This window comes from Phoca vitulina, unplaced genomic scaffold, assembly GCF_004348235.1.
Source record: "Phoca vitulina isolate PV1807 unplaced genomic scaffold, GSC_HSeal_1.0 scaffold9, whole genome shotgun sequence".
Classification (NCBI taxonomy): Eukaryota; Metazoa; Chordata; class Mammalia; order Carnivora; family Phocidae; genus Phoca; species Phoca vitulina.
The window spans coordinates 29,000,275-29,072,363 of record NW_022589712.1 but is presented as its reverse complement, the minus strand read 5'-3'; the positions used below and the strand labels follow the sequence as shown (position 1 = coordinate 29,072,363).

Here is a 72,089-nt window from a genome sequence, read left to right as displayed (position 1 = left end):
TTGAATGTGAGAAAGTCCTGGCTGATAAAAATGTGTAATACAGCATACTGGCAGTGTTTTAATATAAACACTGGTCAAGAAATTAGATCAACTTTTAGTACACAAACACTACGAATACAGCTAGTTCCACTCCCCGATCCTTCCTTCCTTCAGTGAGTTTGCACACAGGCTCAGAATATTTTATATGGATAAGCTATTCTCCAACATACTCCTGAGGTAACATTGTCTTTCCAATCATGCAGTGGTGTCATATCTGGGCCCCAAAGAGAAGCAGGCTCCACGGATTTCTCAGTCACCTCCAGGTTGTCAGCCTCTGTCTTTACCTCAGGATTCACCTACCTTCAGATCAACCCGGTTTTCTCAAGGGGAAACATGGCTCCAAAGGCAGCTTCCTTTCCAAATCAACCCCAGTCAAAACGCTGGGGCTGGGGAATGTGAAGAGAAAACAGGGCATAGGCGAGATCTTACAAGGTTTCTGGATCCCTAAGAGCACCATCCCCAAAGTTGTAATTTGCTAACCAGAAGAGTTCAGCAGGAGAGATACTATACCAGCCCCAGAGACAAGACCAGAGTCTCCTAGAAATCCTTCTCTTTCACTTGGTGACAGCCAAGCCATGATCTCATTGGAAAGCCCTCAGTTAAGCTGTGCAATGCTACCTCCAAAATCAAGGTTCTTTTGGAGCTCTACTGAGATGGAAAAGCGATGTGAAAATAGCATTTTTCGTATTGACCCAAAGTTTTATTCCTTCTGGCAAGTAATTGCAGAAGCTAATCTCTTGGTCAGCCAAAGTAAATAAGCCTTTGGGATCACATGCCTGGCCGTGGAGTTCATCCCAGGATATGGAACTACACACGGAGGTCCCGATACCATCAGTGGATTAACACACCTCACTTAGGTAGTAGTTGCTCTCACAAGTGGGATCAGCATGACTTCACAATGAGGAAAACAAGAATCTAATACATAATTTTAAAGACATCAATGATATCCAAAAAAGCATATGTTTTTGGAGAAAATGGTTTTTAAATTTATTTTATTTATTTTATTGTTTTTTTATTTTTTTTAAGATTTTATTTATTTGAGAGAGAGAATGAGCCAGAGGGGGAGAGGGAGATAGAGAATCTGAAGCAGACTCTACACTGAGAGCAGAGCCCGATGCTGGGCTCGATCTCACGATCCCGAGATCACCACTGGAGCCGAAACCAAGAGCCAGTCGCTCAATGGACTGTGCCACCCAGGAGTCCCTGAAGAAAATGTTTTGTAAAACATTTTACAATGTGCTATCATGTGTACGTTCTGGGTACTGCATTTATTGGAGGCAGACTAGGACCTAAGCAAACCCGAAAAGGCCAGGTTACCTCTAGGTTTCTTCCCACGTCCACCCAGTGGGCTGCACTCACTAGGATTTATCTCCTACTGAATGAGGCTTTTCACTCCAGTGTCCCACCTGGGCCTATTCTTCACCAAACCCCCAACTCAAAAACAAAAGCACACTAAGGGGTAATAGTTATAAATGGATCAATATGCTCATTTAATTCAAGGCAATAGTTGGAAAAGGAGTCTGATACCACCCTAGGGTTACCATGTGCAGGTGGGCAGAGGAAACATCTGGACAGGCCAGTTGACTGAAAACATGTTAGACTGGGCTCTACAGGGCAAGTCCTCTCCAACATCTTCTCCGGTTGTTTTATAATTATGGATAACCTAAGCTCTCTCCCAGGAACATAATGCACATGGCATGGTAAAGCTCGCTGAGCTCTGTCACATTCACCTTTGTCGCCGGTGCTGAAGGACTTGCTGGTGGCAGCCCCCTGCCTCTGATGTTGTTCCCGCTGACAGTGAAGGAGGTCCTGTTGACTGTCTGGGGAACACGCTGAGGTGAGGGGGGGTTGGGGACTGGCCTGCGGGCACCCGGAGATAGAGCTAGTAGCCAGGGCACTGGGGAGACTCTCTTGAGGAGGCGATGGATGGGGTGACCCTATTTACCATGGCCATCCCAATGTTTGTTGGCCTCCAATGAAGGGATAGGATGCTCTGTTTATGTGAACACAGCATGGCCAACACGATACTCTGCTCACTGTGAAACTTGAAAATTTTTTTCTAAATCCCAGAAGAAAAAATAGACAAATACGATTTATTTCTATATACAAAAGCAACATAAATTTTGTAAGCCACATTACTAGAGTTGCCTTACATGTACTTTTGGGTACAAATAGAGGCTCAAAAGGGTATCTAACTACGTGACTATCAGAGCCCTGACTTTCTGATTTTTGGAAGTAGCCGACTTCAGCACTGGTCACCTCTGATGGTTTGAGTGTTTACTGTTGACTCCCTTTCTTCTCTGAACATCATGTTATGTATTCCATAAAGGACAAGCGTTTAGGTTTACATGAAACCTGACTGCAAAACTACTGAAGCCCAGTTGTTTTCTTTAATGAGCACATGTCTAATCACTGCCAACTAATTCCTATGGCTCCAGGCTTGGCTCAAAGCCAGAAATGCCAGTAATTACCAACCTCAGAAGGTCATGTACTCCTTCTTTGGGAAATTATCTGGAGTAAATCCTTACTCAAAAATCTCTGTGGAGTTATTCTTCATTCTGTTTTGCTGCAATGGATAAACCTTTGTATAGGCCTAAGATTCCACAACCCCTCTCAAAATGAGTTATATTTTCAGCTCACTCATTATTTCCAAAAAATCATCATTGGGTTATCTTATTCCATCAACTGAAAAGAAATTGAGGAACCTCACCTTTTTTATTGGGGGTGAGGGGAGGGAGGGTGGTGGAGATAAAGTTTCTAGGAAAGCCCACAGCGCTGGGATCAAAATGGCCTGGGTTAAAATTCTGGCTCTGAACTTTAAAGGTAATGTAAATTTGCACATGTACTTAAACTTGAAACTGCTCTGTTTCTTTCTCAGTCAAATGGAGATCGTATCACCTACCTGGCAAAGATGCTTCGAGAATTAAGAGTTAGCCCACAAAATGCCTGCCATATAGCAATTGCTTAATAAATGGTAGCTACTAATGTACTGTTTCAATTAAATGGCTGTGAACCATATTTGTGTTCTAAAAATAAGTTATCCACAGTTTATGAAATACTTTGAAATATATTATGCACTTGATTCTCACTTTGATTCTGTAGGGTCATGCATAAAATAGGCATCATCTCCATTATATAGATGAAGATACGGGCTTAAACATTAAGCATTTTGCCCAAAGTTGCAGTTTGTTTGGGAGTGTTGGGACAACTCAGGGTCTCAAACTCTAAATCAGATATGTATTTCTTCCCTCCTGCTACCCTGCCTACTGTCACTGACCCAGGCAGCCTATATTCATTCTTTTAAGGTAAAATGTTAAGTATTTAAGTAAAATTCTAATGTTGAATAATTAAATGGAACCTATTAGGAAAAATGTTCTTATTTTCATTTTTCAAAATTCTGCAAATCTGACCCTTAAGGAAACGATGAGAGCAAGTATGAATAGCTTGAAGATCTTATTGATAAGTATTTGACCTTGAACAATTTCATGTTCTGTAGCCATTAATTACATATGGCCATTGAGCAACTGAACTGTGGCTTGTGTGACCAAGAAACTGCGTTTTAAATTTTAGTTGTTTTTCATTAATTTAATATTAAATTTAAAATCTGACTTTTGCTTCAGCTACTAAAAAACTTTTAGGTATGTTTGAAACAACTTGGATACATAAATTTACTTTTTGAGTTGTACATTTTATGAAATCTGTACACAGAATATTTTTGATGCAAATTAGCATTTGAGTGGAGATGTGTTGTAAATGTAATATGCAAACCAGTTTTCAAAGACTCAGTACCAAAACAGAAGGCAAAATGTCTTCTTAATAATTTTTAATATTGATTTATGCATTGAAATGATAATATTTTGGATATGTTAGGTTAAGGAAGATACGTTATTACAATTAGAGATATCAGTTTCTGTTTACTTTTTTAAAACATGGCCACAAAAACTTTTTAAAGCAGATACATGGCTGGCATTAAATTTTATTTGGTGGCACCGTTCCACAGGAAACCCAATTATCTATGTAACTGGGGAAAATCACAGATAATATCACATTTCATTTTATTGATAAATTTTCAGTGTTGACTGGCTTGAGTCTCAGTTTCTTCATTACTAAGATCTTTCAGAGTGCTACTATCTCTGAGATAGCCAGAAAGAAAGCAGGATTTTTTTTTGGTAGAGAGGCAAGCAAAGGCCTAAAAAATCCTGAAATAGACATAACTATTGAATTAAAAGCTACGTTCACTCTAATTCAGTGCCTCAAATACTTATGGGATGTCTGTGAAATGAAAATGTTACACAATATTACACAAAGGTTAATAGAACCCAAAACTCTGGTCTCTGAGGTGCCTTCATCTTAAATCACAGCATCAGCATCACCTGATTCTGCCTATTAAAAATGCAGATTCCTGGATCCCAGCGAGGCCTATTGAGTTCAACTCTGAACTATGGTGATTTAGGAGTCTGCGCATTGAAGGGCAGCTCTATGATTCTAAAATATGAGACCCACTGGTCCAGCGGACGAGAGAGAGAGACATGAAACAAAGTTTAAACCTAATGTAAGTCCTGTTAGACATTCGCAGTGTTCCGGGGAAGTGTTCCGGGGAAGACGTTCTCAAGCAGAAGGCGTCTAGACGTTCTCAAGCAGAAGGCGTCTAACCTGAGGCTGGAATGACAAGCAGGAGTTAGTCACTAAAGAAGGAAGGGGGGAGAGGGCAAGCAGAAGATCAGAATGAGCAAGGTATTTGAGCACAGATCCTCATGGCACATGGGGTGGCATATGAGCAGTGGACTCTTACTAGGGCTTAAACATCATAGGAGGCTATGAAAAGTCTCAGATGCAATGCTAAGGATTTTGATTCCTCGCCCGTAGGTAGGTTGTTTTTTAGGGTGAAGGAGACATTGGCAGAGGTGATAGGGGAGGCATGTGTCCTCTGAAAACAGTTTCCAGATGACCCTGATAGTCTGGTCCAGACTACAAGCAGGATTTCAAGCCAAGGATCATTATGGCCAGGTCTGTGCTTACAAATTTTTCTGTCTGACAACTGTGAAAAGAATGACATTTAAAGAAGTTAACTAAGCTTCAGAGAGTGGAGAAACATCTCAACTGAAGTGGTGGTAGGAGGGATAAAAAGGAGAGCAATCACTGGATAAATGTTAAAGAAGTAAACTTAGAAGGAATTTGTGTTTGATTAGATCTTGGGGCAGAGAAAATTTAGGGTGACTCCCAAGTCCTTGCTTTGACTCACCAAGAGGGTGGCTATGCCATTTGCGGCCAGAGAACACCAACAACACAGCCTGCTCTAATTTCAAAATTTTATCTGGCATGTTCTTCTGAATGAGTCATTCTATGCAAAACCTGTCGACAGTCTTCAAAAGGATCCATAAATCCATCACATGTCACAAGACTGTAGACCAGCACACCAGGAACTGTATCAGGTTTTGCATTACGAAGATTTGTTCCCATACTACGTTTTCAAAGGAACCTATTTACTATTTGGGATTTGAATCAACATTACCATCATGAAAGTTCTGATATTCACATACTTAAAAGTACTCCTAAGTACATTGTAATGAGATTTTTTTAAAATTTTAAACATTAGTAACACCTCCTTCATATATCCATATAAATCAAATTGTTAAATAAAAAGTCCAATAGTCTAAAGATTAAAAGTAACTTCTTTCTCAAGGTAGTTTGCGTTTGTATTGCTCTTCAATTGTTCTATGAAGATATCATTAACTCTCAGGTATTTAAAAGAAAGAAAAAGCCCCAACAGGGCTTTCAGAAAAGAAACTATATATAATCTCAACTAAAAAAGAAATTAAAACTTTTATAGGAGAACTTTGACATACCTGATATTTTTCAACAAAATACTGCCTTTCATTACAAAAGTTCTCTCAGTCAGACTGTACCCTAAAACAGGATCAGATCAGCTTCCCCATATTCCCACAGAGCTATCAGTTTGGAAGTTTTTCAAAATTTTAATCCAAAGGATTAGAAACAATTAGACATAGCTTTTCTAAAGGATATTTTCTTTACAAAAAAGTAAAATGTTTTGCTTAATACAAATATTTAAACCAAATTAAGATAATCCTGAGAATGGCTTTTTTCATAGGCCAGTTAACTATTTTTATTTATTTCCTAGACCTAACACTGAAAAGTAAATCAATATATGTAATCTTTATAGATGTCACAACATTGTAGTATTGGTTTCACACTTCTACAAACTTTTTATATTTCTAGCGATACATTTAAATGAAAAGAGAAGAGTTACATTTAAATGAAAAGAGTTATAGTATACTTTATCTTAACAGGTTGACATTTTAAAAAAATTTTTTTTAGATTTACTTATTCATTTATTTATTTGAGAAAGAGAGAGAGAGCACAAGCAGGGGGAGTGGCAGGCAGAGGGAGAAGCAGGCTCCCCACGGAGCAAGGAGCTGGAGAAGGCAGATCCCTAACCGACTGAGCCACCCAGGCGCCCCATAGGTTGACATTTTAAATTATGTAGTCCACTTGATGTGAAAGGCCAAAGAACAGCAATAACTACCCTAAAGCTATTCCTTTCTTCCTTCCTCTTTTCCTCCCAACCCTCCCTTCCTTAGACTGTGGGTTCAGATAAGAGAGAGGGAGGGAGAGAGAGAGGGAGGAAGGAAGGAGAAGGAAAGGGAGACAGAAATAGGAAAGATATACTAGTGATTAGAAAAAATGCCAGTTCTTACCAAATTGTTTTTACAAAGACTAAGAAAGCTTCTCATACTTGCTGGAATTAAGCACTCATTGATTTTATGACTAGTTTCAAAATGGATGGCTACTTGAGGTAAAGAAATAGGATTTAATATTGTAGAAAGTTATAGTAAAGTAAATAAATGGAGACAAATTTACAATGATAAAGCAGGAGAGGAATTCAGAAAAATGATATATGGAGGGGGAAAAAACCAGGCTTTGAAAGAAAACAGCTCCAGAGTCAATTCACCAAAAGGACAGCAATCTTTACAAATATTAGAAATAAAGCACTACTACTGAGATTAAAATGATGGCCTTGATGTAATTTGTAAGGTTACCAATCTTTGCCTGAGGAGAGAATTGAATCCATGGGAGGGATTCACAACTCAAGAAAAATGACAAGAACATCAAAGTGTAAGAATTAAAGTTGGAGCCCACCATAGAGCCGTGGAAAGCACTCAAGAATTGGAATAAAAACCTGGGTTTAAACAATCCCAGCTCTTCAATTTATTATCTGTGTGGACTTGGGTAAATCACTTCACCTCTCTCAATTTCAGTTACCCCCACCCAAAAATGGAAAAAATAGTATGTGGAGGGGCGGGGGGGGGGGGGGAAACAAAAAATGTAGGCAGCAGAAAGACAAGAACTGCTATAAGGATTGAATGAGGTAATATATGGCAAAGCCCGTTGCAAACTCTAAAACCCAAAGGTAAGGCATTATTAAGTATATTTTAAACACACACACACACCTCCAACTAATTCCTCATTAATTGTTATTGCACAAAACATTTATGTGCATACTTGTGCTCAAGACCCAGTTCTAGAACTGAGCATATAGAAAGATAGAAGAGGGGCGCCTGGGTGATTCAGTCGGTTAAGCGGCTGCCTTCAGCTCAGGTCATGATCCCAGGGTCCCCGGATGGAGCCCCGTATCAGGCTCCCTGCTCATGGGGGAGTCTGCTTCTCCCTCTCCCTCTGCCTTCCTCTCTGCCTACTTGTGCTTACTCGCTCTCTCTGTCAAATAAATAAATAAAATCTTTAAAAAAAAAAAAAAGATAGATAGAAGATACTGTCTCTCCCCTCTAGTTTATAATCAAGACACAAGATGAGATAAGGCACATTATAACAATCAAAGACATAGATAAAGGAAGTAAATAAATAACAAAGGAAGGCAATGGAGGCCGCATGCTCAATAAAAGGCAGGAAAGGTGGGCATTAACACGACTCACAGGTGGGAGCAGTGATTGTGGAGCGGGGAAGCCTAGGAGAACTTCAGAAGGCAGTTTGGGCTTCTGTGGAGCCTGAGAGATGGGGGGCACTTAAGTAAGCAAGGAGGAGGAAGGAAGGCATTGCAGGTAAGAGGCATGGTGTAAGTAAAGGCCCTCAGATTGCAATGGCTTCTTGGGGAGGAAGCAGAATGACCAGGGCCTGGTAGAAGGTAAGGTTGGAAGGTAGCCTGTGTTGTAAAGCAGAAAGACAGTCACCCGGTGCGCCCCAGTCAAGCTCTCCGGGTTGCCTGTGGCTGCCGCCCATTCTGATTGGTCGGTACCTGAACCGTCCCAGTTATTAAATACCATCACCCCTGAGGGTAAGGTTGTGTAGGCACGGAGGCCAAAGCCAGCTCAAGACAGAAAATGCCAAGTTAAGGAGTTCAGATCTTATCTTCCCAACATTAGGGGCCAGTTAAGGATTTTTAACCAGATGACTAAACTGCCAAACGGGGTTACAGTGAGCTTGTGCTCGCAGTGAGGTGATAATAGGTCGGGGAGAAAGAGCTCAGAGGGGAGAACATTAGTGAGGGGGTGTTGTGCTAGTTTAGGCTGAAGCAATGATCATCTGGAAGGAGGTGGTAACAATGGGCATGGAAAAGAGGCCCCGAATGTGCAAGAATTCGCGAGCAAAGGCCCACTTATGTCTGCAAGCCCACGCCTCGCACAGTGCCTGACACTGAGTAGACAGTCTCCACGTGTTTACCAATAAAAAGGAACTGTGGAAACACTGTAAAGTAGATAGAGGTAAAATGGGCTGCCCAGGTATCTTAGGGAGAAACAGAGAATTAAGGGCTGGAAGCACCTTTAAAGCTCTCTACTGTAATCTCCACATTATGAAAGTTTGGAATATGACACTCAGAGAAGTTGTATCCTGCCTGCACATTCAAAGAACCTGGCTTGGATACCTTGTTACTTAGTTACTCCAGTAAGCCTGTAGGTGTTACTGTTGTTGTTGCTGTTAAGATCTCTATTAATAAAAGCTTGCTATTTTGTCCACTGACTTTGAAATCTGCTCTTTTACTTTTATAACATATGTGGGGGGAGTGTGGAGAGGGAGGAGGAGTTGGCTAGAACAGTTGTGAGAAGAGATGGGAGAAAAATGACGTCTGTAAACTGGTTTTCAGGACTTTTTTTAAAGAATTTATTTACTTATTTGACAGAGAGAGAGCGCACATGCGTGCGAGTGCAGAAGCAGGGGAAGGGGCAGGCCGAGGCCGAGGCAGAAGCAAGCTCCCCGAGGAGCTCCATCCAAGGACCCCGGGATCATGACTTGAGCCAAAGGCAGACGCTTAATCCCTGGTTTTCAGGACTTTTCCTCAAAGCTTTGAAAAGATAATACTATCACTTGGGAAAAGGTGAGCAATTTCCTAAAGCAGATTTCCTAAAGCAGAAAGAGGTAAGGCCTTTAACCTCTTAGTAGTATTTTTCAAACTATGGTTCAGTACCCATAACCAGGGCACAAAAACAAGGCAGGGTTCATGACCAGGATGTATTTAAAATAGGATGGAATGGAGTCAGTTGGATGGGATGGGATAGAATGGAATAGAATAGAATAGAATAGAATAGAATAGAATAGAATAATAGAATAGATTGCGTGGTTGGTAGTATGAGGTAATATTGTTTTATAAAACTGTTTTTAGCTCTAAGTGAGGGTGTGTGTGTGTGTTGAGATGGGAGGTAAAATGGGTTTCTTATTATGAGTCACAGTCAAAAATGGTTGAACTGTCCAATAAATATTTTTTCTCAAAGTAAATGAAAACTTTTCAAAATCAGTTGACAAAATATAGAATTCTATCAAAAGAAGAAAAGACAAAAACATTTACGTATGCATGTCCAGAAAACTTTCTTTACTCTCCAACAGCTCTCTTCACCCAGCCCCTACACTCAGTCTCAACCTCACTTTTTCAACTTCTTAAATATTCTCCAAAGACTTTCCCTTGACCATCTCTCTACACAAATGCATATTAGCAAATCCACAATATAGTGCAACTATTGCCTTCATGCAGATGGCTCTTAAATAGAGAATTTCTCCAGTGTTGCCCTGGTAAATGTTTAACAACAGGTTTTCTGGGGTTGGGGAGCCCTTATTTGTAGCATTTGTCACTTTTTGTGGTATAAATACTCCAACCATAGCCAAGCCCAGCTACCCGCATGACTTCACTGAACACAAAATTGGGAAGATATGCACATTAGCATATGTTACATAGTATTTCCATCATGCAGATGTATTGGGGAAATCACCCCAAGAGCATACATACTAGTAAAATGTACTAAAAAGAATTAGGAGATTATGACTTTTAAGTATTTATTACCTTTTTTGAAATACAATATATTTAATTGTAGGTTTATAACATTTAATTTTTAATCATGTCTGTATCTAACAACTGGCTCTCGAAATTCTGCCTGACCTCTCCAGTAGGCTGGGGTCCCACGCTCTCCGCCCCCTGCTGATCAACTCTACCCGGATCTCTTCCATAAGAAACCACAAACTTAACATACTGAAATCTAAACTCACTTTCCTCTTTGAATCTCCATAGCGCACACTTCTCTTCCCCTCTTGACTTCCCTATTTCTATGAATGGTGCCTCCAATAGCCATCCAATCAGTTGCTAAGTCTTGAAGGTTCTGCCCGGCCAATGTTCTTCTGATCTACCCCCTCCTTTTCATTACAGTTAGAGTCACTGTCCTAGTCCAGACCAATTACCTGAACTCTTCCCCTTCAACTTCTTCTGACTACAGTCTATCTGACCATACTGTTAGATTAATCTTCCAAACGCACAGCTCTGAAAATGTAGCTCTTGAATTCAACACACCACACTCTAATCCTCTAGTCCGGCCTTCAAAGCTCTCCTTGCCCCAGGCAATCTAGACAGCTCCTTGTTCCCTGTGCTTGGAATATGCCTTGTGATTACGGATCCTGTGCTTCTGCTCAGTTTTCTCTTCCTCTGGAACACCCTTCCCTTATCATGGAAAAACTTGTATATTTTAACCAAGACTCAGTTCAAACGGTGATGAAAATAGGCAGGTTGTTTGTCTGAGGAATATATAATCTGGAGGGTGGAAATGCCAAATGAGGTGCCAAACCCAGAAATCATTTAAAGATAAAAACGTATTTGGTCGGGCGCCTGGGTGGCTCAGATGGTTAAGCATCTGCCTTCGGCTCAGGTCATGATCCCAGGGTCCTGGGATCGAGTCCCGCATCGGGCTCCCTGCTCAGCGGGGAGTCTGCTTCTCCCTCTGCCTCTCTCTCTCTCTCTCTCTCTCTGTCTCTCATGAATAAATAAATAAAATAAAATCTTTAAAAAAAAAAACGTATTTGGTCACTATCTAATACAGAGGTTCTATGAAACATGCACTAACGTAGCACTTCCCCGATTGTTATTACTAAAAGGTTTGTTGTGAGCTGACATGAAGTTTATCTCAAACCTATGGATTTCAATTCTATATGCTACAGCCGTCATTCATTAACTGAAATGATCAAGAATCGTCTGTACTGTAACCATTTGGTGTTTACTGTAATTATCTCTCTTTTAATAATGCTCTGAACTAAAATGTGTTGAGAAGGTGAGGAGAGGTGGGCCGTAGAGACATGGAGCCCCAGAAGGCCAGTCTGTCACCACCACTGATAAGCCTCATTTGTCTTTGGGACACTGACCACAGGTACTAAAGATCCACCACATGCTCAGGATTTCTCAACAGTCAGAAGCAAAAAAGCTGACATTTGTACCTTTTATACAGCTCTCTTCCTTTCAGCCATTCCCTGATGGTTAGCGTAAAGCAAAATGCTTTAAATGCTTGCTTTCTCACGGAGGAGAATCCTAGTGATGATCGGCAAGTGATAAGTGATTCCTTTCCTTTCAAGTTCAAATCTGAGGCTGAAGTTTAGCAGTAAAGGAAGAAAGAATAGGCTGCCACAGCCCTGTGGTCCCTGGCATCAACTTTCTCACAGACTTAAATTATTTTGGATTGGAGAGACTGAATCCTTAGCCGAGGAGAGGTGAAAGAGAATGAGGGGGGGGGGGGAAGTGATGAGAAACAACTGGCAAAGGTAAAAGTGTATTGAACCCTCTTCTCATCTCTCTTAAATGGAGATTGTCAATGAGTTGTCTAGAAAACACTTCCATGAAAAACACTTGGGTACTTATTTAAAATGCAGATTCCTAGGCCCTACCTCAGACCTACTGAATCATAGCCTCTGGGGGCACTGCCTGGGACTGTATATTTTTCACGGGAACACTCAGTGTTTGTGATACACACTAAAGATCGAAGACCACTGTTCTTCAGTGCTGGCCAACTCTGGCCTGCAGGCTGGATATGGCCTTCAAGCTAAACATGTTTTTTATATTTTAAAAAAATTATTTAAAAAAAAAAAAAGAAGGAAAGAAAAGAACACACAATATAGCCCACAAAGGGGGCGCCTGGGTGGCTCAGTCGTTAAGCGTCTGCCTTCGGCTCAGGTCATGATCCCAGGGTCCTGGGATCGAGCCCCACATCGGGCTTCCTGCTCTGCGGGAAGCCTGCTTCTCCCTCTCCCACTCCCTCTGCTTGTGTTCCCTCTCTCGCTGTCTCTCTCTGTCAAATAAATAAATAAAATCTTAAAAAAAATATATATATACAGCCCACAAAGTCTAAAACATTTACTATCTGGCCCTTTACAGAAAAGTTGCTGACCCCTGTCTAATGCAATGCAAATAAAAGTCTGTATCTGAATTTAGCCCTATCCCGCCCAGCCCCAGCTAAAATAACTGGTGTGGCAGATCTTAAAAAAAAAAAAAAAAAATTAAAACTGATGAAATATATAAAGTTCTTATCTAAAAATGCAGTTGTAATAATTACAAGTGGAGGGGAGAAATGTATAGTTATAGTAAACATTCTGTAACGGCTTTGAAAATATATTTTCATCTCTACAAGAATTTATGATAACTCCATTTGATTCTATCCTTCCATATACTTATCAGGTGGCAATATATCCCACATTAGCCTAGTAAGAATCATTGCACACATATACTCTTTATTGGACTATGCTTATGTTACACATACGAGGAAAAATATACAACTTATCTCAAAATGTCTATCTGGGGAATGAAAATATAATAAATTCTCAAAACACATAGAAAAACGATGCACAGGGCGCCTGGGTGGCTCAGTTGGTTAAGCGACTGCCTTCGGCTCAGGTCATGATCCTGGAGTCCCGGGATCGAGTCCCGCATCGGGCTCCCTGCTCAGTGGGGAGTCTGCTTCTCCCTCTCCCGCTCTCCCCCTCTTGTGCTCTCTCTCTCTCATTCTCTCTCTCAAATAAATAAATAAAAAATCTTAAAAAAAAAAAACGATGCACAAAGTAAACAAAGGGAATAAAATTGAATTTGCTATCTTTCCACCTAAAAGGAGTTTAAGAATCATAGAGCAATTGTACCTCCTAATTATCTTGGGAAACATGAACTTATCTTCGGGAGGCTTCTTATACTCTGTGCTGAAGAGGCTCAGCTTGGGAATCACACCTGTTGAATTCATAAAGTAATCCCAAAGACAGAATGTAATTCCTTTCGGAGTAATTTCTACATGTTTGTTCTTTATTATTGTTTATTTTTGATATACAGAAAGAAACTTTATTATAGAATCTACAAATAAATATTGGCTTTAAAAATATATTAACTTGTGGGGCGCCTGGTTGGCTCAGTTGGTTAAGCACCTGCCTTCTGCTCAGGTCATGGTCTCAGGGTCCTGGGATCCAGCCCCACAGCAAGCTCCTTGCTCAGCAGGGAGTCAGCTTCTCCCTCTCCCTCTGCCTCTCCCCTCAACTCATGTTCTCTCTATCTCAAATAAATAAATAAAATCTTAAAAACAAACACTTTAAAATATATATATATTAACTTGCAAGTGACTTGTCTTTCAGAACTGTGAACTGAAATATCTCACAGTAATTTTTGTTTCAGTGCTATTTTTTTCTCATGAAGAAAGTAATGTTAAAACCTTGCTAGCAACTAACATTTTTTGATAAGGATTTAAACTATATTACAATTTTTTTTAAGAAACAAAGTTTAAAACACCAGATAAAGTCTTGAAACCTAGCATGCTTCACCATTTAATAAAATTATGACTCATTTCTGCAAGAAAATGCTTTTTTAGTAAGAAAAATGCTTTCTGAGCTAAGTTTAAACTGCCGCGGCACATGGGACACCCACAAACCCAGTCAGCAGAAGTCTCAAACTTATAAGATTAAAGGAAAAATAAATTAAGTGTGTACAGAGAATGAAAAAAAAAAAAATCCCCAATGGTACAAGTCTATAAACGGAAGTAAAACTAAAACTCCCCTAAAATCCCCCAATCATCAATCCTTATAAATTCAGCACTTATCTTCTCCCTTTATTTCTCCAGGAGCCCCTAGTTAAATGAACACAAAAGACTTCAATGATTTTTATCTCGTAAAACAGAGTCCCCAAACTACCCTAAGCCCGGATACCGACCTCCGCATCACAAACCGCTTAATTTTTAAAACCATGCAAGCACACGTGGGGTTTCCTTAGTTCCGCATGGAACCCCGTGGATTTTGCAGGTGTGCGATCCCGGGCGCGCGCTGCAGGAGTGGTGCGGGGGCCGAGGTGCGCGGTGGGCGCCGCCCGCGCCTGGCGGGGTGGGTGGGGCCGGGCGTGTGCCCGGGTGAGAGTGAAGTGCTAGTGACAACACCGAGGAGAGTGTGGGCTGTGTGGGCTCCAGGATCTCGGAGACGAGTGAAAGCTCCGCCCGGATGCCCCATATGGGGCGGTGATAGCTGCAGCCCCACTTGTATTTAAGTGTCCTTTGTCATTAACAAGTTAAATTAGAGATATTAAAAACAAAAACAAAAAACAGCCAAACGTCCCGTGAAAACACATGCTCCCGTCCCCTACTCCTCCTCCCCACCCCCCATTCCCCCATCTCCAGAGAGCTGAATTTTACACCCTGCCTAAAATCCAATCCCCCATGCAGGAGTTTCCCCCTCCCCCCGGCCCTTGCCGCCCCCACGACAGTGAGTCAGAGCCCGGCGAACTCGGGCGCTGGTGCCTGGGACACGCCGAGTGGGGCGACGGTGGCGCGGCCGCCGGGGGGGGGGGGGGCGCGGTAGCAGCTGGACGTGGCGCGAGCCCGGGAGCGGGGTTTGCGCAAGAAAAGGCGCCGCCGCGGCCCCCGGCCGCCCCTCCCCGGCCCCGGGCTCCCCGCCCGCGCGCCGTCCGGGCCTCGCGGCGCGCCAGGCGCAGCGCGGCGGCGCGAGAGGCGAAGGGGAGCGGCGGCCCGGCTGGCCCGGCAGCCCGGCGGGCGGCAGCCAAGGCGACCGCGGAGGCGGCGGGCAGGGCGCGTGCGCACTGCAGGGGCGCCAGATTTGGCGGGAGGGGGAGTGTCCAAAGCTCTTTGTTTGATGGCATCTCTGTTTACAGAGTTTACATTTTAATATCAACCTGTTTCCTCCTCCTCCTTCTCCTCCTCCTCCGCGACCTCCTCCTCCTCCTCCTCTTTCTCCTGAGAAACTTCGCCCCGGCGGTGCGGAACGCCGCTGCGCAGCCGGGGAGGGACGCAGGCAGGCGGCGGGCAGCGGGAGGCGGCAGCCCCGTGCGGTTCCCGCGGCTCCCAGCTGAGCCCCGCGCCCGCCGCGCCATGGCCCGGAGACCCCGACACAGGTAACGGGGAGCCCGGACGGGCGGCCGCGGGCAGGGGCGCTCGGGGCACCAGGCGCTCGGAGAGCAGGTGGGAATGCGTTCCCGGATCTTCTGTGGGGCTGTCAGATCCTGCGAGGACCTAGAGCCTCTGCCTCTGCAGCAGAAGCCGCAAGTGAAACTGATGAATGGAAGAGCCTATGCGGGAAATATATCAGGACGTCAGGAAGCATGCCCTGAGGCTCATTTTACAAGTTGCGCGGGGATACGTTTCTCTCTAGGGGGCAAAAAAAAGCAGCCCGTTCCAGCCGGGGCCAGAGAGGTGCCCACCAGCCCCGGGGAGCCCACTAGGTCCCTGGCTTGATGCCGCGGGCGTCGGCGAGGGAGTCGCAGCGTAATTGGTGGATGCATTGCGATATGTTTGGACTTGGAAGTGCAGAGCATATGGCAGATATAGGGAAAATGCCGGATTGTTTAGTAGCTGCAGGTAGTTCCCTAAATTTCATTCATTCTTTATGGAGGCGAAGAAGAGCGGCAGCTGACAGGCGGCTGCAAGGAAGGTTTTAGGGAGGAAAAGGGTCCTACATTGGCAAATTGTTTTAAGCCCTGGTTTTGAAAGCTCTCATCATAGTACTCTGGGAGGCTTTTATTTCTTATGCAAGCACTTCACACGCACTCACACGCGTCCGCGCTGCACATGTCCCCGCACTTGGGGAGGCTCTTGGCGGGATGATGGGTGAAGTCCCCTCACGTTGTGGCCGCACGGAGGGGAAGAGGGAGAGGAGGAGGGAAATGCTCGTCCGAACTGTCAGTCGCTGGCGCTCCCGCTTCCTCTGGTCTCTGGACTTCCCGGACTGGACGCGCCGGAGTTCCCTGCGGGCCGCCGGGTGCGGGGACAAGCTCAGCGGCCGTCACGGTTGCCACTCAACGGACAAGGACGGAGGCGGGCAGCACCCAAGGCCGCTGCCGCGCAACCAGGACGCAATCCCTCTTCGCTGGGGCAAGAGGTCCGGGCGCGGCGCGCACACGTGGACGCGGCTGAGGTTGCCGCTCCTCTCCACGCCCTGTTCCCGCCGCCTTAGGTCGCCCGGGAGGAGGACGGGTGACGGGCCGACCCTCGCTCAGAGGTTCTTGGTATAAGCCCCTGGAGGCAAAGCAAATCCAACCCCTTTCCTTCGGGTTGTTTGCTTTTCATGTACTTATTTGTTTTTGAACCGGCTGTCGCTTGTCCCCGCGCAGCGCTAGGAAGTTGCAAGGAGCGTGGGTGTGGGCCTGGGCCGTGCAGCTGCACCCTCCGGCCGGGCCTGGCCAGGCAGGGAGCAGCGCCTAGGCATGGCTGGGTGCCGGAGAAAAAGGGAGACGACCTGCGGGGAGGAGGGGGGAGGGGGCGCCTGGGCTCCCTATGCCTCGCCCAGGGCCCGGCCACGCGGGGCGGAGTGCTGCCCCTGAAGTGGTTTCACCTTCGCCTTTGGGACTTAACAGCGGAGGCCACCTTTTTTTTTTTTTTTTTTTGAGAGCAGAAACTGGGAGGAGGAGAAGGAAGCTGGGAAGGGGTGCTGGGAGGAGGCGCGGTGGAGACTCCGCGCCCCGCGATCTCTGCTGGCCGGGTGGGGCGGGGCCGCGCAGGTTCCTTGCAGCTCCCAGGTAGCGGAGAAGGGTGGCGGCCAGGAGGGGCGGGAGCCTTGAACCTGCCTCAGGGGGAAGAGAAACCCGGCTGCGGGCTCAAAGCCGTTTCTTGCTGGGCGAGCGTCAGCTTGGCAAGGATTATTAACCAGGTCAGCGAAATGAGTCTGAACCCCTTTTCTAGAATCACAGTAGCGGCCACAAGACACTTCCTCCCGCTCCCCTCCCTCTTCCCAACCCCCAGCACCTCTTTTCTTTTTCGTTTCTTTGCACGGTTTGTTTCCTTGACAGAATGTAATATTCATAGTTGTACTCTTGTAACCACACCAGGTCTAGCAGGTGGGGAGTCGAGTGCATCAAGCCTGAAATCAACCTTTGAAAGTCCTCTGACTGTTGAGTCTGAGAGCTTGTCGGAGCAGATAAAGGAAAAGTTATTTCAGGTCCTTAGTAGACATCTGTCGTGCAATTTAGGCTACCGGGACAACTTAGAGCGAGGGCATCGCCTGCAAAGCTCAAAAGCTCGCCCGGGTGCCAAACCTGCTGATGGCCCCAGGAGCAGACTATGAGCAGCCCTGGGCTCGCCCTGCTCCCCTTATGGGGACCTGCAGAAGTCCCACACCACGTTTTCCCCCAAGACTCTGGTTTTGCTCATCTCTGCTTCTGTGCTGAATTTTGAAGAAGCAGGAAGACATGAAATCATCATTTATTAGCCCTGGAAAGTACCTTACTAATAGAATCCAAGCCCTTAGGTAAAGGCGAGGAACTGAGGTCCTGAGAGAGAGGAAGTGATTTGTCCAAGTCATGCAGGGACGTGGAGGCAGAATTAGGACTGGCACCTTTGCCTCCAGAACTCTAGTCCTGTTTGATGCCTATCCTTTCTCACCTGACGTTGGCTGCCCCCTATGGGCCGCCGCATTTGTTGCTTGTTCCTGAGAGGTGAGCTATTTCCAGGAGAAAGATGCCCAATTACTATTAGTTTGGAAAATGTAGTTTCTCACTTCTGAAAATCTCCAGATCCGGCCAAACCTAAGACGTTAAAGTAAATGGAATCTGTGACTCCTTTTTCAGGTTACCCTGCTTTTCTGATATTTCATAAGGGTGCCACTTCATCTGGGGGCTTTCCAAGGAGTTCCCTGTGAACCTTTTGAAAGATGCCGACCTACAGCTCTAGGATTATGATATGTATATATTTATCTTCTGATGCTTGTGTTTTTTATTAGCGGGAATCTATTGTATTTATTAATCAGTTGTTTAGAGCCTCTTGTTGACAGTGGGGAACAGGATGACACTCTTGTTTAAAAGAATAGATAAGAAAAAATGACTGTAGATTATAAATACAGCTTAGAGAAATACAGCTTAGGGATCTCTTTTGTGGTGGCATTTGGAGTTTGGATCACATCCTACTTGTCACCATGCATCCTGGACTTACAGTTTATGCCCAAAATAATAGTTTTAAATTATAAGTACCTCAAATTCAGGATTTTTGGAAAGCACTTTTGCTTGACTTGTAAGGGGTGAGTAATATATACTTGTAAGTTAGTTTGGGAAGACAAAACCTGTGTAAAAATCATAATTGGCACTATGATGTTGCTCTGTGTCATTATTTTATTCTCAGTTTGTTGGATTTCTCAATATTATAATGAAAATTTTTAGTGAAGTTTCTAAGAGTCTAATTTAAGATATTTAAGGCACATTTATATTATATTAATATCTTATATTAAGATAGAATTTAAGATAACATATCTTATGTTTTATAAGTAAAATTACAACTAAAAGTAAACTATAAATTTTACTGGCTGTTAACATTACTGTCATCTATTTGGTATATGATTAATAAACACTAAGTGTAGAATTATTTCAAAAGTCATCAAAATTCAGAGTTTTGGTCTACTAGGTAAAAGAAAAGGCTCTCTTCAAAACACTAATGCATTTTGGGGGAATCCCTTAGTTTTGAATTAGGTACATCTTAAGAGATGTCAAATACCATTCAGTCAGAAATAGGAAAAAAAAAAAACAATAACCAAAAAAGTAAGTAAGAGTGTGACTACCAAGTGGCCTACTTATTCATTTAGTTATTAGGAAACTGTTGTCATCGGGGCCACAAGTTGGATCAACTGGCCTGCAGTTTTGATCTGTTGGATATTAATGTTGTGTACAAAGCAGTCTGATCACTCGATGGCCTTATCCTTCCTCGGGTTTTGTAAATCCTTTCCTTTTACATTCTCTTAATCTTCTCATCTTTAAGGGATGACTATAATAATTGTATTGTTGGGTGTATTACTTCTTGAATTTTTTTTCTCTCAATAAAACACCAGCCCCATTGGAGTAACATCATTGAGTTGCTTGTTGTTGTGGAGAAATAGTATTTAAATGATGTGATGTATGCCAAAGATTTTTAGCGTGTGGTTATATAAAGGAAATTGGCTCTTGTTTCTTCTATTGTCCTTAACATTAAGTTTTCAACTTAAACTTCATTGGTTGGAAGGTTGCCAAATGTGTAACTTGTCACTGGCCTAACAGTCTCAGCAGGTTTAAACATGTAGAGCAATAAGAAAGTGCCAGGTCCTTGGCCGTAGCTGTGGATACCACTAACAGCAGAACCAGTTTACAATACTAGAGCAACAGAATGCAGAAAACAATCTTGTGCAAGTTTTCAAAATGTTATCCTCATAACCTTTGGAAAGATGGAGTTTGCATGTAAATTTTGCTACCCGGTAGTTTACGGCTTCTGGTTTCAGCCCACGTCTGCCCATTTTTTATTTCTGCAGCATATACAGTAGTGACGAGGATGATGAAGACATTGAGATGTGTGATCATGACTATGATGGGCTGCTGCCTAAGTCTGGAAAGCGTCACTTGGGGAAAACTAGGTGGACCAGGGAAGAGGTAACTAATCATGTTATCAAAACGTGGAACAGACCTAGGGTGTATCAATTTATGAAAAAAAATGTTTCAGCTAAACTACAGGTGCTCAAACTCATTAGCTGGCCCTTTGAAGTCTTACCCTGGCCTGCCCAGGGCAGAATGCTGACCTCTCACCACTCCCCCAACGTGTACACTGTACCATCTGCTTCGAAACTCTTCATAGTTCTTTGAATGTCCCCTCCTTCTCACTTTAGGTTTCATCTGTGTTTTTCTCTCTGCCTATTCTGTTCTTGTCCTTCTGCTGCACTACTTCTTACTACTTTTTTATCACCTGTAAAGACATCACCTTTTCTGTGAGGTCCTCCCTGGATTCCCCAGGCAGGTCGGATGCATCCTCCAGGCATTGGATACACATTCTTACTTATGACTGCTGTAACATGAGTGCCTCCCCCAGTAGACTGACGGCAAATCTGAGGGCAGGGCTAAATGTCTGTTCCTTTTTTGTTCCCTGAGCCCAGGATTGCTTGACACAAAGGAAGATATTAATAAGTGTTCTCTGTGCAAATGAATGAATTGCTATTTCCCAAAACAAAAGTATGAAACAAAATACTCACAGAACTCATCTTGTCATAATGGATTTAACATTTGTGATGTATATTTCACAGAGCCATATACATGAATGTCTATTCTAAGAGCTTTCAGTGATGGATGGAGATGTGTCTTCTTCCCACCTTTCTTTTTCTGCTAGCTTATCAAAAGCTTGATCTTTGTACAAATGGAACAATACTTAAGGAGCAAAATTATAAATGTATGGGGAAAATTGCTTTTTCTTTAAAGTTTTCCAAAAAATTTGCAACTGATTTTAGAGGATTTTACGTTAGAATAAATGATACTAACTCTTCTTCTGTTTCATTCTACCCTACTTCACTTAAACCAGAGCCCCTCTTGATAGGCAGGTGGGATTGCCAGTGAGCTCCATAGGAAATGCATAGTTTATCTATGGAGGTTGTGATCTTAGATGATCCTGAGAGATATAGAAGTTCTGTTGTTAACATTGGTTTCCTAATTCCTGTGTCTGTGTCCTACAAGGACCCACGTTGTGTGTGAAAGTTACCTTTGCAGAAACGTGGGGGTTCTTTTTCACTTGAAGGAATGTGTTTAGAAAGACACTTGTGAACTGAAAGATTTCTCCCTGATGTTTCATGTCTTCAGTGTTCTGATAAGTTTGGCCTCATTTAAATTGTGAATATATTGATGCAAAAATGAAATTATTTTCTTACATTATCCGTGCCTTCAGCGGGTTTCCGTAGTGTAGTGGTTATCACGTTCGCCTCACATTAATCCGTACCTTCAAATTTAATCTAAAAAGTGATCTTCCATTTTTTGCATGAAAGAGGTTGAACTAGCTAAATGTTAAAATAGAAATTGAACCGTTTCTTACTCAAGATCCTATTTATTGTCATAGTTAAATGTCTATTGACTCTAACATTGGAGTTCATTATTTTATTTCCCATCAAGCAAAACTTTTAATAGTTATCATATACTAAACATTCAGTGAGCCAGGCATTATGTTAAATCTTTTACATAGCTACTTCATGTAATCCCCAAAAAACCACATTGACATCAGCACTCCCACGGCATAGAAGACAATATTAAGGCCCAGAAAAGCAAAATGATATACCCAAGCCCATCTAACTAGTCAATAGCTGAGTCAAGTTTCAAACTCTGGTCTGTCAGACTCTAAATATATCTATGCTTTAAACCAGTATATTACATTAATATCTGTTGTATTTGGATATTTTTGAGGGTTTTTTTCTGGATTGGATTCTTGGATTGGCTCCATTTTACTCTTAATTGAATAAAGTTATACAGTAAATGACTGATATCCTAGGATTAACTTTAAATGTCTTAGGATGAAAAACTAAAGAAGCTGGTGGAACAGAATGGAACAGATGACTGGAAAGTTATTGCCAATTATCTCCCGGTAAGTTTGTAATTTTTTCTTTCTATAAAAGGAACCCAGCATTTATGTCCTGGGAGAGGACATTAAGACATTACACATTCGCTCATATATAAGAAGTAGGGGGAGAACTGCCTCATCCAAACTTACAGTTTATAGTTTATATTGTAATGCATATAACTGGGGTTTCTAAATAGATTGTTAAAGGATTTTTACAACTTTTTTTTTTTTAACTTTGCCTCTTGTTTTATCTTTTTATTTATTAGGATAATGTAAATTAGCTTTCTGATGACTTGTTATATGGTAGGATGACAAAACTCCTGATATTTTCAAGTTAGCTTCTTTTAAATTTCCTATTTATTTTGATGGCCATACTTTTGATACCCTGGCTGAAAATTTTGGTTTATCCTCTTTGACTTACCCCACTTCCCATCTCCTACATCCAAGCAGTGACTATGGAATCTGGAATTCCTTTCTCAATCAGCCCCTTCTTTCCATCCTCGTTGCTGTTCCAGCAGGTTCGGCCCCCTTCCCTCTTTTCTGGACACTTACGGTGGCTTCCTAACTGGCTTCCCTGCCTGTAGCCTTCCACTCTTCCATCCATCCCAAACGTTGTTGGCACATGGAGCTTCCTAAAATGCAGCTGTCCCTGAACTTTTCAAAATCAACAGCAGTGACACAGAGTCTCACAAATTAAGTACACTGCCCCGACCTGGCACCCAGGGTCCTTCCACATGGCCCCAACATACAGCTCCGGTTCTGTTTCCTACTTCCTCTCTGTGAGCAGGTTTCGTTGAATTCATTTCTGCTTTCCCTCCTTTGGGCTTTTGTCTCTGGTGATGTCACCTCCTAGAATGTTCCATCCATCCTCCCAAGTCCCTATCAAGAGCTTTTCCAGACTCCTCCTTAGGAAACATAATTTCTCCTCCTAAGGAGATGCTTCTATTCTCAGCCCAATATCATTTTGCTTTGGTTTCTTCTTGCATGTGAATCAAATTCTGCCTTCTATTAGTTAATTATATATTTGTCTTTTCTTTTTCTTATAAGATTACACTCTCTTGTAATGTAGGGCCTCTCTTTATTCATCTTTGTTCTGCAATATTAATACCCAAGGCCCTAAATTGAAGCACATCTCTTAGTTTGAATGGGAAGCAAACTTTAGTCATGTAGAGTAGGTTTCCATGAAAGCCTGACCTTCATGTGGAATCACTAACAAGTCTTAGTCTTCATCCATAGAGATACTTCCACGGGCTGAGGATAAGGTTAAGTTAAATTGACAGCGATGTGTACAGTATAACGGTCCTTCAGTTCATATGGCAAATCTAATTTTAGATGCAATTTTGATATATTCTTTGTATGTTTTTTAACTGTAAGTAATGAGTGATAGGTAGGCTCTCCAAACATGCCCTAAAATGTTCCTGAATGTGTGTCTTAAACGTTCCTGAATGTGTGTATTGTCTATGTATGTTTCATACTATAACAAAGTCTTCATGTGCTTATCACATCATATCTATATGACAGCTCATACTTTGTTATTTGTCTAGAATCGAACAGATGTGCAGTGTCAGCACCGATGGCAGAAAGTACTAAACCCTGAGCTCATCAAGGGTCCTTGGACCAAAGAAGAAGATCAGAGAGTAAGTTCTTTCCTCATTGGTGTGTGAATCACAATTCAGAATATTCCCAAGACATCTTTATTGAATGTTTGCCAACTTGAGGAAACAGGTAAAGTGTCAGGAAGCAGAGGACTCTATTCCCATATTTCCAATAAATGAAAGCAGATTCTTAGACATTTTCTAAAGATCTTGTAACACTGAAGAATGATTACACTGAGTCATTACATAACATTAAAACATAGGTTATTTTTGTGTGTTTATCTGAAGGTGATAGAGCTTGTACAGAAATACGGTCCGAAACGTTGGTCTGTTATTGCCAAGCACTTAAAGGGGAGAATTGGAAAACAATGTAGGGAGAGGTGGCATAACCACTTGAATCCAGAAGTTAAGAAAACCTCCTGGACAGAAGAGGAAGACAGAATTATTTACCAGGCACACAAGAGACTGGGGAACAGATGGGCAGAAATCGCAAAGCTACTGCCTGGACGGTAATAATATGTCAAAAAATATATTGATTGGGAAGAATGAGGGAGTGGGTATTGAACATTTTGTTTTAAATGTATGGTGAGTGAATTACATTCCAATGATCGTAAGTGTTTCATTAGATATGCCAGATCCATAGGTTTTAAAACTGGAGGAGCTCTTAGCGTTTCTCTGGTCGAGGACTTCCAGAATCCACCCAACAGTGAGCTCTGGGCCAAGTCACTGAACTTTCCTCAGCTTCCATTACCCCATTTGCAAAATGAGTAATAGCCTACTTCCCAGGGCCAATGTTAGTACCAAACAAAATGAACGTCGAAGCACTTTGTGAACTATAAAACTCTAAACACATAGCAGGAAACTGAGGATAGACTTTCTGTCGCTGCTCTGAGTTCATGCAGCTGGTGAAGTGACCAGAAGCTCAACTGTCATTTTCCTGTTGCTAGCGTTCATTTCATTATACCACTAGGCTTCATTTTTCTTCCTTTGAAGAAATAAATAGAGTATTTCTAGAATTATCATACTGCTTCCAGGTTTTTAAATAAGGTCAGTGTTATGCTTTCTTTTAATGCACAAGGCACAAAAATGACCTCATTATGAGGGATACCTGTAGAAGCTCATTTTTGTCCCAATTACCCCACTGGAATAGTTTATAAACACATTTTCTTTAATTTGGAAAATACTTTTCATTATAAATCTTATGTAAATAATGTAAGATAAAAAATATTTAATAAATTTTATTCTTGAGCTTCAAAATTGGAGAAAGGGTCCTTTCAAAGAAGGCCCTGGCTCTGATGGTTGATGTAGTGTTCTTGTGTGGCGTTCCAGAGCATTTCCTCCCTCATGGAGGATTCAGCATCAGCTCAGAGAATCCAAGAGGTTGACGAACGGAGGCCTTTTCTCCCATTTGGCCTGAGAGGATATGCTGTTGATTCTTGTAAAAATTTAAGGGGCGATTGAACTTCCTCTTTCTTTAGCATACGTTCCCCCACCCCCATCAAAAGAGTAAAAGGGAGGCTTAAAACATTTTTTTTTTTTAATTGAGAAACTGTTTTCCTGAGAATTGAAAGACTTTAGTAAAAATGCTTCGCAGTTTGCAAATATATCAGGACTTGGCATCTTTCCCTTCTGGATCCCATTCTCCATTCTCACCTCTGGTTATAGAACAGTTTGAGGTGGATGTCAAGAGGTGAGAGTTTCTTTTTTTTCTTTTTCCTTTTTTTTTTTTTTTTTGACTCAAAATTTCTGGCTAGTGCCATTTGAGATAAAGAGCGGACAGTGAGGCAGTAGCCCATCATTATCATTCACCAAACTTTACTGTGTGCGTGTTGTGGTGGGCAGGCCCTGCTGAGCCACAGTCAAAGGAGCACTTTTCTAGAACCGCTGGGTCTCTAAGTTGTATTAGAGCCTTGGACCATGAACAGTCAGAATAAACTTGAAGGGTGGTCGCACTGAAAATACTCTTTTATCAAGGAAACAAAGTGGTTAAAGAATTTAAAAACTCTAGAAGCCCATGTATGTTCTCTATGGGGTAATGAGAAAAATCTATGGATTTTCTATTAGGTAGTAGGGGAAGCATGATTTTTCAGAGGTCCAGAAGACTAAAGCAATTAAAACAACAACAACCCCAAAAGACCAGAAGAAAAGGTCTCTGTTCGAAACAGTTTTCTGTCCATTAACTCTAATCTGAATTGAAATTTTTGTTTGTAAAATTCTTATGTGATATATTTCTGTGCAGAACTGATAATGCTATCAAGAACCACTGGAATTCTACAATGCGTCGGAAGGTCGAGCAGGAAGGTTATCTGCAGGAGTCTTCTAAAGCCAGCCCACCAACAGTGGCCACCAGTTTCCAGAAGAACAGCCATTTGATGGGTTTTGCTCATGCTCCACCTTCAGCTCATCTCCCGCCAGCTGGCCAGCCCTCAGTGAATAATGACTATTCCTATTACCACATTTCTGAAGCACAAAATGTAAGTCATTTCTGAGAATTTAGTTTACTGAGAGAGATGGTGATTTTAGCTCCAGGTAGAAGTAATAATACCTCACACTTTTATACTTTTCAGAGAACTTCCATAAACATGATCCCCTTTGATCCCCACCTACAGCCTTTGAGGTAGATAGGGGGAGGTGTTGTTATCAGGGGGCACATCCCCAGAAGCCAGGAGGTTAAGTGATCTGCAAAGAGTTGCACAGCCCACAGTGAAGACTAGAGTCCAGGTTGTTGGATTTTAAGTGCTTCAGATCAGATTAGCTTTTGAATGTAAATTTACTTAATAAGATCTTGCTGAAGCAGAAGGGGGGAATGAAGATGTATTTTGGAGCTGTTGTGTTCCTCTTCCAAAATGAAAAATGAATGTAATATTAAACTTAAAGAGGAGATTGTTTGACACTGCAATTCAACAAGTTTGATTCTGTAAATTTGATTCTGGTAGTGATCTAGCAGAAATGTCTTAACGTATTCCTTCCGGGCATGTTTACCTCCTTACTCTGGGTCAGGAGCAGGTTTGTGACACCATTTTCCGATGTCTTCTTTCATCCTCCTTTGGATCAGTGTGATTCCTTCCTAATTGCCAGATATTTCTATTCAGGGAAAAAAATTTCCATAATGGCTGGGAAAAGAAAAATAAGGAGAATAAAGACAAGATCAATAAACTTTAATCTTACAACTAACAATAACAGATGGTGAAACTTAGCCAAGAATGTGGAGCTCATATGCAAATTATATTCAAAATATATTGCTAAATAATTTTTACTCTTCTCTATCTGTTCCATTCATTTGACTACAGACTTTCCAGAAAAGTCTCAGGTGAATGAACTATCATAGGTAGTTCTGGGCTCTTTACTAAAACTCATGATTATTCCAAGAAAAATATTTCTATTATAAACAGCTAGAGCCATCAGTTTTTCCCATTATGACTTCTTTCATACATTCATGAATGCTTTTTAGGTTATATTTTTCATTGTGTTTTTCTCTAATTAAAGAATACTTCTCATCAAGATCAATAAGCACTTTAAATCTCTTTATGTTGCTTAAACTGCTTATTTAGCCATTTTTAAAGGCCTGGCTAAGATTTCAAATTAGAGGGTGTTTTTTTTTTTCTTCTCTGTGCGTGTGTGAACTTTATCAGTAGAGTTTTGTTTTGTTTTGTTTTTCCTCAGTCCTAGAGCAAAACCTCAGGAAGCCAAGTGCCCTAAAGCCTATGTGACCATGAATGACATGGCCTTTGTTTGTCTGCCTTTTTGATCTAGGTCTCCAGTCATGTCCCATATCCTGTAGCGTTACATGTAAATATAGTCAATGTCCCTCAGCCTGCTGCTGCAGCCATTCAGGTAAGATCATTTGAAGACCATTTCATAAAGAAACTCATTGGCTGTTCAGAGCAAACTTTTTTAAGACATGCTTTATTTATCTAAACACTTATTTTCACTTGCCCAACTGAAGTAAAAAAAAAAAAAAAAAAAAGGAATAGTGGAGAGGTGGGTGGAGTTCTGGCCAGCAAGCTACCAATCTTCACTTCTGGAGCAAACTTGCTCAGGAATTCTCTGGTTCTCTGATGTTATCAGCTGAACCAGCACATCAGTGAGCGCCCACTCGAGCCTCAGATTTCGCATCGCCTCCCTTTTGTCTGGAATAACCCTCACAAAGCTTTGTACAATGGCAGGATTCAGTTGGTGTTGGTTTCACGCTGAGGCTCATGGGGCCCAATGGTCCTTCATGACTGGGGGCCACAGCCATTGTATCTGCAGCTTCCAATCAGGCCCTTGAATTTTTTTCTCCCTTAACTTTTAATTTCAGAGACACTATAATGATGAAGACCCTGAGAAAGAAAAGCGAATAAAGGAATTAGAATTGCTCCTCATGTCGACTGAGAATGAGCTCAAAGGACAGCAGGTGCTACCGGTAAGAAGAGAACCGTGTGCTTGAATGGGGGGACAGCAGCTTCACCCCAGTGCCCTCTGTCTCTTTTTCCTTCTCTTCTAACTGTTACACTAATCAAGACTATAGATCCATTAACAGTGTTGGAAGAGAAGTCGCTTGTGCTAAAATGCGATTGGATCCCAACATATATTGACCAAATTGAAAGTAGCCCTTTCATGTGGCAAAAGAAATGCAGAGTCCACTTGTGGTGGTCACCATCGATTTTCTTGTTTTCTCGGGACTGTTATCTATTCAAAGACTAACTAACAGATATAAATGAATGAAAATCTGCAATTTTTACAAAACTCTGTATCTCTCTTACCTATTCATTTGACGCTTTTTCTTTTTCTATTATTTTTCTTAACCTAGATTTCCATACTTTCATACCACTACTGAATTTTGACATCCTTTTTTGGTGGTTGAGCTGCAAACTGAAAAAGCAGCATGTACTTTGTAACCTATGTAGTTTTTTTTTTTTTTAAAGATTTTTATTTATTTATTTATTTGATAGAGACAGCGGGAGAGGGAATACGAGCAGGGGGAGCGGGAGAAGGAGAAGCAGGCTTCCCACCGAGCAGGGAGCCTGACACGGGGCTTGATCCCAAGACCCTGGGATCATGACCTGAGCTGAAGGCAGACGCTCAACGACTGAGCCACCCAGGCGCCCCAATGTAACCTATGTAGTTAAGCAACAAGGAGAATAAAAGAGATGTGATACCCAGTAGGAATTCTTAGGAGTGGATTCCTTTGGGGTTAAATAATAAGATAATTATGTGCATATGTTAGTTCGACCACTTTTTAACTTTAGTTCATGTTTTGCAATGTCCCCTGTTGCGTGGTCATGCTGAAAGGAGACTTCGGTTAATGTGCTCTTCTGCTTTCCTAACCACGTTGATTTGGCAGCCCTTCAGTGCATCAGTGCAATCGGTAACATTCAGAGGGGATAGAAGCAACAAGAACATATGCAGATAAACTCTAACTCTGGAGTCCCCTGGCCTTTCTGTAGGTTAGAAGGAGAATAGGACAATTCTTATTCGCAGCAACCATGTATGGCCTTTTGGAAGGTATGTTAAAGTAGATCTTGAAGCTAGTCCTGTGAGACTTGTACTTTGTGACACAGTCCCTCTGTTTGCAGTTTTAGCAAAATGATGACAGTGAGGGTACTCACGGAGGTGACAGACCGTAACACTATTAAAAAGCAGGGTCTTGCATCGATAAAAGGAAACATCTTGACAACTGTTTCATAGGCGCAAGTTTTGGATGATGCAACTACTTTTATCTTTCCTCCAACAGCATCTGATACCTTGTGCAACTTCATTGCTAAGTTCCTTCTCCCTTTCTTCTCCCCGCTCTTTCTTTATTCCCCCACCCCCCGCCTTAGACCCAGAACCACACGTGCGGCTATCCCGGGTGGCACAGCACCACCATCGCTGACCACACCAGACCTCATGGGGACAGTGCACCTGTTTCCTGTTTGGAAGAACACCACTCCACTCCATCTCTGCCTGTGGATCCTGGCTCCCTACCTGAAGAAAGCGCCTCTCCAGCAAGGTGCATGATCGTCCACCAAGGCACCATTCTGGATAATGTTAAGAACCTCTTAGAATTTGCAGAAACACTTCAATTTATAGATTCTGTAAGTAGAATTGTTAAGGCAAGTTAATGTTTTTGAAGGTGAATTAGAAAACCCATTTCTCAAATGATTGCCACTTTCTGTAGCAAATACCATGTTATTAGCATATGTTAATGTAAAAGTATGATTTTAGCCTTTGCATATATGTTTTTTCAGAGATCTGAATTCATAGACTACCCAGATAAAAGGTAGCTTTTCACGCATTTCCTTCAAAATGCATATTTTTTACAATAGTAAAGTTAATGACCTATAAGTAGATCCTGGGTTACGGAATGATGTTTGAGTTATTTTTAACTTATTTTACTTTGTTACTTCTTTGTGTTTCTTCAGAATTGTGCTTTGCTTTCGGATAGCACATTAAGAATTGGGTTTACTCAGAACTTAAAGCAGTCTTTCAATGTATTTGAAGTAGTAAGGAGTTCATTGGTGGTACATGGCTCTTGCCACAAAACATTGATTATTGATTACCAGCCCCATTTGGTTCACTAAGACAAACCATCTTTAGTGAAACAGATGTGAGTGCAGGACCTAAAAAGTAGATACTCGGTTCATTTCCTTTGTCGCTAAAAAGCATTTACTGCATATCCATCAAATGGGATGCACCTTGCCAAAATGTGCCATCTGGGACAGGTTTCCTTTTTGCTTTGGACTGCATGCAAATGAGAGAGTACCGGGGCTGGGAGCGGGGTTGGGGGGGGTGTCCCTGCGGCACATGTGCAGGACCAGCCTGCAGGCAGCACGGTGGACCTGCCACGCAGTGTACCAGAACAACTGTGAATCCTGAAGCTATTTCTCAAGAGGGCCAGGTGTTTTGTCCAGCGTCAGCGTCTCTTTCTCAGCGCTGTGTTTCAGGTGATGGCACACGGCACGCACACACCGTCTCAAAGTTCTGTGCCTCCCACATTGTTTCAGGATTCTTCAGCATGGTGTGATCTCAGCAGTTTTGAATTCTTTGAAGAAGCAGATTTTTCACCTAGCCTACATCATGCAGGCAAAGCCCTACAGCTTCAGCAAAGAGAGGGCAGTGTGACTAGACCTGCAGGAGAGCCTAGCACGAGGGTGCACAAACTCAAGTTGAATGAGGGTTCACTTGACCCACTCAAGCCCTTACCTCCTTCGAGGCACAGCACAATTCCACTGGTCATCCTACGAAAAAAGCGGGGCCAGGCAAGCCCCTTGGCCCCTGGAGACTCTAGCTCCTTCGTATTTGCTGACGTCAGCAGCTCAACTCCCAAGCGTTCCCCTGTCAAAAGCCTACCCTTCTCCCCTTCGCAGGTAGAGCACGATTTCTGCACAGCTATTACTAATTTTCAACAGCCACTCGAGCCTTAATAATCTAGAAACTAATCCTTTGGAACAAATGACTAATTACTGTTGCCCTCACTGATTTCGTTCCATCGTTGAATCTAGCTGTTGCTAAGTCATACTGCCTCCCAAAGTTTGAGCTGTCTATAGGCTGACTGATGATTTTGTCATAATTCTCTCTTTTCTTTTTGGTGATCTGAAACACTGTTAGTTGCATGGGATGTGCTTTTATTTCCTCCAACACTAGAGTTTTAACATTTCTATCCCTTCCTTTTCTCCCAACCCTTCCCTCTGCTTAAAAACTTTAGCAGATTTTTCCTGCCTGTTTGTTCACTTATTATTTTGTGATTCACTGACCCAGGGGAGGAGGGAACCAAACTATGTTTGGAGAGCATTTGGGTTGCAACCAGAAACTTAGAGGTTCTGATCCATCCTTAGGTGGAAAAGTTTTGGGAGAGCATAAGGAAATACTCAAGGAAAACAACTTATGTTTTAATTTTAATTTCTCAACATTGGCTTTTTTGAGTTATGCCATACTATTTTATCAACATGGTTTTTGCCATGAATATTCTCATTTCATAGAGTTTTTTTAAGGCATGGAAACTATAATTCTTGTCAAAGACTTGTATTCCTTAATTGCTAAACTAATTGAAGTTAATAGATAATTTGGCACTTTAAAACATTTTTCCAATTATGTGTCTGTTGAGTTTATTTTAAGGACAGCTTTAAGTATGAACAAATGAAGCACCCACCCAAAAAATTATCTTGTCATTTGCTTGTATCTTCCCAATTGTGTTCTGGAGAATATTAGTTCTGCAAGACTTTAGTAGTAGATGTTCCAGAAAAAAATCTAAGAATATAAGTTTGAGAAACACTAAGTCACAATTAAAATTGGTTTCTTTACTGCAGAACCTCTCCAGAGTTTTTAATACACTGATGCGCATTATGAATTTCCAGGAGATTATGATATGTATGTTTCCCAAACTTATTTTACCTTGAGACTTTCTGAGGAACACCTATTATTTCCCCAGAACAATGCATTCTGAGAAACACAGCTTATTATTCAAGAATTTTCCACATAATGCAAGCCTTCTATCATAATAGTCATAGATCATTAAAGAGAAAAAACAGCATGAAAGAAAAAAAATAATTATTTTCCAAAAAATCACTTTAAGGCTTATAATCTTAATAAAGAGTGCATGTCATTCTCTTTAATGGCAAACAGCATTTATTGAGAATATTTTCATAGGATGTTGCAAGTTCTTCAGCAGTGACCCTAGATTTTATTTCTTGGAAATTACACTCCAAATTGCACTCCAACTGAAATAAAACAATACCCTGTCCAACACTACGTGCTTGTTAACATCTTTATTATTTTACATAGTGGGTCAGTAAAACATACTTGCCTGTTATCGTGGTGTGATTTTTAAGTTGGGCTGAATAAGAATCACTGCTTAAGTAACTTTTTTTCTTTCTTCCCATATTTAGTTCTTAAACACTTCTGGTAACCATGAAAACTTAGACTTGGAAATGCCTTCTTTAACTTCCACACCTCTCAATGGTCACAAATTGACTGTTACAACACCATTTCATAGAGACCAGACTGTGAAAACTCAAAAGGAAAATACTATGTAAGTCCTTCGTTCAAGAATAAAACTATTTTTCCTTATTTACTTATATTTAATTAATGGAATATAGCCCCCAAATGTCTGACACATTTGATGTATCTAATCATGTATATTCTCACATTGACTGTATCTGTCCTAGGTATGTTAAAACTACCTAGGGGGGGCAAGTCAGTAGATAAACTAGATTACGTTTTGTAGTTCACTTCAAAATGTCCTATTTAGAAGGACTATGTAGGACCACATGCAGAGGTAGTCCTCATATAACTTTTCCATTCAGTTGATCTGTTTGCTCAGTAAGGCTTTTTCTTCTTCACTGAAGACAAGGTTTTCAACCTCCTTTCCTCTCTGATAATAAAATTCAGAATAACAATGGTATGGTTCTTTACTTAGTTCATATTTTTTAATCTTATGTTTCCTTTTTGAAATTTATCTATAGATAGGACTTCTTCTAAAATCCCCAGGAATAGCATATGATCAGAAGCCAAGGAGCGATTAACCAATGTTTATATTCAAAAAAGACTTACCCAATTCAAAGAAATGGCAGAGAACATCAATATGAATTATAAGAAACCTTTAAAAAATTATATCTTACAATTTCCAGTTACAATAAGTACATTTTAAAAGGTTAACCTATGTTTCCTCTTGTGGGCCTGTTTTAATGAATAGATCAAATTGATTTGTAAATGACAACAGATCTTTACAATGTTTATAGTCATTATAAAAACCTAGGAGCATTATATGTGTCTCCAGAACGATTAAAGAAAGATGAAAAATAGTTTAATGCTCTTAGGAGTATCATATTTTGAAGTATTTGGTAATATGGGATGTAAATATTACCTTTTTCTTAATAACACATATATGATTAATTCACATACCCAATTGCATATCAATAACAGAGCTTTTTCAGTACAAAAATATTGCATTTAATAGGTAGAGTGATGGAAAGGACAAATGTTCTTTCATACTGAACCAACACTTGTTTTCTTTTTAAAGTTTTAGAACTCCAGCTATCAAAAGGTCAATCCTAGAAAGCACTCCAAGAACTCCTACACCATTCAAACATGCCCTGGCAACTCAAGAAATTAAATATGGTCCTCTGAAGATGCTAGTAAGTTTGGACCAAGTTCCTGAGGTTAGCTGGTTGATTAGCACAGACAGAAATTGTCCTCTGATGCGAACATACCCACTCTTCCTTTCAGCCTCAGACACCATCTCATCTAGTAGAAGACCTACAGGATGTGATCAAGCAGGAGTCCGATGAACCTGGAATTGTTGCCGAGTTTCAAGAAAATGGACCACCTTTGCTGAAAAAGATCAAACAAGAGGTAAACACGAGATCCTTTGGAAGGAGTGAGATATGAATCCTGCTGCCTCTGTTCCTTGTGGGCAGCTTTACATGTCTGGCATCAGGACTAGTAACAACACCACTTTTCATACAAGATTTTCCTACAAGATGTGGCTGAGAGGTCCTGCCAGACCCTAGTAGGTGTGGGACCTTCCATTTGGGAGGCCAGGCCACCTCTGCCTGCTTCATGTTTGAACATGAAATGTGTTAGGGAGGAGACAGGAAAGAGAAGGAAGCTTTTCACTGTACTTTTTGTTTTTGTTTGTTTGTTTATAAACAGGCTCCGTGCCCTACATGGAGGCCAATGGGGGCCTTGAAACTCACGACCCGACCCTGAGATCAAGACCTGAGCTGAGATCAAGGGACGGATGCTCAATCGACTGAGCCACCCAGGCGCCTCTTTACTGTACATTTTTATCACTGATACACAAATGGATAGATAATCCATAAGATTTTTAATTTGCAGATGTCATGGAGAGTTGAAATTTAAATTAAAATAATAGTATTTAACTTATAGTATAAAAGAAAAAGACTCTAACTTGCAAGGATCAAAGTTTTAGCTTGGGGGGCGCCTGGGTGGCTCAGATGGTTAAGCATCTGCCTTCGGCTCAGGTCATGATCTCCAGGTCCTGGGATTGAGCCCCAAGTCGGGCTCCCTGCTCAGCAGGGAGTCTGCTTCTCCCTCTCCCTCTGCCTCTTCCCCTGCTTGTGCTCTTGCTGTCTCTTTCTCTCTCAAGTGAATAAATAAAATCTTAAAAAAAAAAATAAAAAGTTTCAGCTTGGGTGGCAAGAAGCATTTCCAACAGGTAGATACAGTGCCTCTGGAATTTTTTTCATATAAGGATAAATGTTTAAGAGGCTGACCAGAAATTTACTCATTGAGATATGATTGACAAAATTGTAAGATATTGAAAGTGTACCACATGATGATTTGATATACATATACATTGTGGAAGGATTCTCCCTCACTGAGTTAATGGACACATCCAACACCTCACATGTTGACCTTTTTAAAAATTTTTCTGTAAGAACATTTAAGTTCTGCTCTCTTAGCCAATTTCAATTATACAATAATTATAATATACAATATATACAATATATAATATATATACAATATACAATAAGTGTTACCAACTAAAGTCAACATATTATACATTAGATCCTCAGATATTACTCATCTTACAGAAATTTACTCTTAAGTGTCAACGTTCCATGGGAAGTTCTAGTTCTAGAAACAACGAAGCACTTCCTGTTTGCTTTTAGGTGGAATCTCCAACGGATAAAGCAGGAAACTTCTTCTGCTCCAGCCACTGGGAAGGAGAGAGTCTGAACACCCAGCTGTTCCCCCAGGCATCGCCCGTGACAGACGTGCCAGTAAGTGCATGCCCATGTTAGGAGCTGTTGGTGCCACCCAGAATTCTCTGCGTGGCATGTGAGGCTCCTGTGGTTTTAGCACTATTTAATGCATCATATTTCTAAATATTCTCCGTTGCATGACTATTTCCTTATGATTATTAATGTTGAATATAGAAATTTTGTTTATGGATTGGAAATAGATTCTTTTCCATGCAGATTTTTTCATTATTTATTTTCTTACGATTTGAGAGTCCCTGCCACTTAAAAAATCTGCTGCATGAAAATACATATTTTCATGAAAGCAGAACATTAATTCTACATTTTCTTTTAATTTGTTTGTCTTCTAAAAGTAGTATTTCCTCCTTGTTACAGTGCCTCCTGTTTGGATTTATGCAGCATCTAGAATGATGCCCGTCCATGTCTATAGCAGATGCCCTTTATTGTTCTTATTACTGTATTACTTTGCTTGCCACCATTTTTTAAAATAAACTTTATTTTTTAGAGCAGTTTTGGGTTCACAGCAAAGCTGAGTAGAAGGTACAGAGATTTTCCACACCCTGCCCCCGCACCTCCCCATTGTCAACATTCCCCACTAGAGTGGTACCTTTGTAACAATTGATGAACCAACATCGCTGACACTTCATCACCCGAAGTCCATGGTCTATATTAGGGTTCACTGTTGGTGCTGTACATTCTATGGGTTTGGACAAATTTATGACATGTATCCACCATTAGAATATGATGCACAGTAGTTTCACTGTCCTAAAAATTCTGTGTGGTCCACTTATTCATCCCTCTACCACCAACCCCTAACCCCACCAATCCCTGGCAACCACTGATCTTTTTACTGTCTCTGTAGTTTTGCTTTTTCCAAGACTTCATATAGTTAAAATCATATGCTGTGTAGCCTTTTCAGACTGGCTTCTTTCACTTAGGAATATGTACTTATGTTTCCTCCATGTCTTGTCATGGCTTGATCGCTCATTTCTTTTTAGCACTCAGTTACCGCTATTTTTAAAGTTTGTAATTTGTGAATGGTTGTCCTTTATGGAGACTCAGAGCTAATAACAATTGTGAATATTTATTCAGTATGTACTAAGGGGTAAGTACAATTCTAAGAGCTTTAGATGCAACACCTCATTGAATCCTCACAACAGCCTTGCAAAGTTGGTAACACTATCATTGCCATTATACCAACTGGGAAACAGGCACAGGGAGGCTTACTTACTGGCTTAAGATTATATAGCTAATAAGTGGTGGTTCTGGATTAGAACTCAGAAAGTCTAGTTCTAAATTTCCATGCTTTTAACCATTATACTATACTGCCATTAATTTGTAGCTCTAAAATATTTTGGTACCAATATACAAAATAAATAGTTCTCTAACTAGAGCTAAGTAAATCTTTCATTTTTATTTTTTAAAAAAGATTTATTTCTTTATTTTAGAGAGAGAGAGACAGAGCACGAGCAGGAGGAGGGGCAGAGGGAGAGGGAGAGAGAGAGAGAGAATCCCAAGCAGACTCCCCACAGAGTTCAGAGCCCAATGTGGGGCTTGATCTCATGACCCTGAGATCGTGACCCTGAGATCATGACCTGAGCCAAAATCAAGATTCAGATGCTTAATCAACTGAGCCACCCAGGTGCCCCAGTCTTTCATTTTTAAAGGCATGGATTTACCAATCCCTTTAGCAGATGTTTTTTTGAGTGCCCACCTCCTGCCTAGAACCATGTCAGACCCCAAAGCTTTCTGTTTTAGTGGTGTTTGCCACAGTGGGATTAGGGCTGGGGCATAGCTAAGCTCAGTGAGAAGAAAATTTCTGGCAGATTCCTGCATTTGTTCCTGCTCATGTGTATCCCTTCATAATAATCTCCTCTCTGCGGTGTCAGAATTATGTCAGCTCTCATATTCTGCAGACTCATTTAAATTTCAAATTGTTCTTTCCCTTTAGAATATCCTTACAAGTTCCGTTTTAATGACGCCAGTATCAGAAGATGAAGACAATGTTCTCAAAGCATTTACAGTACCTAAAAACAGGTCCCTGGCAAGTCCCTTGCAGGTAATTACTATTCCAACTTTGGTGTCTTAAAAGCCATTCACTGAAATACTGTCATCTGGAGGGTTTTTTGGGGTTGTTGTTTTTTTTTTACGACTTTAGTTATAGAGGAGTGATGCTTTTTAACAACTCTTGATGTCTAAAAATCTCCTAACGTTCCTTATTGCCACTCACATGAGACACAGCACAAGTTTTTATTAGAGCAGGTTTTCAAAGCCTGATGAAGTGAAACATTTCTTACTGTGACTGAGGGCAAGATCATGGTGTATACGTGTCAATATCTCCCTCTCCTGCTCTTACACATTTCATAAAAAGTTTATTGGTATAGTTCTTTTTTTGTTTCAAAATTCTTACTTTTTACGTTTAATTAATAAGCCATCAAAACTCAGGCACTGTTTGGATTTTAAATGAAGTTTGAAATTAGCTAGTTGGAAAATGATTACAATCTATTTGACTATCAGAATAAGAAAGTCAGCTGCCAGGGTTGCGTGGCTAAGCCATAGTTGACCATCTGCTGCTGGGTTTTAATATCAAAAGAGATTCCCCTTATAACTCTGAAGTAGTGTATGTTGATGAAATACAGTAAATTCCAAATTAATCCCAAGCCAAATATAAATAAGAATGCAGATGTACTCCCCTAAAGTATTTAAAGCAGTTCTCAACATTACGTAGCCCAGTACCTAGCCACCGGCAGAGCCCTCCCCTCCATCCCTCTGAGCTACACTGAGGGAAACTTCATAAACCCCAGAGCATATAGAGAACCTGGAGTCCGAAGTGGAAAGTGCTATTTGTACTATGAGTTAGAGGTTGGCGTGCTTTGAGAACTTTTTTTTTTTCTCTCTCTCTCTTAAGGGCTTCCCCATCATTGTGGTAGGCTTTCTCCCCACAAATTGTGAGAATCTTAAAACTTCCCCTTTTTAAGTATTTGTGATATTTAGTATTATTTTTTAAGTAACACAAATACAGCTAGAAGGGCTGTAGGCACATTTTGTTTCTTAATCAGATTGCTTTCCTATGGCCTCTATCTGATTCAACAGTTTTGGTGAGAGATTGACGGTTGACTGGAGTGTAGGACACGGAAGAGGGAAAGTCAGTGCTTGTGGCGGCGGGCGGGGGGGGGGGGGGGGGGGGCTGGTTCTGGAGTGTTCCTGAGTCAGTCAGGCCTGGGTAGTCAGGCCTGGGTATCACCAAGAATTGGGACAGGAAGAAGAGAACAAACTCCATCGAGGCAGAAGGGGGACACAGAAAGCAGGCTAGAAGGATGTCAAGGCAAAGGTCAGCTCTTTCAAAGTTTTACCTACACTGATCCTGGCTCCAGAAGGGCAATGCATTCTGTTTCTCTTTCCCTCTTTCTTCCTAAATACTTGGCCCTTGGTTTCCAGAGCCTAGAATTTGACCATTGCTGTTAGTACAGTAAGCTAGAGTAAATCTTACATATATTTTATAACCTAGTCTGGGATTCAACCTATATTTACAGTAGTATAGAAAAAGGGCATTCTGAATTTCAAAGAGTAAACATGTAAGTATATTTGAGGACAGTTTTCATGATGTAAGTAATTATCATTACATAAGTTGAAAACCCCTGGTTACTACTTTCCTAAAATTGAATCCTAAAAGCTTTTGGCCTAACTGAATAGTGTTTGGCCAAAACCATTAGAGCTGAACATGGTACTGATATAAAATATATGTTATATAAAATTGGCAAGTGGTATACAATGGAATATTATTCAGCCATCAAAAAATGAAATTTTGCCATTTACAACGACGTGGATAGAACTAGAGGGTATTATGCTAAGCGAAATAAGTCAATCAGAAAAAGGCAAGTATCATATGATCTCACTGATATGAGGAATTTGAGAAACAAGACAGAGGATCATAGGGGATGGGAGGGGAAAATGAAACAAGATGAAACCAGAGAGGGAGACAAACCATAAGAGACTCTTAATCTCAGGAAGCAAACTGAGGGTTGCTGGAGTGGAGGGGGGTGGGAGGGATGGGGTGGCTGGGTGATGGACATTGGGGAGGGTATGTGCTATGGTGAGTGCTATGAATTGTGTAAGACTGATGACTCACAGACCTGTAACCCTGAAACAAATAATACATTATATGTTAATAAAAAAAATTTTTTTAAAAATTGGCAGGTTGTCAGTACTATAAAAAAGTAAGTTGTCAGATTTTTTTATCTTACATGCTGTTGTATTTTTTTAAAAAAATGATCAGTATGGAACTTAATTGTTGATGTATTTATATATTATTTAATGAAAATATTAGTTATCTTTGAGACTCAAAATTAAGTAGTGACCTGTTCTATTAATCTATATTTTCTACCATATAAAGGAGTCATATTTGGCACTCTACAGATTCTAATATCTGTATATTGGGATTAAGCCATTCACATACATCATGTGGTGAAGGCAGTATTTGTCAATTCCACTAAATGAAGTAATTGAGATCCAGAAGTTAATTTTAAAGTCAATGCTTCTATCTGTACTATATGATTTACTGATTTATACTGCTTAAATATATCTTAATAACCTGCTATAATAGATAACTAATTCATTTTAAGAAATACTCATTAAATGAATGAATAGTACACACCAAGTATTTCCATTGTTTTGTGTCATGGAGCTCTAGCTTCTGATACCATAAAAATATGCGATTTCTAAAATGTTTTAAACTTCTGTTGATAAATATTGGAAAATTCATCAAATGAATCTCAGTATTTAAATGTATATTGTTTATATTTCATACAGTCCTGATTCAACAATATTTACATAAGTTTTTATGCAATTTGGTAATTTTGTTTGGTTAGGACATAATACTTTATCATATATTTCCATTGATAATTCAATTTGACCTAATTAGACAGATTGCTCATGAATAGTATTATTGAACAAATGTATTTCTTACATGATCTGGCTTTTCAGCTTGAGAGTACTTTATATAACCTGTAGCTTTTGTACTTTGTGCTTATAATAAATCAAATATTGAATGGGATTTTAGCCAAATAGTCTAGATATTTTTATCATAGTGCTTTTAATTAAAACAACTAAATGTGATTCCTAAAATATTTTAAAATTTTGATACTTCTAAAATGTAAGATATCTGCCACATGTATAGGGCAATTGAGTGTCTATCCACCCAGTAGTCTAGATAACTTAGGTACAAGAACAGTCTATTGAAGACCACAGTAATTCTGTGTTCTGTCATTTCAGTTTTAATCATCCCTGGATTAATTATGGCAATAACACATTAGGCAGAGCAATTACTGTTTTTGAGGCCAAAATACTGGACCCTTATGGTTCTAGCTTCTAATGTACATAGTAATGCACGTGCTTATACATAAATATGTATAAATTACATTTGATATTCTAAAACTAGAAATGCAAGAAGCTATGAGTTTAACATTTTATTATGACAAATTTCATACATACATGGAATTATAGAAAATATTCTGATTTAGATTTAACAATTATTAACATTTTGCCATATTTACTTCATCTATTTTTTATGAAGCATGTTAAAATTCCAGACAATATGATGTTTATTCATTTATGTACTTCCAGATGTATCTCTAAAACTAAAGATGTTTTTCTATATGACCTAATACTGTCATCACACATTGTTATTTACAATAATTCCTTAATATTCTAATTCTCAGGCTGTATTTAAGTTTCCCCATTAATCCAAAAAAGAATCTTTTTTATTTTTCTGATCAGAAATGAAACAGTTTCACACAGTGCATTTTGTTGTTAAGTCTTTTAAATCTCTTTTAATCTCTAGACCAATGTTGTCCAATAGAACTCCTGTAGTGATGGAAAGGCTACTGTCCCATGTGATAACCACTAGTCATATGTGGCCAGAGCTCTTGAAATGTGGCTAGTGCCACTGAGGAACAGAATTTTCAGTTTCATTGAATTTACATTGGTTTCACTTAATAGTCATATTTCCTTCCTCTCTTCCTGGAATTAACCATTTCCCCAAAGAGCTCTGATCCTTTCAGTGGGAAACGGTATGTAGAGACCAAAATCAGGGTGCTAAGTATGTCCGTGTGTTCTGTGGGTTGTCATTGGGAACCAATGAATTTTAACAACTCAGAACTCTGAGTTACAGCCTGTAAACTGTAATGCTTACATAGAGGCTATATTATCCATTAGGCACAAATAATGTTCTATTTGTTTTTAAAATTATTTATGCTCAGTCTTCTTCCAAAAAGAATTTGTGGCAGCCGCACAATCTTATAATTGTTGGATTTCTTTTTCCTTTTTAAAGGTGCTTTAATTTTACATTGTACCAGTAAACAGGGACTCATAATAAAAATGTTCTGAGACATTTTTGATATTTGTGTCTTTCATGCAGCTCAGAATATGTGAGATTTTCACGTTGGACAATTGTACCATTTTTTCCCACATTGTGTGGGGGTAACGGATGGAGTCTAGAAAATGATAAAATTATCTAATTTGGGGAAATAAAATTCAGCTTAGAAAGCTTGCAGTTTGGGACAGGAAAGAGATTCATGGTGGAACACTATTCAAAAGTTACCCTGAAATAGCCTGAGGCAGACACACACACACGCACACGCACACGCACATGCAAAACTCCCTCCTCAGCATGGAGAAAAGAGCTGCCTGTTTTCTTCAATATGCTTTCAATTTGCTTTACATTTTGAAATAAATATATTATGCTAATAAATATTTCTTGAGGTAGACATTTTCATTGGTAGATCTGAAACTGTACTTGTTATAAGCCTTCTGAACTTCTGTATTTTTCTCTTAAATTATAATTTCCTTTTATTCCTATTTAAAACCCAAGTGTAAAAGATGTGTTCATATGCTTTTTTACTCACTCACTTTCCTCTTTTTTGTAACCACAGAATGACAGCCTTAAATTTTAATTTCCTGACTTGGCTTGTCATGGCCTTACTTTTGTAAAACAGTGAATTCAATTTAAGTGAATTTCTCAGGCCATTATTATTTAAACACATTTGCACAGCATTGAGGAATCTTAAAATATTTTTGCAAGCAGATGAGACTCGCTTTTTCAGTTCCATATGTTTTTGATTGCTCCTATCTTTACATGAATTGTTAATGAATTTTTTAAAAAGTAGGGCAAACCTTTTTTGTATGATAGGCATTGCTAAAGAGCAAAATAAACTAGCACGCAGATAACAGGAACCTGGTTCTAGTCTAGACTCCACCATTTTCTGATTGCATGATCCTAACTCATTAACCTCTTCAGACCAAAATGCCCCCATCTATAAATTGAGGACTATAGTATGTCCTCCACTCATCAGATAAGGTTGGTAGGAAGATGAAATGGAGATAACATTGCTTTCAAAATGGCAGCCCAGTTGCCCATGGACATTGGTGGTCTCTGTTATTAGGCAAAGGCTATACACAGTCTCTGTCAGAAAGACAGGCAAGGAGGGCTCCCGTACGGCCAGGGCTTCTTGCCCTGTGGCGTACTATTTCCTCTAGCAAGCTCTTTCTCATTCCCTGTTCCACTCTTGCAGAACTGTGTCAGTGGGTCACCCAAAGAGACAGCTGACTCAACTCATTCCTGAAATAAAGGTAGTCTTTAGACACACACACCAAAGAGTGTGGTGTGATGGACATGAAATAACTGATTGACTGGTTTTCTCTATTTTTCTGCTGCTTGTGTTGGCGTGTCAACAGACATGGAAGACAGTCTGTCTACGTGTGACATAGGTTTTTCCAGGCATTTCTTAATGTAGTATGCTGTTGTTGACCTGCTCCCTTGGATACCTCTGTACTCATCTGGTTCTCCCTTGGGTCACTTTTTTCCACTTGCCCCAGCAAGAATTCACATAGCCATTGGCAGTTACATTTCAGCGACCCGCTTTCAATATATGTTCTAAATCAAGCAAGTTGGCCATATACAGCTTTTGGGTTGAACTAGGAAAGGCCGAATGAGGGGTGGGGGAAGGATATCAAGCTCAGATTCAGAGTGCCCTGCCCCAGACATAACAAGATACAGATTTTTGTTTGGTTCGCCGTGGTAAACACTATGATGCTCGGGCCAGCAAAGATAGAATTGCTTTGGAGCAATTTGGCACTTGTCTTAATCTTAATAGTCTGAACTAATATGTGACACCCTAGTCTATGTGATATAAACTGTTTGTAAAGTCTAAAAACATGTAAGAGAGAGACCCCTGGAGACATCTAGGACAAACTCCAAACTGGGGAAAAGTCTAGCCACATAAGCAACAGTTAACTTAGGCTTGGGTGGGGTGGAGGCTGGTGGATGGGGTGACTTCCAATCACTGTCTGGACCTTTAATTCCCTAACTTTTAAGGCTATTTTCTATGAGAAGTTAAAAACCCTGAAGTTGGGGTCATTTCACTGTTTTGTGCAGACATAGGGAGGCATTCACGCATGAGAGAAGTTGGCTATTAACCTTACCTTAATGACATTTCATCTCCAGTCCATCCCTGACTTTCAATTCAACAGCTTCCAAGGATTTTACATTATCTCTTATAATTGATACATCTTTAAAAGATGCCCTTTGGGAAAGGAATTCTGACTTTTAGAATTTTAGTCCACAGTAAGTATTTTCTTCAGATGGGTTAAATAGAATAATCAGATAATTCTTATTCTTACTCATTAGGACACCTGTTTATTATTTAAAAAAAAAACAGAACGAAAGAAAAATACAGTACCATCTCATGAGTTGCTTTGGTTTTACAAAATCATTTTTTTATGACTGATGCAAATTTTTTTTATTAGGGCTACGAATTGGAAACCTTGCCAAGGTTTTTGACATCAGCTATTGTGTGAAGCTGCAGTATGAATATAATAATGATAGCAGTTGTTCAGCATGATGAAAAAACTATATTCTAAAGGAAAACGTGAAGATAATCTAATTCTGACAGAAAACCACCTGTGGACGTGGTGGTCTTGTCTCATTTTATTTCTTCTGTTTTCCACAAAGGATCAAGTATTTATTTAAAGTGCCTTAGCAGGATATCCCAGTTAAAGCTTTGACAGTCTGTTTACAGTTCACTTCTGCCCCGGGGGCAATTAAAGGCACATCACAGGATAAACAAGGTGACTCTCAGGATAGAGGAGGAGGATGTGCCGTAGGATTATTAATGTTGAAATGACTTAGCGTTCGAGTGACAGATCTGCATTAGCACAAGAATTCATGTGCAGAAATCCATAATTCTTATCAATTCTTTAGTGTAAATGAAACTAAAATTTAAGAAGGAATAAGGAGGCACAAAGATATATATGACAGTATTAAAAAATATTCTTCTAGCACGAAGACATTTAATCCCCCTTTGTCAAAACTCTTCTGTCTGCCTGAAAAGTTGGCCAAGGGCCCCAGGGCTTCAAGGTAAGGAGAGAGAAGGAACTAGCAAAAGAGGAGGCGACTGTCATTTCAGCTGTTGGACCTGAGCACTTCTTCTCTTACCTGAGTACTTGACCCTCTGCTCTTCCTTAACTCTCACCCTGTCGGTCTGTGTCTGCCCTGACCAGTTTTTCATTCATTGTTGCGAGAAGTACTCACACCTGCAGAAAAGGAGCTGCCCGCTCATGCTGCCCACTGGCCTTTCTGTTCTACACACAGTGCCTACTGGGTCCTGGCGTTTGTCTGCACTGGGAGATTCAGGTGTTCCAACCCAGGCTCTGAGCTACAGGGCTTATATGCCCTTGAGATGCTCCATTTTCTGGAATTCAATTTGTTTCTTGGAAAATTCTGTTTTGACTTAGGAAAAGCTGACTGTTTGAAAAGTTTCCTTAAAATACTAATTAAAAATATATGGTTTACCTTTTTTTATATTGATCTTGTTTTAAATATCCAGTCCTAGAGAAAGAGCCAAACATGAATAAAGTGGTGAGCCATGTGGGAGATCCAATAAGAACACAGTCAAATTTCAAGTTAAGAATAGACGAAATTGAGGGCCGCCTGGGTGGCTCAGTCTGTTAAGCGTCTGCCTTTGGCTCAGGTCATGATCCCAGGGTCCTGGGATCAAGCCCTGCATCGGGCTCCTTGCTCAGCGGGGAGCCTGCTTCTCCCTCTGCCTCTGCTGTTCCCCCCTGCTTGTGCTCTCTCGCTCTCTCTCTGTGAAATAAATAAATAAAATCTTAAAAAAAAAAAAGAATATACGAAATTGATAATACTCAGTATTCAATTCTCCTGAACAGATTCTGGGAATCCTGAATTAACTTAGGTACTGTATGGCCAAGAGTCAGAACCTGACTTTTACCAGGAGACATGGTAAAAGCAAGCAGGAGATTGTTTCCACATAGTATTTTAAGATACGTAATTTACACATTTAGAAAATTAAGTCTATATTTATTGAAGCACAGCTAAGTAGAAAAATTCCTTTTTTCAAATTTTTTAAATTTAAATTCAATTAATTAACATATAATATATTACTGGTTTCAGAGGTAGAGGTCAGTGATTCATCAGTCTTATATAATACCCATCATGTGCCCTCCTTAATGTCCATCACCCAGTTACCCCATCCCCCACTCCCCTCCCCTCCAGCAACCCTCAGTTTGTTTCCTGAGATTAAGAGTCTCTTGTGGTTTGTCTCGCTCTCTGCTTTCATCTTTTATTTTTTCCTCTCTTCCCCAATGTCTGTTTTGTCTCTTAAATTCCACCTCTGAGTGAGATCATATGATAATTGCCTTTCTCCGATTGACTTATTTCGCTTAGCATAATACCCTCTAGTTCCATCCACATCATTGCAAATGGCAAGATTTCATTTTTTTTTTGATGGTTGAGTAGTATTAAGTAGCAAAATTCTTAACTGGAGAAAATAGAAACATTCATCCCTGCTTCTCGCTTTTCTCTCCAACCTCACCTTCATTCCCCTTTCCCCTCCATCTGTATGTATTCTCTCAAAATAGGTATTTTGGGGTTTAGTGTGTATCTTTCTGTGATTTGGGATTTACATAGAAGATATTGGCACATGAAGGTATTTCCTTCTGCTGCCTCTTTAGTCGCTTGTTTTTTAAGATCTGCGCACTTGGTTCTGAGCGCTGCACAGTCCTTCGTGCAGACGTTGGCCATATTTCTCTCTTCACCCTCGAGTAATGACCGGTCACGCCGCTGCAGTGACAACAGATATGCCAACCCAGTCACTGAAACGGTAACACCAACGTTTACCTTTTTTAATCGGGCTTCGTGTGTCAGTTTGGAGTTTCAGTGCAGCACTGAACAATTTAGCAACAACATGTAAGCAACTAACTTAATCGAAATACGGAATTTATATGGACAGATAGACACCAGAGAAACATGTATATTTAATCTGCTTGCTTGAACCTGGAGAACCATCATTTATTCAGAACTATTTCAAAGAACTAAAAATCAACAAAATCAACCTGGTGATTTTGTTTAGGAAAAGATTAAATGTGACCCAGTGGCAGACGTCGGCCCCAAACAAATGTCTGTCATCTTTGTGATACACAGCTCCAGGAAAATATTATGATAATCCATCTTGCTATGTAGTATTTCAGGTTACGTGGTGAGCCTCTGAGCCTTCAGAGCAAACAAGTGTAAACTTAGACGATGTCCTTTGCATTAGTGGTGAGACAGCTTGGCAAATGGGGCAGAAGCCAGGAAATCCACTTTGTGTCCTGTGCAAGCTCCCAAGTTAGAAACATGGCACCATAGGCCTTCTGTCACTGATACTTTGTTCCAGCCACTAGGCTAGGAAACCCCATCACCATACAAACGCCATGTTCATTCAGAATGATTCCTCTTTGCTACAGAGCCTGATGACTTTGATTTCCGCCCCCCCCCGCCCCCCATCTAAACGCTTCTTCCTGCAATCCAAGACCTCGCTGGGCTGAGCCCACAATTTTCCACTGTTAAGGACACTAATGAAGTAGCATCCTACACTCTCGAGGGCCTGGACTCAGCCCAGCTTCACCACTTCTTAGCTGGACAACAGTGAGGATGTTGCCTGCACTCTCTCTTCCTTTACCGTTGGCGGGTCTGCAAAACAGGGGCACTGATCCGTCCCTGTGCCTCTGGTATTTTGTGTGGGGATTACGTGAGATGAAAGATGGAAAACACTCGGAAGCATGGCTGGCACATGGTGACACTTGCTGAATGTTGTCACCGAATCCACCAGATCTTCCTCTCTTGCAGTCCCTCCCAGAAGCAAGGTACAAACTGCAGCTTCCTGGTTCTTTTGTGCTATTTCTCTACCCAGGGTACATTCCTTCTTTCTCACCTGCCCATCTAAGTCCGCCTTTTCTTGCTCTTTCCCTGGCAATGTCTCTGTGCGCCATCCCCCCTTCACTGGGCACGGCCCCACGAACCTCCCATGCTGCCTGTTGTCCCCCCCACCTGGTTCCCACGTGTTCACTTTGTCCCCTACAGGACACTGGAGGCTCTAGAAAGCAGAGGCCTTTCTTGGCTTCTTCTTTTGTCCCATGGGAAAACTCCTCTTGGGTGTCCATAGCAGGAAGAGTTGTGCTTTGACTAAACCACTGGTTTAGTTTTGAGCTCACAGACCCCAAATCTGCTTGTGTTTCTGTGTCCGCCTTTGCGTTGACTGCTAGAGAGCTCAGAGACAGGCTTGAGGCTGACACTTAGTTGGCTCACTGTACTTCGTGACGAACGTTTTACATAAAAATATCACACCATCATCGTGTTATTTTTTCCATATTTCCCCATGACCCTGCCTCATCCACTGTTTAATCCCTGTTATCTTATATTTATTTTGTGAGCATCATAAATCCTTTCAGGAATGAAGTAGAGCAAAACAGTCCATATTTCAGTTGGAAGCAGTATGGAGGGAAGGTAGGGCCTCGGACTGTTCAGGAGACAAACCTGGGGTCAAAGCCACTCCACTCCTCACCCTTGGAGCGGCTTTGGGCAGGTTATGTCCACTCTCCGAGTCTCCATTTCCTGCCCGTTTGAAGAGAGAAGGAACCTCCCCCTCGGGGTGCTTGTGCTATGTCAGTGAGATCGTGACCGTGATGTGTCAAATGCTGGACCGGGATGTCGATGCGGCCTAGTAGATACTAGTTCATCTGCATCTTCCAGGGTGTCTTATCCTGGTGAACAGAGATTTCTAAATTAATTGATGCTTCATTGATAATACAAAATATATACTATGTTTAGGAGGTGTGAGTCGATTCCAGCACCTGTGGGAGCTTCTTCCCTCAGAGAACTGAAGCCCTCACCAGTTTGTATAATGAGGAAATGCCCAGAGGCATCTGGGAGGATTATGCCCATTCCCCATCTCCAACTTGGCAAAAATCACCCTAATGGACAAAAGGCACTCAAGGGCGAAGATGCAGCTGTAGCTTATGATCTTGGCTGAAGTGGGGTTTCCTCTCTCTTAGCGGTAAATGATTTCTGATCACTACTATCACTTCAGGACTCTGGAGTCCCCGGGGTGAGATTTTATCTGACAAAGGCTCCCTGGTGTCTACTTTTGCCGGCGGGAGGTCAGAATTCCCTGTGCTGGCCTTGCTGGGACTGGGAATCCTTCGGGGGATGAGGCATGGGTCCCCTGTCTAACCTTGCTGTTGGCCTCTTTTTCCCCATTAGCCTTGTGGCGGCGCCTGGGAAGCTGCATCCTGTGGAAAGACAGAAGATCAGATGACGGCTTCTGGTCAGGCTCGAAAATATGTGAATGCCTTCTCAACCCGGACTCTGGTCATGTGAGACATTTCTAGACAAGCATTATGGTTTTCAGAACACTTCAAGTTGACTTGGGATATATCATTCCTCTACATGAGACTTTTCATGAATGGGAGAAGAGCCTATTTTTGTTGTGGTACAACAGTTGAGAGCAGCACCAAGTGCATTTAGGTGGATGAAATCTTATGGGATTTCACCCAACTAAAAGGATTTTAAAAAAATAAATAAATAAATAACAGTCTTACCTAAATTATTAGGTAATGAATTGTAGTCAGTTGTTAATAATCTTAATGCAGATTTTTTTAAACATAAAATGATTTATCTGTAATTTAGAGGACCAACGGACCAGTATTTTTTCCTGTGATGAGGTTTTTTGAAATTTTACACACACAAAAAAAGGTACTCCAATATATCACTTTTCTCAATCACTAAACACGATGCATTACTGTAAATGTTGGCTTAATACCATGGGATCATTAATCAAGATCGTAAATGCTCATTTATGGTTAATAACATTGGAGGTACATTTATTGTACTAAACCATTTTATGAGTTTTTTTGTTAGCTTGCTTTAAAAATTATTACTGTATGAAATAGTTTTATAAAAAAATTATATTTTTATCAGTAATTTAATTTTGTAAATGCCAAATGAAAAAATGTGTTTTGCTGCTATGGTTTTAGCCTGTAGACATGCTGCTAGTATCAGAGGAGCAGTAGAGCTTTGGATGGAAAGAAAAGAAACTTGGTGTTAGGTAATTGACTATGCACTAGTATTTCAAACTTTTTTATTTTTTATATATATATATGTACTTTTTTTCCCCCCCTTTTGTAATACATTGGAAAACTTGTTTGGGAGATTTTGCATTTGTTGTTATTGTTTTTTATTTTTTTATTTTTTTATTTTCTTGTTATTGTTGGTTTATAAGAACATGCATTGCACTTCTTTTTTGGGAGATCTATGTTGTTGATGTCCTGTGTTTTGTTTTGAGTTCACTCTCACTATTCTTTAATTCAGGGGTTATGTGTTTGATCAGCGTCCCCCATGGTTTCTGAGTGTATGGGCTCAGAACTGCTGTACAGAGCCTGTGTTTGCCGCTGGAGTCAGGAGATTAGGGGTGCCTTAAGAATATTTGGTGCACGATGTCTGGCACTGAACTTGGAGATGACAGTGTATTTACTGCCTTGTAGAGAAATAAAGCTGTGTCCTTATTTTACTTACTTTTGTTGTCTCTCTTGTGATTGTGGATGATAGTCATGCTTTTAAGAAAATGGAGTGAATTCAAAACATTTTCTTGTGTTAATAATTTGTGCACCATCTGAACTTCATGTGAAGGAGCCACGAATCCTTACTTTAGAGAAAGAAGAACAAGAGAACCAAATTCAGTAGTTGACAACATAATCATGAGCAGAGGGACAACTGGGAGGAATCCTGCAGAATGTGTTAGGGTTCCAGCAGCATTTGAACTGGGATAACAGGTACTGATACCACGGATGAGGGCGGGGGGAGGAGGACCACAGGGTTGGTGCATGGAGAGGGAAAGTCATGGAAAGCAGGAGCCCTAGAGAGGAGCCATGACCTTTGGGGACCTCACAGGGAGAAAGCCAAGGGTAATGCCTGACTTCTTTACTTCCATCCCTCCCATCTCTGTCAAGGGTCCTCATTCACAGAACCAACTAGAAGCTAGAGGGCAAGGGAGCCCCTGGATGTAAGGCCAGTCAGCCTGTGAGGGCAGAGCCAGAGGACATTTATCTGTTGGGGCAAGAGTAGGGCATCCCAGCTGAGTCACCCATGAAGTTTACCTCCCGGTATTAGAGATGGGTCTCCACTGCTCTCCATCTCTCAGCTTGCCATTCTTTTCCCCATGCTACAATGGACCTCTCACACAGCTTCCTGATGATTTGCTCTAGTCACCCTTGTCCAGCTCGGACTTGGCATTCTCACTTGGCATGATGCATGTGGTGCTCCTAGAGCCAAGGATTTATGACCCCAATCACGAGTCTTTAAGACTGTCTAGGAAAAAAAAAGAAGAAAGAATAAAAAGACTGTTTAGTATTCTTCAACTATCTTTCTGAGAGGTAATAACACATCATCTCAAAGACAGTGTTTTTATATTCATGAACTCTCAGAGTATGTTCTAGGTGCTGACTCTGCCCCTTACTTGCATCCAAATCTTCGACAGGTCACTGGCCTTCCTGAGACCTTTTTCTTCATCTGTGGCTTGAGTTCGTTCCTACAATGAAATCGTGTGAAGTAATCCACTATCCAAATGATTGCAATTACATGTGCTTTCCATAATTAAGTAATGCATGCCCTGTTGTGTGTCAGATGTTCATCTGACGATGTGCATTGCTGATTATAGAGTTAAACGTAGAGGTCGGGTTATAACTCTTGAAATAAATTAATGGCAAGAGTGAATTCAACATTTTACAGAACCGAAATAAATATTTACTTTTCCAACAAGTACGTGACCTAATAACTAGAAACTAAAAACCTGAACTAAATGAAAAACAGTGCAGATTTAGGTTTTATGTATAAATACTCACACTCCTATAACACCCATTTCCTAAGCATCTCTAAGACATTTATTTGTCCTGTCCTTGTTTTTAGCCATCCTCCTCTCTCTAGCAGAGCTTTAGGCAGGAAAATGGAAATGGCGTTTCTTACTACGTCAAGGAAAGTTTGTCCTTTTGAGTTCCTGTGTGTAAAGCTTTAGTCCACATGTGCACATCTGGAGAACAGGAGAGATGCCGAGAAATTCTGATTTGTCTCCCGGCTGATCATGGGATTAATAATTCAAGATGAGAAAGAAGTGTGAGGAGAAATTTCTTTGTTTCTTTGGAAATTATAAAATATTAGACCTGGAAGGGACTTTAGACATCATAAGGGGCTGCCCCCGTTTTGTCACTCTTAAAGCCCAACCAACTGGTCTGAACTGAATTCAGACTCGGCCCTTTACCAGCTCTGTGACTTTGTATAAGTTTTACTGAATCTCTCCAAGCTTCACATTACTAAGAGTGTATTTTACTTATATTGGACATAAAGGTCCATCTCAAGGTTGTTGGATATTTTGAAGATGACATGACAGAGTAAATGCATGCTTGCATCTTTGTAAGATGTTGCAGTGCCCACTGATTGGGTAAGTGGCCATAATGACTGATGATCAATCAGAGAAAAAAACATGTCTATTACCTAGCAATGGAGAAGTGAATAGCACTGAGACCCATGTCCCTGATTGTGTTAAATCTATTCTTTGTATGCAAACTGACTTTAAATCTAAATTATATCTTCTCAAAATGTTCCTAACCATTCTAAGATGTCGTTATTTAATATATATTTCCCCTTCTTGTACAAATGTTTGTAGGAAAAATGGGGCATATTTTCCCTCAAACTTGTTGGTTTCTAATCTGAAAAAAAAAACCAGTAAATAAAATACGATGTGCAGGTCTCTTGCACCGCACTTAAAATACTTACAAGCTTGTTGCTTGTTTTTCTTCTCTAACCTTCACTACTATAAATTTTTTTCCCTATTCACCATCTTTAGAGAGCAGAATGAAAAGTAAGTCAGCTAAAATGCAAAGTTCTTTTTTGGGGCGCCTGGTTGGCTCAGTCGGTAGACCATGAGATTCTTGATCTTGGGGTTGAGTTCAAGCCCTATGTTGGGTGTAGGGATTACTTAAAAATAAAATCTTTTAAAAAATAAATAAAAAGTAAAATGCAAACCTCCTTAAAAATAAAATTGCTTTGTATATAATTATATATAGTAGCTTTGGGAACTACAGCAAGATGAAGCTGAACTAGAAATCTTAAGGAAACTTAGTATTTTGGTAATAAATAAGCAATAATTCTTTTTAATTAACACTCAATGCAAATATTCTTGATGTTAATGTGGAAATTGGAGAGGTTGATATTTGCCCTATGGACCATGTTTATTCAATGAGCACCTATTGTGTGCTAAGTGCTACCTTTGAGGTTGGGGTTAGAGCTCAGAACATCAGAGCTGAAAATCCCTGCCAGATGGGAGCTTACATTCTGGAAGGAGATATAGATATGAGTCAGTGGATAATTACAGTAGAGTCTTATCCAGGGTAAGAGAGACAACAAGAGAGCACTAGATCTAGACTTGGAGGAGCAGCACAGCTTTCCCACAGAATGGGCATCTAGCAGGACTGACAGATAAAGCCAAGCCAGGGCAGGGCTGGAGTTGGAGGGGGCATTGGGAGGAGGGTAGCATCTAAAATTTCCTGGAGAAAAACACCCAAATATAATGACTTGTCTTACTTTAAATTCATGATGACAAACTGCAAAAGGGCACTCTGAGGCAATTCTACTTGAGGATATTCTCTAGCATATTCTTTGTCTTTGCTCAGGACATCAGTGAGAAAATAGAAGCATCCACCTCCCCACACCAAAACCATCTGTAGACCGGCCTATGTGCCAAAGTCTTTGCATTTCCTCCTAACATGGACAAGCACTCCCAGGGGCAATCAGGGGCCAGCCCTTCGGTTGGGCCTCTGCAAGCTTGTATCCTTGTACCCTCCAGGGCCTCATCCTGCAGATAGGATCTTTCTCCTATATCATAATGTCTTCCTCTCTCCTGAATCATTCTTATCACATTAATATGGTCTACATCTCCCAGCAATAATATCACCATCATACAGCCCCATTTATCTGCCCTTCTCAGCAAAACTACTTACGGGATCTGCTATGGTCATGGCCACCACTTCCTCATGTTGCCTTCTCCAGCAGTCCATGTTGCATGAACTTTCACTGCCTCCACTCCACCAAGCTTGCCCTTGTCAATGTCACCGATGGCCTCCATGTTGCCAAACCTTGTTCTCGCTTACAGGCCTCGTTTTACTTCAGCTACTGGCAGCCTTCAACAGAATTGACACTCCCACTTTCTTGAACCACTTTCTCCTCTTGGCTTTAGGGCACCACTCTCCTGGTTTCCCTCCTCCCTCCCTGGTTTCCTCTAGTTAAAGACCAAAAATTCAACTAAAAAAAAGAAAGGCACTAATTGACTTTCTTCAAACAAATAGAAGGGAGCTCCAAGGAGCTGTGCCAAATAGAAAGCTTTTCTAGGCAGAAGCGGATGGGGGCGGGGGTTGTGGCAGGACAAAGAAGTTATTAGCAAAACTTGTTTCAGGCAAGGTCATCTTCCCTTAAGGGGAGAGGCAGGAGGTCTCCTCATGCAGGTGATGCAGATGACCTCATTGATCCAGAAACTCCAGACTGAGTGGTTTAAAATTCCACTCTGGGGAGAGGTTGACACTGCAATGAGGTTAACTATTAAGTCTTGGTGGGGCTTAGCGTAAGTGACTCCATTTTGGACCTGTTGTTTCTTTTTAACACAGTTTGATACTCTCCACTTGGCTTCCAAGGGGCTCTTTCCTCCTTCTTCTCCATCATTCTTCCCAAGGGACTTTATTACTGCTGCTGCTCTAAGTATCATCTTTATCTTTAGCCCTGAGCCCCTTCCAGAACTCCAGACTCCTGTGCCCTCTTCCATGTTAACATCTTCCCCACATAAATGTCTTAAATTTAGTATGAACGAAAGGAAGCTCATAATCACTCAATGCTTCTATTTTTCTCATTTGTAATCATTCTCACTTGTAGCAATTAGCCTTCCTTTCTTCATTTCTCAAGCCAAAAAATCAAGTGTCATCCTTGATTTCTCCCTTTACCTTATCAGCCTTCCTTATACCCTATTGCTCAAAGGGACCCAAGTACTCTACCTTCAGAATATACCACCTTAAACATGCCACACTTCTCCACTGTCAGTAATGATATTGGTAGTAGTGACACAATGTATGTTAAGTGCTCATGATATGCTAGAGAAGAAGGGAGAGGGAGGGAAAGGTTCTGGCAGAGGGAAGAAGAATGGTGATGCTTGAGAGGTCAGAGTGAGGGGAAAATGAAAGGGAAACCTAGGGGCCCAGGAAAGATATGGGGCCAGCGTGAGAAGCCTATAACCTCCCTCAAAGAGTTTGAGCTGTGTCCTTAGAGATACAGGGAGCCATTGAATATTGAATTTCCCTGCTTTAGGCAGGGAAATAAAATAATTTATACCTATCTTACATAAATAATTCTTTTCAAATCCCTTTTTTACAGATAGCATAAAATGAAACCTCAGGTTAGCCAAGCCAAATGATTGCAGGAACTGAATATTATACTTAGTCAATTAGATTTTACACAGTACATTTCCTACTGTGTCTTAATTTCAAAGGAATGTGCTTTAATCCCAGAAAATCTTATTGAAAAATACTTTTTGCTCTGAATTTCATAAAGGCTATTTTCATATTTTATAGTATATAAAGTAATTAGTATAGGAAAATTTGCATAAAACACTTCTCCTTTAAGAGCAGTACATTTTCAACCAATAACCAATAATTTATCTAAAACTTTCCTTGTCATTTTCAAAAGCCAAATCTTCCACTGAATTTTTAAAATATGGTATAATTCTTGCCCATTAAGGAATCCTGACAATATTTGTTCTTGAAGGTGTCCTCAGCTTACTTATATATTTATTTTATTTTACTCTTTAATCTAGAACACATTCATATAGTCCAGTGATTTTCAGGCTTTTTGGGGCATCAGAAACATACTGGGAACTTGTTTAAAATGGAGATTTTTGGCCTCACTCTCAGGGATTCTGATTCATAAGTCAGGTGTTGACCTAGGAATGTTTTCACAAGCTTCCAGGTGATTCTAACGCAGGTGATCCAAGGGGACCACACTAGAAAACGCTGCCTTAGGAAAAACCTTTGATTCCCACAAACCTTGTGGGCTTTCCTCATTACAATCCCCATAGATTTCAATTCCTGTGGAGCCCATAATTCTTCATTAAAATGCCCATTGATCTATAGAATATTAGAAAAATACTAAGCCCATAACTATAAATAGAGTTTCTTAAATCCAGAGAATCATTATATTACAGATATTGGTCATTGAGGCTTAACTTGGCTATCAGATCCATCTTTTGTTTGATTTTTACAATATGTGGTGAAGGATAATTTTATAGTATGTCTGAATCTCTTTAATAATATGGCTCTATTGCACACGATCTATCAAAAGGGAATTTATAGCTCAAAAAGTTTAGTTTATAAACAAAATACAAAAACACCATTTCCATCCAGAAGTCCCTTGTTCTAAACCAGTCTCTAATCAACTTGCTGAACACTTGTTCAAGTCACTTTACACCTCTGTACTTTGGGATTTCTGTTTAAATGGAGGAAGTGTTTAATCTTGTATATAGTTACAAAGCACACAGAGGTTGCCGGATCAAAGACAAATAAAATTGAAGGAAAGCGTCAGTAGCCCAAAGACACTGGAATACTGAGGATAGAATGGTGAGATTTTCCTGCTGGAAAGTATCCTCTGAAATGAACCTATAAGTTAACAAATTATCCTTAGCCTGTGTTTGGGGGCAGATGTTAAAGATAGAGCTAGGGTTTGTTTTCACTCACTTTTCTAAAGAATGCAAATCCATCCACCTATAATGTAGTGATCCCAAATACCTGATTATGGACAGACTCCCTGCCTTCCCTTCCATGGTTGGTTTCCAAGTCAGTGTCAGCTGTGACCAAGTGGACAGTCTGAAGCACACTGGGATGGTACTCAGCAGCCACATGGCTTGACTTGCATCATACCAAATGCATTTCCCTCCCCAGTTGCAAATCTGCCAAAATGAGAAGACATTAGAAACCTGTATCCTGGTTAAACGTAGTGAATGGAAGACATAAACTAATGCCACTCCATCAGGAAATTCCACCAAATGACAATGAACAGGGAAGTAAGGAGCACAAATATACAAGTCAAAGAGAAGAGAAAACAACAGGTAAGAGATTTTTGGCCAAGAACCTAAATTATTTATTCTACAAATATTTATTGAGTACTTTCAATTCAAAATTCTATAAACCTGATATATATATAATTTTCAAATTACTGGCAGAGAAATATTGTCTTGGACAACCCCCATAAGTACTAAGAAAATGGTCTGTTTCAGATTTGCTATTTTATCGGCCATATTTCTTTAAGACTAAATGTCCATTTTCATGTTTTATCCTCTCTGACATCAGGTAAGTCTTTAACATAGCCTGATTTTTCTTGCTTTGAAAATTGTTATTAAGCCCATAGGGCCTTATACTTGATGATGCCATAAAACAAAGGAAGAGCTTAGAACTTACAAGCAGAAATTTCCAAAAAGACTCCCTAACTTTTTAGGGGCACCTGGCTGCCTCAGTCGGGGGAGCACGCAACTCTGGATCTCATGGGTGGTGAGTTCAAGCCCCATGTTGGGCACAGAGCTTTAAAAAAAAAAAAAAAAGCCTCCCTAACTTTTTAGTTATGAATTTTTAATAACAAAATCCACAGGTGTTCAGCCCCCACAAATGTTGTCCCCTTTTTGTAGGTACCTCAGAGCCACATGCTTAACTGTGGCTCCTGGCTTGAAGCACGTCTAAACCACCCCAGGCTGGGAATCCCCTTTTATCTTCAGTGTCTGACCCAATGCCAAATGTATAGAAGGTGCGTACTACATATTTGGCAAACCCATGAAAGAATGTGAGTCAGCATCCCTGCATGGTCTCATGACCTACCTGTGAAAATGGTCAACCACTCCATCTCTCTGGGTCTGTGTTTGCTTTGCTATAAAATGAATATGGATAAGCTAAGCTATAGACTCCTTCCCACTCTACCTATCTCTGAGTAGGGGAAGTTGTTAAGATGCTGCACATGAGAAACTACAGTGGTTTTAGAGGATTTATTTGACAGGTGTATTGTTCATGAAAGTAATGCATTTGATAACTCCTGGCTGAATTATGCCTCCCCCTACATTCCTATGTTGAAGTCCTAATCCCCAGCACTTCACAATGTGACTGTATATAGAATAAGGACCTTTAAATGGGGGTAATTAAGGTAAAATGAGGTCATATATATAATCGATGTCCTTAGAAGAAGAGATCAGGATACAGACACACACAGAATGACCATGCGAAGACACAGAAGAAGACAGCCACCTACAAATCAAGGAGAGAGGTCTTTAAAGAAATCAACCCTGCCAACACCTGGATCTCAGACTTCCAGACTCCAGAATTATGAGAAAATAAATTGCTGTTGGTTAAGACACCACTCAATGGCACTTTGATATGGTAGCCTTAGCAAACAGTACGATAATATTTGCTAATCACCAGTTGTGTAAGAAAAGGAGTCTCTATACTTTGGGGCTCCTCCCATCTCTGTTCCCAAACCTCAAAATTGCTGCTTAAATGAGAGTCCTTCTATTCCAAAGAACTCAACAATACTCTGTTGTGTCACCTAAAAACTCTTGATATATGGAAGCTCTCTGTGTATTTTATAGCTAATTTGTGTAACTTTACTAGAATCAACTAACCAGCTGTTTCATCGTGCAAAAGTCTTAAGTCTACTCGAGCACTCGTATGAAAAATCCGTATCACAGAACAAGGGTTGGCAAATTATGACCCCTGGCCAAATCTGGCCCACTGCCTGTTTTAGTAAATACACTTTTATTGGAACACAGCCACGCCCTTTCATTAACGCTTTGTCTGTGGCTGGTTTCCCACTACAGTAGCAGAGCTGAGTAGTTGCAAGAGAGACCACATGGCCTGCAAAGTCTACAGTATTTATTATCAGGCCCTTTATAGGAAAAGTTCGTGACCCTAGTCGTTGAGGAAAAGTGATCGAAAATCACAGTAGCAGGGCACCTGGGTGGCTCATTCAGTTAAGTGTCCGACTCTTGATTTCAGCTCAGGTCATGATCTCAGGGTTGTGAGGTTGAGCCCCACATCTGGCTCCGGGCTCAGCTGGTAGTCTGTTGAGATTTTCCCTGCCTATCTCCTGTGCCCCGCCCCCGCTCTCTCTCTCTCTCTAAAATAATAAATAAATCTTAAAAAAAGAAGAAAGAAAATCACAATAGCCATTCTATTATTAATGGTGAAGATAATGGATTCTGCTTCAGTTAGACTGACTTTCTGATTTCTCCATTTCCTGGGCCCTTTTGTTGGCTACATGCCGTGCCTGCTTTTGTTTGGGAGTTGAGAATGTCTAGCAGGTTAAACCATATACACCTGCCAACATTTGACAGATTTTGACCTACAAATATGGCAACTTCATGTGACTCAACCTAATACCTCAAGCTCCTTCAGCATGTTCAGTTTCAATTCCCCATTCCCTTTGTAGACTTCCAACTACTTTAGGGGTTCTCAACCTTGGCTACATATTAGAATCACCTGCAGAGCTTTTAAAACATTAATGCCTAGGCCACACACAGAGCCGGTTGAAGCTAACCCTCTAGGGGAGGAGCCCAGCATCTGGTATGTTGGATGCACCCCAGGTGATTCTAATGAGCCATCAGGCTTGAGCACCACTGAGCTACCAAGAGCTTTTGGCAATACGTAGGTGCTGGGCGTTATGGACACCTTCTACCTAGATAGAAGAATGTGGACAATTGTAATGACTGATGGGGACAACCACTCTCGCAAACCTAAGCCTGCATCAGTCACCTGAAGGGCTTTGTGAAATCACAGACTGTGGGGCCCACCCCCAGAGTTTCTGATTCTGTAGGCCTGGGGTAGGGCCCGAGAATTTGCATTTCTAACAAGGTCCCAAGTGATGTTGACAATGCTGGCTCAGGATACACACTGTGAGAACCACTGTTCTATTAGTATCTTCCGTGGGCATAGTGCTTTGCTCAGAGGAAGACTTTCATGAATGTTTGTTGAACAGAAATGAGAGAATTGTGGCAGAAGGAAGAAAGCTAGTGACTTTTCTATGCTAGATTCTAGGGATATGGCAGGGAACAAGACAAGCAGCCTCTGTCCTCATGGAATTTATGCTCTAGGGAAAAACACAAAACTTGAGGGGTTACAAAAAAATACAAAAACACTAATTCGAAAAGATATATGCAGCCCTATGTTTATTGCAGCATTATTTTCAATAGCCAAATTATGGAAGCAACTCAAGTGTCCATCGACAGATGAATGGCTAAAGATATGGTATGTATATACAATGGAATATTACTCTGCCATGAAAAGAATGAAATCTCACCATTTGCAACAACTAGGAGGGATCTAGAGAGTATAATCCTAAGCAAAATAAGTCAGAGAAAGACAAATACCATATTATTTCATTCATATGTGGAATTTAAAAAGCAAAACAAATGAAAAAAGAAAAGACAAGACAAACAGAAAAGCAGACTCTTAACTACAGAGAACAAACTGATGGTTACCAGAGGGGAGGTGGGTGGGGCAATGGGTGAAATAGGTGAAAAAAAAGCCTCAAAAAAAAAAAAAAGAAAGAAAGAAAGAAAAGGAAAGAAACTATCAAGGGTGAATATAAATATTACAAAAGAAAAAGATGGAATACTGTTGCAGCACATTGAACTCCCCTGGCCTAACGGTTCCTGGCCCTCTGAGAAGCCCCTTTTAAATTCCATCTTGCTAAGTTTTATCATCACTAGGTCAGCTGGAATCTAAGAACAGAATACATTTGGGAAAATACATGGTGGGGGCAGGAGACGGAAGGAGGGAGGGAGAGAGAAATTGGGAATAAAAGAAAGCTGGTTGATAGATGAAAAGAAGAGCAAAACATGTGCTTGGCCAGACTTCAGAACTGTTATCCTATGTTGGTCTTATTACCACCTCTATTAGTCAGCTTGGGCTGCCATAACAAAATACCACAAAATACCACAGATCGGGTGGCTTAACAGAAATTTATTTTCTCACAATCTGGAGACTAGAGGTCTGAGATCAGGGTGCTACCATGGTCAGGTTCTGATGAACGTTCTCTTCCTAGCTTGTAAATGGCCACCTTCTCACTGCATCCCTACATGGTCTTTGTGTGGCGTGCACAGATGAAGAGAGCAAGAGACTGACTCATCCTCCTCTTCCTCTTCTCATAAGGCTGCCAATCCTGTCAGATTAGGACTCCATCCTTATGACCTCATTTAACTTTAATTACCTCCTAAAAATCCTGTCTCTAAATACAGTCACATGGAGGGTTAGGGCTTCAATATAGGAAATTGGAAGGGACCCAATTTGGTCCATAGCAACCACATAAACATAGGCTTATTTCATCAACTAAAAATTACATCGCCTCTAATATAGCTAAGCTCCTAATACTTAGTAGGAGGAAAGACACAGAGGTGTGATTGAAGATGATGAAGCTCGTTCCTCTGCTCCTCTCACATACATTCAGCTTTTGGAATGCCGGGACACCTTAGAATGAGAGAAGGTCTCCATTTTCAGTTATCTGAACTGCTCAAGACTGAAAAGACCAAGGACACATTCAGACCCAGGCCTTGAGGAGAGCGAGATGGTTGTCTGGGATGTCACAGCAGTTGTGATGACCCAGTTGCTCCAAGTCGTCTTCCATTCCCACGGCTCAATTGCTGTTCTCTTCTGACCACTCTGGTTCTACAGTGTTTCCCATGACATGTTTTCCGTCCAGCCCCTGTCTACCACTCTTGCAATGGTTATAGCCTTATTTTATCTCCAGAACCTGTTAGGATGACATGATGGTTTTCATCCTGGGCATCACTTTTTAATCCTTTTCCATAGACTATTATCAGAGACCCTCATTTTTCAAGCCCAAATCCAAATAATCTTGTCCAGAAGGAAATCCATGAATAATGTACTACTTCGGGACACCTGGCTGGCTCAGTTGGTGGAGCATGTGACTCTTGATCTTGGGGTAGTGAGTTCGAGTCCCACGTTGGGGGTGGAGTTTTCTTAAAAAAAAATAATGTACTACACCAATAATAGAGTAGAATTTTTCCTTACTCTTCGCTCAGCAAGGTAGTTGCCTAAATTCCTCCAAAATTCCCTCTTTCTATTCCTCTAAGTGCTCCCCTCTGAGTGCTCTCTGGGTAGGTGGTAACAGTGTGAAAACATCTGTTAATCCCCAAACAGAGTGGTTGTGGTTTTAGCAATGAGAGGAAGAGTCACTGGGGTTTTACTTACTGGAGAAACTCCCAGCAGCCAGTCAAGCAGCCATAGAATTTCCCCCACCCAATTTACAAAAAAACTAGCAGCATACATTGGAATTTGTGGGGTTCCCTATGCCATAAATTTCAAATCCATTTGTAAGACTGGAATTTTCCTTTGGTTCAGTACTTGTATCAAGTGAGTGGAATAAGGCAATGAAGTAGCATGTTCCAGGGACAGAAAATCAATTATTGGGCTATGTGGGCATTATGGTTTTCAACAATAAGAGAGTATTTCCAGGTCCTCTTTTCCCAGCCCCCAAGCACCTATTGACTGCTCTTCCTCCTAATATCTAGCTGTAGCGCTCTTCTGGAGTTGCCTTGTCTCTTCTCTCCATACCTGTACATGTTTTTTAGTTTTCTGTGCTCAGGGGGCTTTACCCTTCATCTTGGACATCTGGGCCCTTGGGCAGAGTCACAAGGTGCTCTGGTCTCCTCTGCCTTTTACATTCCATGATTCCATGATTACTTGCCATGTCTTCTATTTTTGTTTATATCACTATTGAGAGAGAAGTCTCAGGAGGAAGAAGGAAGGAAAGAAAGAAAGAAAAAAAGAAAGAAAGAGAGAGAGACAAAGAGAGGGAGAGAAAGAAAAAGAAAAAGAAAGGAAGAAAGAAAGGAAGAAAGAAAGGGAAAGACCGGCCCAAAATATGACTCAGAATTAGAACTGCAGTAAAGGAACATTCTCTGGGCCAGCAGGCAAGAGTTGCATTCTTGCCAACCCTTCCTATCAGCAGGCAGGCAATGCCTCCATTCAGACTATGTGAGTCATTTTGAAACTGATTGCAGTTGGCGCTTTTATTGGCATCCTTCCTTTGAAGTTGACTTTCAGATCATCAGTGGTTTTGTCTGCAGACCCTGGTGCCGAGGTGAAGTGACAAACTGCTCACAAAGCAATATTCTCCACAGTGTTTTACTCTGGACTACCAAACTGTCCGGTTAGAAGTGAATACAGAGGGATTGATTGGTGGATGGATAGGAAAAGGTAGGTGGATATGATAGAGCAAGTATTATAAAATATTAATTATAGAATCCAAGCAGTGAGCATATGATTATTACTTTAAAATTCTTTCAACTTTCCTGGACGTTTAAACATTCACAAATAAAATGTTTGGGGGAAAGGAATATGTCAACATCAGCAGTGAGGTTAGTAGTAGATTATAAACACTTGAAAGCTGAGCATGCAAGTAAGACTGTAGAGGTGGGTTTTTTAAATTAAATGACTTATTGATAGTTAATTATTTCCCTACTCAATATTTTTCAAATTAAAGACATAGATGTCATACAAGAAAAGAAGGGGTTAACATTTTGAACTCCTTACATGTAACATACTAGCAAATTCCAAACCACTAATCATTTATTAACACATGGATAAAAGCATAGCTATTGGTGTCAGATGATAATAGGAACATACAATGCCTTCCATTGGGCCAAGTTACTTAATCTCTCTGAGTCTTAGTTTTCTCAAGTATAAAATGGGCTGGGGGTGGTGGTGAGGATTTGCACATCTTAAAGTTACAAGGTTCAAATGCCCTGTAAAGAATTAACTGCTCTGGAAGGGAAGAATGAAGGGGGGGAGGAAATCGGAGGGGGAGACAAACGATGAAAGACTATGGACACTGAGAAACAAACTGAGGGTTCTGGAGAGGAGGGGGGTGGGGGGATGGGTTAGCCCTGGTGATGGGTCTTAAAGAGGGCACGTTCTGCATGGAGCACTGGGTGTTATATGCAAACAATGGATCATGGAACACTACATCAAAAACTAATGATGTAACGTATGGTGATTAACATAACATAATTAAAAAAAAAGAATTAACTGCTCCTTAAAGGATAAAGCACCTTATAATGTTACTTATAAAAAGAAATCAACTATAAGAATTAAAAAGAACATGTTATTCCGATGTTTCAGACCAGCCCCTCAAAATTTGGCCAGTGCTATGTGAACAGCACCACTGGAGCATTTTGAAAGGTTGGAGGTCCAGGGACGCCTGGGTGGCTCAATCAGTTGGGTGGCCAACTCTTGATTTCGGCTCAGGTCATGATTTCGGGGTCCTGAGATGGAGCCCTGTGTGGGCTCCATGCTCAGCGGGGCATCTGCTTGAGGATTCCCTCTCTCCGTCTCCCTCTGAACCCTCCCCCTGTGCTCATTTTCTCTCCCTCTCTCTCAAATAAATAAATAAATCTTAGAAAGAAAAAAGGCTAGGGGTGCCTGGGTGGCTCAGTCGTTAAGCGTCAGCCTTCAGCTCAGGTCATGATCCCAGGGTCCTGGGATGGAGCCCTGCATCGGGGTCCCTGCCCAGCAGGGAGCCTGCTTCTCCCTCTCCCACTCCCCCTGCTGTGTTCCTGCTCTCGCTATCTCTCTGTCAAATAAATAAATTTTTAAAATCTTAAAGAAAAAAAAGAAAGTAAAAGGTTGGAGTTCCAGGAGACTCTCAATCCAACTCACCATTTTTCTTCTGAAGCACCTGGAACTCATCATACATTTAATGGGTTTTTTTTTCACTCTTAGAGGAAAAAAAAGATGGAAATAAAATTTGCACAAAATTGAAACAAATTAAATATGTCAAGCTTGCGAAATTCCTGTGAGAAATTCTTGTCCCAGATCACTGTTTAATGTTGTACTATAGATCAGAGAGGGACTTGCCCTTCTAACTTGCATCAGAAGAGAAACGGGACTAGGATAGTAAAACAAAGCAACATAAAACTTAATGTCTTAAAATAACACCCACTAGTTAATTGTGAACCTACATGTCTGCTGATCTCAGCTGGGTTTCCTCAAGCACCTGAAATCCAGCTCTGCTTCTGGATTTGGCCCCACAGGCTGCTGGGCTTGTTCACATGGTGGCTCAGCAGAGTTCCAAAAGAGCAGGCAGGTGGGCACAGTCTCTGGAGACCCGGGCTCAGAACGGGCATGATGTCACCTCTTTTGCATTCTATTAGTCAACATGAAAAGACATTTTTCCAAAGAAGACATCCAAATGGCCAACAGACACAGGAAAAAGTACTCAACATTGTTCGGCATCAGGGAAATCCAAATCAAAACCTCAATGAGATACCACCTCACACCAGTCAGAATGGCTAAAATTAACAAGTCAGGAAACGACAGATGTTGGCGGGGATGCGGAGAAAGCGGAACCCTCCTACACTGTGGTGGGAATGCAAGCTGGTGCAGTCATTCTGGAAAACAGTATGGAGGTTCCTCAAAAAGTTGAAAATAGAGCTACCCTATGACCCAGCAATTGCACTACTGTGTATTTACCCCAAAGATACAAATGTAGGGATCCGAAGGGGTATGTGCACCCCAATGTTTATAACAACAATGTCCACAATAGCCAAACTGTGGAAAGAGCCAAGATATCCATCAACAGATGAATGGATAAAGAAGATGTGGTATATATATATGATGGAATATTATGCAGCCACCAAAAGGAATGAAATCTTGCCATTTGCAATGACGTGGATGGAACTGGAGGGTATTATGCTGAGCGAAATAAGTCAATCAGAGAAAGACATGTATCATATGATCTCACTGATATGAGGAATTCTTAATCTCAGGAAACAAACTGAGGGTTGCTGGAGTGGTGGGGTTTGGGAGGGATGGGGTGGCTGGGTGATAGACATTGGGGAGGGTATGTGCTATGGTGAGCGCTGTGAATTGTGCAAGACTGTTGAATCACAGACCTGTACCTCTGAAACAAATAATACATTATATGTTAAAAAAAAAAAAAAGAGATAGTAGGAAGGGAAAAATGAAGGGGGGGAAATCGGAGGGGGAGACGAACGATGAGAGACTATGCACTCTGAGAAAAAAACTGAGGGTTCTGGGGGGGGGATGGGTTAGCCTGGTGATGGGCATTAAAGAGGGCATGTATTGAATGGAGCACTGGGTGTTATACGCAAACAATGAATCATGGAACACTATATCAAAAACTAATGATGTATGGTGATTAACATAACATAATAAAATTTAAAAAAAAAACAACTTACAAGCTCAGCCTAGAGTCAAGGGGAAGGGAAATAGACCCTACCTCTTGATGGTAAGAACTACAAAGTCACATGGCAAAGGGAGCAGAATCATTGTAGCCATGTTTGCAAACAGTCTATCAAAACAATCAGCACCTGGATCACTTTTACTCTGGAAGATGCTACTAGAAGCATCCGCACATCTTCCCCTTTGAGGCCGATGTACAGTTGTGAACGAAATCCTGTTTCCAGATTGCCCATCAAAAGGTGAGAGGTGGGCACCTGGGTGGCTCAGTCGGTTAAGTGTCTGCCTTCAGCTCAGGTCATGGTCCCAGGATCCTGGGATCAAGTTCCGCATTGGGCCCCCTGCTCAGCGGGGAGCCTGCTTCTTCCTCTCCCTCTGCCCTTCTGCCTGCTTGTGCTTGCTTTATCTCTCTCTCAAATAAACAAAATCTTTGAGGAAAAAAAAGTGAGAAGCCAGAAACAAAGATATCTTGTGAGCTGTGAAAAACAAATGCAATGATATCTGAATATTTTACAACTTTATTTTGGGTGGAGAATAAAATAGCGATAAATAATCTCTTGGTGAGTCTCTGAGTCTCTTGATGTCATGAAATTGATGTCTTGGTGTCATGGTTTATCCTTAAATAATCAAAATTAGATCTAGCTCAGAAGAACAGTTACTCCTACATTTGACAGGAAAGCACTGTCTACTGTTTCTGAGCTCATTAACAGGCATGTGTAGGGGGCTCTCCAATAGGCTCTTGATAAATGGCTTCTCTCTAGGTGGAACTGCTAAAGGCCCAGGATATTTGGTCTCCACAGGCTTCCCTCAAGAGCTGTATTCCCATGGAATCTTCTAGATCCTTAGCTGGAAATCAGATTTCTCCCCTCGGATCTCTCTTTTGACACCTATACATTTCTCCCTGTTACGGAGAATAATACATATACATAGCTCATCTTCCTCACAAGATTTTTTTTGTCACATCTTGTTTTTGTATTCATCTTTGTGTCTCCCTTAGCACGTTATGAAGTACCTCCTAGATATTGGAGCATAGCAGGGCTGCTATTTAGCTGCACTGGACATTCATGGTTGGTGTCCATTCTGATTGCTTAGTAACCATAATGCGCCTTTGATAAACACACACACGCATTACAAGAATCGGTGGACATTGAATTCATTATTATATACTCTAAAATACCCTCCTATTACAACATAACTAGATTTTATGTGTATTTTAAGACATACTTTTTAAATAATTGTTTAGCCTCACAAAAAAGTGGGAGGAATCCCCATGCTCCCCACTCAAGCTGCAGAAGACAATGACGAAGCATAGCAGACGAAATCCAAACAGCAAGCAGTAAACGACTCCAAAAGCTGAAGTGGCCCTCGGAGAAAATACTCACATCAGCTCTGGAATGTGGAAGCTTCCATATTAATCCAAGACCCCCAAAGGAGTCTAAAGGGCTTCTAAGCTGGTAGTCATGGTAGGCAGAACTCTAAAGATGCCCTCCACCCCCAAGATTCCTGTGCCCTAGTTATTCAATCAATCGCTAATCTAGGTGCTGCCATGAAAGGATTTTACAGATGTAACTGAAGTCCCAAATCAGTATTTTTTTATTAAAGATTTTATTTATTTATTTGAGAGAGAGAGCACAAGCAGTGTGAGGAGCAGAGGGAGAAGTAGATTCCCCGCCAAGCAGGGAGCCCGACGTGGGGCTCAATTCCAGGACTCCAGGATCATGACCTGAGCCGAAGGCAGACGCTTAACCGACAGAGCCCCCCAGGTGTCCCCCAAATCAGTCAGTCTTAATAAGTATTCAATTGTGGGCTTGACCCAGGTAGGTAAACCCTTTATTTAAAAGCAGATGGGGCATTTGGGGGGCTCCATCAGTTAAGTGTCTGGCTCTTGATTTCAGCTCAGGTATTGATCTCAGGATCATGAGTTCAAGCCCTGCATTGGACTCCACACTGGATCAGACGCCTACTTAAAATAAGTACGTAAGTAAGTAAGTAAATAAGCAGAGAAATTTCTCCAGAACATAGCAGAAAAGGGAGTGAGAGCGATCAAAGCATGAGGGGATTCAGACCCATTGTTGGCTTTGAAGACTAGGGGGGCCTCACAGAAAGACCAGAGAGAAGCTTCTAGAAGTTGAGAATTGTTCCCATCTGATAGCCAGCAAGGAAATGAGGACCTCCGTCCTAACCAATGATAAGGATCTGAATTGTGCCCAGAGCCGAGGTGAGCTTGGAAGCAGATTCTTCTCCAGACCCTCCAGATCAGAGCTCAGTCCAGCCAACACCTTGACTTCAGCCTGCCAAGCCTACGCAGAGAACGCAGGCAGGCCCTCCTGGAACCGCGGGCCGCCTAACTGTGAGCGAATCAATGGGTGTTGTCTGAAGTTCCTCCGACTGTGGTAACGTGGTCTGCAGTGGCATGAGACTATGCAGTTTGAAGGTGTGATGTGTTAGAGAAACGTCGGGGCGGGGGGGTGTGGATATGAGCAGTCTCTTCTTGAGAACTGGCTAGAAGGAAAACTGTCATCAGGCAAAATCAAGTTTCAGTTAAGGCACAGAGATGGAGGCAGCATGCAAGTTTAACATGTGCTTGTCAAAATGAGAAGATGATATGATTAATAGAAAGATGCTGACAAATACCATTATCAAATGTAGGGACTTTCTTTCTTTCTTTCTCTTTCTTTCTTTCTTTCTTTCTCTTTCTTTCTTTCTTTCTTTCTTTCTTTCTTTCTTTCTTTCTTTCTTTCTTTCTTTCTTTCTTTCTTTCTTTCTTCTTTCTTTCTTCTTTCTTTCTTTTTCCTTTCCTTCCTTCCTTCCTTTCTTCCTTCCTTCCTTCCTTTCTCTATTTCGTAAAATCAAGGGATATGTAAATATGTTCACATTTTATAAAGACAGCTTTTCACAAAGCAGAAGATAACACAGTCAGAGGGAGGTAAAACCTCCCGGACCCCAAAAAACTCCCGAAACATCCAGCTAGAACTGTGGAGCGTACTGCCATGTTGAAGGGAGGATTCTGCCGGTCGGGGGGAGGAATTTCTCCCTGTCCCTCTCCTGCCCGACGCCATGGAAACCCTGCCTTCCTGCCTGCTTACCCGGGACAACAGTCCCAGGATATTCTCTAGTGTTTGCTGTGAGATGAAGGAAAGTGAAGGCAATGTCCCAGTAGTGCCCCCCAGTAGGCCCCGCTGCCCCCTGGCCCGGGTCTACGCACACAGGGCTACCTTGATGGTGGAACGGGGGTGTCAGAGGGCTCAGAGAAAAGTGGTGCATCTGAGCACAGGTCCAGGACAAAAACAATACATGTAGACCCTGTACATGGTGCTGCCACTATGGATCTGGGGGTGTGAGGTCACTTCATCTTTGTGAGGTAATGTACTGTGTGAAGCGTGGGGCGCAGGGCAGTGGGAAGACAGGAGCTCTCCCAGCTGTCCTGTGAGAAAGGGTTTTCTTTTTTTTTTTCATTTGGACACACATTTAGTCAGAAGAGAATTGACTAAAAATACATAAAATCAAGTAGATGAGTTATGGAACCAAAGGCATGATTCTATTGATCTTGCAACAGTATAAACATTTTTCCCTAATCAAGGAAATACTGCAGTCACTCAGGTATTTCTCAAAGTAAGATGATAGTTCAATGATACCATCTCTCCTTGTCCTGTCCCCTTGTTTTCATGAACTTTCTGTTCATGTGGACATTTGCACGGCGTTGAATATGTACTCTGCTTGGCACATACACTTTTTTTACTTCCTTATTTATGGACTCGATCCGTTGTGATTTCTATATTGGTAACTGTGCTTACCTGGTGGAAAAAAAAAAATCCAAAACAAAGGTCCTAGGTACTGTTTTTCTCCAAAATTACCCAGAGATTACCCAACAAGGCAAGCACTCTTGCCAGGAGGAGTAAGAGACAACCTGTGAGCGGTTAATCCTCATAAAATCAGAAGCATCCATGCAATGCTAGAATCCATGAATGTGAACCCCTGAGATCAGGTATGAAGTTTTGGATAACTGTGCTGTTTTCCGTGGAGAAGGTCTTCAGCATTTGAGAGCACTCCGATCTCAGCAATATTAGTTGGGAATTTTTTAGATGCAAATGACAGAAACTGAATTTAACCATCCAAACCCACATTTTCTATCTCAACCACACCTTGGAGAGGGGGGCCCTGAGATGCCCCCGGGGACAGCTGGATGCAGGAAGGCACCACTTGGGCTTTCTGGGGGTCAGCTGCCTTCTCTCCAGCCCACAGTAGCTGCACACTCTTCTTGGCAAGCTTTCTACTTCCCAGTTCCAGGTATGAAAAATCTCAGGGAGAGCCGCTCACTGACCCAGCAGGAGTCAGTGCTGGTGCGGGTCAGGTTTTCTAGGAGCCGTGCCTGCGAAGAGACTGTGTTCAAGTCATTTTAATGAAGGTGCTCTCAGGAAAACAGGAACAGGGGGGAGCAAGATGGGAAAGGCACAAGAAACCAAATGGAAGTGTGATTTCAGGAGAGATTCCAGTTTCAGCCTGATCCCGTGGGAAGCTCTGGGGCTCAAGTGGTGCTCAGAGTTTGTCCAGAGACACGATAAGTTTGCGGCGCTTTCAAACTCCCACACCAGCTGGTCACTGGCTAAATGTCACCCTGAGAAGCATCAATTCCAGATGCTTCTGCCTCCCTGCACTTGCTTGCAGGTGATATGGGAAAGCCAAGCATCTCCACCAGCTGCAGACAGGCCTCAGAAGAGAGTCACAAATGGGAGCTCTTGGACGCAAAGTGCATCAAAGCCGGGCACAAGCACACAGAAGTAAGTCCCTGTAGCGATCGGTACAAAGAACCAAAAGTGTCTGTTCCACGAGGTTTTCCCAGAAGCAAGCACTACTGTCAGTGCCGTGGGATTCTATGTACCTTCAGTTGGTTCAGGGATTCTCCTGCTGAGGAGTCACCATGGTCAAGGATATGGGATGCCATAAATGATGGCTGTTACCATTTAGACTTCATGATTAGAATTAGGGAAAGCGGGATCTCTCCCGAAGGAATGGGATAGACAGATGAAAGAGAATTGTCTTCTATAGCTACTCCCCAAATATTAACAACAGGGAAGCATTTTCAACCGGAATTCTGCAGATAACTTTGAAGCTTCAAAGAATCTTGATATTGAGATCTAAACTGGAATACAGTATTATAAAGGAGGCAACATTCTGTTCTTTCTGATGCTTGTTCCTTTAATGATATTTACTCATGGAGATGTCATTTATAGAGAAGGGCTTCTAATAAAAAGAAAAAGCTCTAGTGAATTTCAGAAAGCATTTATAAATAAAATGTATTCAAACTCACAGCGATGTTTGAGTAAAGACAGATTTATGGGGAACTGATCTGGTATCTTATTATCTGTTATCTTAATCTAAATTTCAGGAAATAGATTCTACCTGAAATTTGTTGTTGAGAGTATTTGATTTCCTGGAAAATGGTGTTTATAGTTAAGAGGGCATCACAGGTCTTTCTGATTAACAAAATGTTTTTCAGTTGGAAGATAAAGGTAAATACTATGACTTACAGTTGATTCCAAAAGACTCTACATTTCCAAAACAAAATATTGCTGGATATCACGAAGTAAGCGTTTCCTTAGCTTATTCAGAAATCTGTAATGAGGTAATTGTGATGAAAGATTCCCTGACAATTTGTGTAAGATTCCTGTAGAACACATCAAACACTATGGAAATCTGACAGAGGCTTGGATTTCACTGAGACCATTTTCACAGGGTTACAAAAGCTTCTTTCTAGTTTATAAAATGCACGGCCAGATGCACTAACACAGAGGAAAATGCAGTGCATTCGTAGAAAAATACCAGGAGGAAGAACCAAGAGTTTGATTTTATATCAGTGGCCATATAATGTCTGTTTTTTCATTTATTCTTGCTCTTCGGGGTTCTGGATTTCTTAATACCCTTTCTACCTTTCAAGACCCTCTCCCCTTGGACCCGATGCTTGACATTTTTCTCAGATATGGACCTGGACTCCTTTCCTTGGATATAGTTTATGTTGGCCTCTTAGT

General features: G+C 41.1%; 1 protein-coding gene across 2 annotated transcripts; it reads left to right on the top strand.

The window, feature by feature from the left end:
* Positions 1–19,888: 19,888 nt before the first annotated feature.
* MYB (MYB proto-oncogene, transcription factor) lies at positions 19,889–49,305 on the top strand. Of its 2 annotated transcripts, XM_032408306.1 has the most exons (14): positions 19,889–20,167; positions 22,059–22,130; positions 23,651–23,743; positions 23,990–24,210; positions 25,941–26,175; positions 27,455–27,535; positions 28,002–28,106; positions 29,506–29,760; positions 32,551–32,693; positions 33,684–33,798; positions 33,890–34,015; positions 35,299–35,409; positions 37,340–37,447; positions 48,983–49,305. In XM_032408306.1, the coding sequence occupies exons 1-14, from the start codon at positions 20,087–20,089 to the stop codon at positions 49,097–49,099; spliced, it is 1,863 nt and encodes a 620-aa protein (XP_032264197.1). In that variant the 5' UTR covers positions 19,889–20,086; the 3' UTR covers positions 49,100–49,305. The 2 variants fall into 2 exon arrangements, with proteins under 2 accessions (XP_032264197.1, XP_032264198.1); XM_032408307.1 differs by lacking the exon at positions 22,059–22,130 and having other exon boundaries at positions 19,912–20,167.
* The last annotated feature ends 22,784 nt before the right edge of the window (positions 49,306–72,089 follow it).

What these genes read in the sequence shown, in the direction of transcription:
- MYB (XM_032408306.1), top strand. Translation starts at nt 20,087, where the DNA reads ATGTGTGATCATGACTATGATGGGCTGCTGCCTAAGTCTGGAAAGCGT. An exon ending in GCAAAGCTACTGCCTGGACG is followed by an intron (nt 24,211 to 25,940) that starts GTAATAATATGT and finishes ATTTCTGTGCAG; the next exon opens with AACTGATAATGCTATCAAGA. An exon ending in CACTTCAATTTATAGATTCT is followed by an intron (nt 29,761 to 32,550) that starts GTAAGTAGAATT and finishes TCCCATATTTAG; the next exon opens with TTCTTAAACACTTCTGGTAA.